Source organism: Euprymna scolopes, chromosome 5, assembly GCF_053919585.1.
Source record: "Euprymna scolopes isolate OS-2025 chromosome 5, ASM5391958v1, whole genome shotgun sequence".
In the NCBI taxonomy this organism is placed as follows: domain Eukaryota; kingdom Metazoa; phylum Mollusca; class Cephalopoda; order Sepiida; family Sepiolidae; genus Euprymna; species Euprymna scolopes.
In genome coordinates this window covers 8,259,230-8,331,318 of record NC_136486.1, presented here as the reverse complement: position 1 = coordinate 8,331,318, position 72,089 = coordinate 8,259,230, and positions in this window count along the sequence as shown.

Sequence of the window (72,089 nt, the reverse complement as noted above, 5' to 3'; positions counted from 1 at the left end):
TCATCACAAACATTTTTTCTCGCAGAAATATATTAGACTTTTATATGACTACACATGGAATAGTATACATGAAACAACAGGCACTTCATTTTCCACCTCATATAATCACACAAAACAACTCTGCACTCATAGTCTCACGTATTGATAAACCCCTTCAAATAAGCTTCTTGTTACTCTCATATAATACTGAAGTTTTTATTCTCCATATAATCGGGTATCATTTTCCAAGCACAAGACTTACAAATCAACAGATACAGAGTCAGTCTCGATGTTGTATTTCTGTACAAGTTTGTAATGCCATACCGAGTCGCAGAGCTTATCACAAACTGCAGTTCCTTCATTGACCTCTATCTATTCGGTCTCAATCCTATCAACATGCACCAACTTTAAGCACAATAGTCGATAACACACAGTCACAGACAAACATTACCAACAAATACCAGGAATGTAAAACCTTTAATCATTACTTTATATCATCTACATCAATAATGCTATCTTCACGCTGTATCTGGACATTTACATTCTCACGTTCTCAGGAAATATTTTTGATTTACAAAAGACATTCCTATAAAATTCACTCTTTGGTTCAATTGCATTATTTAGTTTATTGCCTCAGCATTACTTGAAACTGTTGTGAGAAGGAAATGTACGAGGTTAGATACCACTCTTAATTGGCAGTATCCTAGTACCATAGAATTAGCAGATGTACTAGTAGTGCGCATCGTGTACGTCTATCCATATTGAACACCACCGGATAATAAGCTAACCCTAACCCTAACCCTTACCCTATCTTTCTCATTATTTGTCAATATATATTTCTTACACCTAATCCGTCTTCCGTGTTTTCTTTCTGCGGTTCCTACCATGGGCCCACATCATGCAGATCAACTTCAATAAAAAAAAGTCTGCAAAAATAGTTCCATAAAGTAAAGATAACTTCTGTTCACTAATGTCAAACTAATGTATGAGTAAATTCAGCATTCATAAAAATGTACTTAAGAAAATTGACAAAATCATCTCTGTTAGACAACACGTATTATATCGGAAGAGAGATGCTTCAGACACCAAACACAATATTACCTCAAGCAACCACAGTAAACGCTCTCGAAATCTATACTCTAATATTGCCACACTTTAGCAATAAAATTAGATCAGACAATAACGAAGTCTACTCCACTCCGTACCAACACAAATTACTTCATCCAGGATGCAGGCTTATGCAACAGCATAAAATATATAAAAATATTAGAATTCAATGTGCAATATATAATGAGTTTTACATCAGAAGGAGAACAATAAGCAATACTGTTTTAATGCCAACACAATTCTATATTAAAATTGTCAGCAAGGACATACGTCGTAAAATTCAATTGTAAATGACAATCTTTTGAACAATGAAGTTTAATCTGGGATAATCTTCGAGTTCAACAGAATGAGTCCCGAGTTCGACACGATTCATCTAAGAAGAAGTTGGTAATTACATCAACTGAAATGTAGTTCGCATAAAACTAAAAATAAAAACAGTGAAATAATACAAATTATGTATTTTCATGCAAAAAATTCAAAAACTCAACTTAATCACTTCTTTGAATTTTTATGGAAACGTACGGTATTATCCCAATTTTCTTTAAGAGAATTCCATACCAATAATGCATATGTATATATATATATATATATATAAATATATATATATATATATATATTTATATATATACAGTACATGCACACACACGTATATATATATATATATACGTGTGTCTGTGTATGCAGCAGTATCTATGTGTGTGCGTGTTTGTAGTATGTGTATGCTTTTAAACGCGTTGAAAATACTGCACTTCTCTGGTCGTTATTAGATTTAGTCTGTACATAAAAATAGTTTCTCCCATTATTGTAAATGCACTATTAGCGCGATTATATCCATTTTTATAGATGATTGCTGTGATAAATCACTCCATTTTCTTCCGTGCAAAAATCCGTGCTAATTGAGCTGCCGTTTATTCAATTGTTGTCAGAAAGATTATCGACTTGGCTGCTTATCTCATATTGTCGATAACAAGCTTCAAATAAATGCACATATAACTTGATGCACAGCAGAAAAATAGTTTGTAAACTGTTATCATTTTAGTCGTAAATGAGACTAGCCGCAATAGATCATGGACACTTATCAACTCATGTGGTCTGTTTCAATTTCGGAAATAACATAATATTATCAATTGATATTTATATGCATTCCAGCCGATGTTTCCCATATTAATATAATCTAATGTTATTTTTCTACGGCGTAACGAGTTAAGTCCTGAATCGGAATCAGCAGGGAATGGCGGTAAGCATAAAATATTACACTGCAACACGTACGAACACTATTCAAACAGTAACTATTATTTCTTTCGGAATAATTGGTATTTAATTGTTTTCTAAATATAAGATTAACTACTCTTTATCATAACATATATAACATATATAACAGCTTTGATTCAAGTTAAATATATGTAAAAATGTAAAAAATACCCAGATTATTTCCGGAAGCGATAGATTTTAAATAACATTCACTGTTATATGTATACAAAACACATTTAGGGATTTTTGTTCCCATACAAGGATTGAGATTTTCAGTAACATCTTACACTATTTTCATTCAAATACGAAGTGAGAATAGAATTATTTCACATATTTTTTTAAATGAAATAATTCTTATTTATCACTCAAACCGGAAGTAACAGGAAATACTTTTTAACCGGAACCTATTACCACAAATAGGATACAATTTTATCTAGACACAAGGTTTTATTAATATAGTTACTCTAAAAAAACAAAATAAGAAAATGCAGGCGTAATTTAGAAAAATACCTTTAATAAATTCCTTCATTTGTGACTGCCCCTGCATACAACATCTTGGGTCCGACTGAAAATGTAAAACTACTGTTGCAGCTCACCTGATCACCTGACAACCACGTTCTTTCAGGTTAGCTATCGGACACTCTCCCGGCGCTAGTTGTCCAATTTATAGTTCTGACACATGTATCAAACATCTCAAAATAATAAATAACTTCCAATATAAACTATTTTAACAATATCACTGGATAGGTGGATAATGGAAAGATAGACAGATAGATCAATAATACATATTGATATATATATAGAGATAAATCGACAGAAAGATAAATAACAAATATTTTTTTGTGTTCTACAACTATATAACAAATAGAGAAAAAAAGAAACCATTTGATTTGGATTTTTGGTTGGTTGTTTTTGTTTTACGGCATATCAGCCCTTTATAGGTCATTTAATGCTGAATCCAATGATTTTGAAGAAAAACAGTTTAATTGAATATATTTGTTTTTTTTTAAAGTCGGTTTCTACTTAACCTTTAGTTGAGACCCTAACAGGTACTATCAGTCCGGGTCAGAGTGGACTTAGGAGCAATGGCAATTAAAGGGTGGCTCCTCACTCCCCAAAACTTCACCATTTAGGGTTTCACGATCGGGTATAGTATAAGATCATATCCAGGACCGAACCAAGTTGAGTAAAAAAACTTGGAATGATCAAAACTGAATTGTATCGGTCTGTTCTCCTGTTTTGTTAGTCATAATTTATTTGCGCAAAGAATGAGAAATAGTAAAATATTAAGGAATAGGATAAATAGGAAATAACTTATACACTAAAATGAACCCGGAACACTTTCTGACGTAAGTACCGATGAGTTTGCTGGTGAATTTACGAAAGCCATTCGTGATGAGAGCGTTCGGTTTCAACTAGCACACACTTGTACATCGTGACTGACGGGGGTGATGTAGATGAGTACACTATTACGGGTAGAAAAGGTTTTTGTTCGTGGGATAGTTTCAGCAAACGAAGTGCCGATCCGGCCAGTTGAATAAAAAAGGTTTCCGTAAGGACCATGATCCACCCTCAATATGAGCTTTAATGTTAAAGACAAAAGGTCTAGCATTACGAATCGATTATACAAGGAAATATATGTATCAAATAACTTATTCGGTTTCAATTATGTATTTAACGTAATACATTAAGGCTTGAACATATTTATATTCTTGTAAATTTGTACTTGAGCTATTACAATGATACTCAAATCCAAGCTGAACAGACTAAATATATGCAGCTTTTTTTTTAAAGATTCAAAATGTAAAAAAAAACAACCACATATCCATGCTGAACCTCTAATAAAACACGTCTATGTCTAGAGATTTATACGTATTTTTCAGTTTGAAGTTGTGAATCGTGTCTGATTTTTTTTATTTTCCGGAGTCTTGTTCTTTAATTCTTACAGATCAAATACAGAAAAAAGAAAATTTAATATGTATGCGAGAGAGAAAGCACTCAGTCTTTTAAAGAAAAAGAAACACGTGCAAAATCACGTGGCAAGAAATTGAATTTGCATATCTATTGTTTGGTAATAGTAAGAACAAAACAATTTAAATGAAAATATAACAATCTCCCCAACTTGTAAAAGAGATTGTAAATAGTTTTTTTTTGTTTTATACATCCAGTTGCTGGAATGGTCTGCGAATTCTGTTAGATCGGTGTGACGGTAGTTCGCTATTCGAAGGACCGGTGGTCCTCTGGGAAGGTTGGTTCTCAGAGTTCTGACTATTATAATAAAATTCATCTTCTGTCTTAGGTGAAGTACTAACAGGACTTGTTTCGGTCAACTGGGTCGGGTCTGCATTTGCAATGTTGGGTTGAATACTTTTAGCAAGATTTAAGATTTATCAGAGCATGGAAAGCGAGGTAGAGCTACTGATCTTCCCAGGCATCATTATGTCGTATTCTTGCATATGTGACGATCGCTTCGAGGAGTTCCTCTACCTCAACAATCGCGTCATATTTTCTCCTGTTCCCAAACCGTTTTAATGATATCTCCCCATGGTCACAGAGCAAAACAGGTAAAGCAATACCAGTAGAAGAGCGCCTTTCAAAGTTGAACATGTGTTCGTGAGGAGTTGCATTTGTAGTGTGTGCTCAGCAGGGAGCGAATAGCATTTAAAACATCCTGTAGAACATCCTGCCAAGTTCTAAGGGGTAATCATCTAGATTCCAGAGCTAATAACAGTGTTCCAAATAATGCCACTATAGCGCTCGAATTGACTGTTGCCTCTTGGGTTGTATGCAGTAGTGTTGCTGGATCCAATTCCAAGTCGCGTCCAAAATTTTTTGAATTCTTCCGACATAAACGATCGGAATGGATAAATGAGGGGAGTCCGAATATGGAGGAAATATTTGTCAGGCACTGGATTGCGGTTTGCGCAGAACAATCGCGACAACGGAAATCAAAAGGAAATCGACTGTATTTATCGACGACAGTAAATATGTAACGATATCCCGTCGAGGTCCTTTGTAGTCTATGGAGAGGCGCTGAAAGGGAGCAGTAGAACGGATCAGTATATTATTAGTAGAATCGAAGAATTGAGGTTTTATATTTTCGTACATTCAGATGTAATACGGCGGACTTCATCAATTGAATATGGCATATTTCGTGATCTTACAAATGCCAAAAGCACTTTACTCCAGGATGTATTAATGAATTATGTAGTAACTTTATTTCGACCAAGGAAGAGGCAGCAGCACCACATACTCTCGATAATGCATCGACAAAAATGTTTTCACTTCCGGGACGGTGTTTTATGTCGTATGACAACGGGAACGTTCCATTTTCCACCGTAACATTTTTAATTTTTCCTCAGTTAGCCGGTTTTAACATAAAAGATACGGCTTGCTGCTCTGTTATAATAGTAAAGTGCTTCCCAGCAAAGAGGTCCCTCCATTTTTGAACGCACTCGACTATGGCGGAAACCTCTTTCTCGACGATATGAAGTCGTATTTCAGATGGGTTTAGCGATCGAGAAAAGAACGCTACAGGCCTCTCAGCCTGTAAGAGAGTGCCTCCGATACCCTTTTCTGAGGCATAGGTTTAAATAGTAAATGGTAATTCATCATCAATAACTGTTACAGACGATTTGGTAACGTCTTTCTTTAGTTTTTCAAATTAATTGATAACTATAGGAGGCATGGAAAATTGTTTCTTTTCAACCAGTAGACGAATTTTGTATGAATACTTAGGTATCCATTTCGCGTAGTATGAAACCATTCCAAGACACCTCTTTAACGAATCTGAATTGGAAGGAGGAGACATTTGTAAAAGAGGTCTCAAACGTCCAGGATCTGGTTGCATATTCCCGTTACAAATTTAGTACCCAAGCAAATGGATTAATTGAAGTGAAAACTTTTATTTTTCTCGGTTTATTTCGAGGTTATATGTCGAGGCAGCCTTTATAAAACATTCCAAATTTACATTATGTTCATCCTGAGTTTTACCGCAAATAGTAATATCATCTATATATGCAAAAGTTCCGGAGAATTTGTTGCCAGAAATGAAAGAATTCATAAACCGTTGAAAAGCAGAAACCCCATTAGTGACACCCATGGGTATACGTTTGAATTGATACAAACGGTTTCCAGCTAGAAAGGCCGTGTATGGCCGATCTTCGGGACTAATTTCGATCTGGTAGTACACATTGGATAAGTCAATTGTACTAAATATACGATATTGGTCTATTTGATTCAAGTAAGGTGAAACGATTAAAAGTTTGGGAGAAATCAACTACTAATCATTTCTGTTTATTAGGCGACAAGTCACAGCAATTATAGCACGCCATGGTGTATAACTTGTTTCAATTACATCATACTCCAACAGTTATAGAATGTCCTTTTCAATGAATCGAGCGCGGTAATTTCGGGATTTAGCAGCAATAGGTTTGCAATCAGGGGTTAAGTTTGGTAATAATTTCACAGGGGCACAGCTGATCTTGGATAACGTGCAGATTTTTAGAATATCCTGAGGTCCACCAAAAGAAATAGTGATACCCTGATGTAGTTTTAGAAAGACACTCTAGTTTCAAAAAGGCACTGTAAAGTCAGTTTCTTTATACTCGCAACCATTGAACGAAATGTTCTCTGTTCAATATTCCAGTAGTTTGAGGGAAATGGCGGATGATGCCATGGAAATTACGGAATTACGTTTTGAAGTAGACAGTTTCATTGTTTTAACAATACGAGGACTGATAAAGTTATCAGAACTAACGGTGTCTACGAGGGCAGTTAATTTTTTTTTTAATTCAACAATTTTAGTAATGGCGGGACACCTATCATCACCTTTAGCATGGCCTACCATAATAGCAGAAGTAGAACGTAAAGGTGTCGGCATAGTAGAACAGCAAACTTTGGAGAAATGACCGAGTTTACTACAGTTTCGACATACCTTATCGCGGGCAAGGCAATGACGGCGATCATCCTTAACACATTTGTAACACTTGCCATGAGCAGGAAGGGCAGCAGAAAATTGTGCAGAGTCACACTCTATACAGGAATCAATAGAATCAGACATTTTACTAATAGTGGCCGCCTCGGCAAGGTCAGTAGACATATTGTTAGTCTATAAGAAGTAGTAGTAGTAGTGGATGCTCCAATCGGGGAAGCGTATGATTCGGCACGAAAGTGAGCTTGTTCTAAAGCCCTAGCACATTGGGTAGCTTCTTTGAGAGTTAGCGTATCGGTTTTAAGTAGTCTAGCACGTATTACTGAGGACCGGAAAGCACTTATGAACACATCACGGACAGATTCATCCCTGCAAGTAGTTGCAGTAACGTCTTTAAAGTAACAGTCAGCGGCAAGTCGATTCAAGGCATGAAAATATTGGTCGACAGATTCGTTTTTTTTTAGCGCGGAAAGCGGATGTTTAGCATGAATAACGCTTTGAAATTTGTCGTAAACATCTTTTAGTAATTCGACAGCGTGTTCAAATCCTGAAAAACCCTCGATAACGTCAGCAACGGTGGGATCGATGTTTAAATAAAGAACTTCGAATTTATCAGGGTTAAACGAAGCAACAGTTGATAAATAGTAATTAAAGTTACGATATCACAATATCCAAAGCTTGCTAGCCTGAGGGTCTGCCGAGATACGTCAAATTTGTCCAGACGAATGATCTTCTCTATGAGGGAAATAACACTTTGTTCAATAAATTGTAGTGTTGTAAGTAAATGAAGACGAAAAACAAAACATCTTTCCAAGGCTTTATTGAACAAAATTCACAGCTACTAAAGCAAGAGAGAAAGAATATCTATTTTTTAAATAGTAAGAACAAAACAATTTAAATGAAAATATAACAATGACCATCTCTAATTTGAAACTAATAGCAGGAAAATTGCTCTGTGATCACGTGATATAATTGGGACTAACTGAACATTATACTTCAGTCCTAAAACGGACACTCTGTATGAGCATAATACCCAGCGGTTGCATCGCTGTGGTGTTGAAAGATAAGTTTCAGCTAAGCATGAAGGTACTTATAATCGTCGGGTACAGAAATGAATGGTGTGGTGAAAACAAATTTTTACGTGCACCGGACCTTGCCGAAAAAAAAAAACGGGCAACGGCTTAGATTTCACGGGAATACACGTAACTTAGTTGATGTTTCTTAGGATTTGATTCACAAACGAGTGAAGAAAGGAAAATAAAAGTAAGTAAGTATGTAGGAAAGTATAAATATTAAGTGTAGTCGAATGTGTTCGCGTTGAATGGAAGATAAATAATTTAAAACCTCAGTATTGCTACGTACAAACAGGACAAAGCATTAAATCTTGTATACGTTGATATTCGATTAAGTCGTTGCCACGGATAAAGCTTTTATACTTTTTTGGGTCGAATGTCAACTGTGTCTCGAATAATCTAGGCATAACAGACTGTGTAGTTAAGAGAGAACAAGGGGTACTTAACAAAATGTTAAATTAACAAATGTTGTCACGAATCATATAACTACAAGAAGCTGAACAACTAAGAAGCAAATAGTTTGTACTAAGCAAGTGGTTTTGCTTACTAGTTTGGCTAAGAATATCGGAGACTAAATTTTAACCAAAAGAATACTATTTGCGCAGTTGGCGTGAAAATCTATCAAACGAACACAATGAGAGAAATATTAATGTTTTAATTAATAAGCTGCGCGAGAACGACTCGATGTGTGTAAAGAAACATGAAAAAAAGAACGCATAGAATAAAACTCACACGACCGAAAAAAGTAACAAACGAATCTTGGAATAGTATAAACAGTAAAACATATGTGACATAAAGACTCTTGCGATAACCAATAAACTGGCATTATTACTAAATAAAATGACTCCATTTATGTCTGTGCTAATAACTATCGCGAAACCAACATACATAAAAAAAACTGTTCAAAGGATCAAGGATTTGATTTTGTTTCGATTTAATTGGCCCTGTAACATATTATTAACATCATAAATTTTAAACTTGGTCAACAAAGCTGAAACATTTCGGCTCTGAATAAGTAATTTCTGAAAGCACAAAACCTATGTTCTCGCTATTTAAACAGTTAAGTTAGTTTTTCATCTGTCAACGTAATGACACATTGTCGTTAAATATTTTTAAAAAAATACGTAAGGAATTATTTCTTACAAGCAGAATTAAAATACAAGTTCGTCAAGAAAAAAGAAGAAAACCCAAAATAGGTCAAAACAAAAAGTCGAACAAAGTATACACTAAGATAATTTATTTGGATTTTTTAAATTTTTTGTTAAAACTTTTGATTTTCTCTTGTTTTATTTTTATTTTCTTGGCACAGTTTCTAACAAATTCTTTCCAATAAATCGTTGGCGCATGGGATGGTATATAACTACACTTGTGTCCCAGAGAGTTACATCGATATATTAATAAAAAGCTGTCCTGCGGTACTTATTAGTAAAGGTGGGTAATGCACAAAAATAACCTAAATGATGTCTTCGACACCGACATAAGCTCTCTTGACTCGGTAGAAGCCACGGACTTAGTTGGATTATTCATGCTGCATAAAATTTACCTAAATAGCGACATAAAAATCGCTGATATAGGCTTATACAGGAGCGACGTTTCATGATAGTTTAAGACGCCACAAGCATAAGATGTGACTTAGAAATAAATACATAAGGTCACGCAAGTATGAACTTTAAAGTGGAAATTACCAGCAACAAGATGCCTACACGTGGTAGCTTGTCTTGTTATTTTCCATTCGACAACCGGCGATAGTATGACCACAAAAGTGCATTCAACAATGAAAAACACCATATAAAAACAACACTAGCGAATAAATACTGGGAACTCAAAGAAAGCGGACATTCGGCGGTAGTCGAATGGAAAATAATAAGAAAAGCTACCACGTGTAGGCATCTAGACGACCTATGTAGATTATGCCTTCATAAAAAATGTGCTATCCTGTACTTTAAAGAACCCCAACATCTATTAAACTGTAGAAGAGAAATAGCAAATAACTGTGTTCACAAAATAAAATTTACTCTAGGATAGCCATACAAAATAGTTTTAAAATTAACAAAAACAATAGAAAATAAACAAATAAATAAATTAAACAAACATGAATATACATAAAGGATCACACATATATGTATGTATATATGTATATATATGTGCATATATGTATGTACACATATGTATATTTATATATAAACTAACAAAAAAAAAGAAAATGTCTGCCTTAAACCACTAACCTAGTTTTAAAACAAATCCATTGTTCGATAAAATGTATGCCCATTGGCTGATAGGGAGGGGCGCGGTGGATACTAGAAAGCTGATCGGCTAACTAAATCCTCAATTGAAGAGGACCATATAAAAACGATAAACAACCACAGAATTCGCGCATAAGCCTGAGGAATCCTAGAGTGGATGAAACGCCGAATATTCAGTGTAGCTTAATCGCCATATATATTATATAAATTACTAACTAGCTCTACCTACGTATTGAGCAGTTTTGAAGTAAATACTTAAAGTTTACGCATAAATCTATACTTTCGTATATTAATTTTATGTGAGTAAATTAAGTACTTATATTTTATGTGAGTAAATTAAGTAGTAAATATATATATTATGCATACATATAAAAAAATATATATATATAATGCACACACAAACAAATATATAGTATGCATACATAAAAATATATATGTAGTATGCATACATATAAAAAATATATATATTATACATGTATATATTATGCACACACACCTACACACACACACACACACATATATATATAAATATATATATATATATATATATATATATATATATATATATAGAGAGAGAGAGAGAGAGAGAGAGAGAGGTATGCCAACTTTATTTATATTAGAATTATAGGCCTGTATATCTGTTCACTGACTGTTACTTTGACCATATGGACGTAGATATATATATATATATATGTATATATATATATATGTATATATATATATATATATATATATATATATATATATATATATATATATATATATATATATATATACCTAAACCCCTTCTCATGGTGTATTACATTTTCCCGGCTGTATTAAAATGTAACTGTATCAACAATAAATATATAAGCCTCTCTCACTAATATGAACAGTTATTACATAACACACACACACGCACACACACATATGTGTGTTTATTGGACACATTAAGGAGACATGTACAAAGAGAACTGAGATTTTTTTTCCTTTCCCATATGAATTAAAATATTTATTTTCGTGAGATTTCTTAAAGTGAAGTGTATATTTTCTTTTATCTATTTTCTGGTGAGGCATTATCAACTTTTTACATTAAAAACGACAAATAATAGATTTAAGTAACCACAAAAATACCCATGTGTTTATTTGTCTTTACGTGATAGATTACATCATTATTCTATACATTTAGCTAAAATTTGCCGACTACAGAAAATCAGTAGGTCAAGTGGAATCAGCCGAAACAGAGAAACAAATAAATTGATCGCTATACGTTTATTTTCTTCTTATCTCAATTAAGAAACGCTGGCTAATAATGTGTTTCAGCTGATTGTCAAGGAGACGAGTTAAGCGATAGGCTTTATCAGCAGTGTTTTTTTATGACGCGTCCTTAGATGGATACTCATGAATTGTTTTGACTTAACATGGGCTAATGCATCACAACTATTCGTACGTACGCTATGAGCCTTCTCTCAGCCTGTTGATGAAACCACCTGTATATTAGTTTTGAAATGGACATTACATTTGTTATCTTTATTGCATAAATATTTATAAATTGCTGAAGTACGCGGCGTTGTCATGTTGTATTTTATAGATTTAAATATTCAATCTTAATACATAATTATATAATTGATTTAACGAAACATTAATTCATAATTACTTTTTCAATAATCCCCCCTGAGGTAGAAGCAGTAGGTGCGTTTTATTCTGTAGAAGTCTCGACAGCAGCCCTAATTTATTTTCTAGTTTAATCTTTTATCTTTTAGTAATTCGTCTTTTAAAATATGATGTTATAATCTATATACGAATACGATAGCGCGTGTGTTGTTTTGTGTGTTATGCTTACATCATCTTTTTCCGAGTACCTGTCGTTTAATTGTTACTAGCCTCGGTGCCCGGCGTTTCCCGGGTATTTGGAGGCGTGTATTGAGCAAAAACAAAAACAAAAGTTAGTAGGCAGGATCGAACCCGTGACTAGAAGGCGGAAAAGAAAATAGAGGTGTGTGTAAGAGTGTTAGTTGAGCAAATAAAAAAAAGAAGGCACAAAAATAGGACTAGTGTTGTATAGTCGGGACCGTTCATATTGGGGATCATATTAAGAAGAGACGGGACATGTAACGGGTACATGTAATAAAAGATATACGTTGATGAGAGGGAGAGCAGACATTTATACGTTTTACTTATTGCTGGAGGAGGGGGGATCGGGTCTCTTAACACACATGAGAGGAGACCGCCATTACTTATGATAAAGTGAAACATTACTTTTTGGAGAGGGGTTATACAAAGTTCATTAAAGATGACTTCACATTATATCTTTAATTTGGTAGAATGATGACACGAAGACGGCAGTTACAAAAATATGATGATGTTCTTTTATTCCAGTTGACCGGTCGAAATGATGATGACATCCAGGAATTCAAAATTGTTTTTACATGTTTAACCCCCCCTTCGCTTCTAAAGGGTCCCTCCTCTGACCATGTAAGCTCTGTCTCCTATCGTCGTCTCCAACTCTGTCTTACTCATCTTCGACTCTAGCTCCTATATTGAGAATTCATTTCTGCCATGACGTCATACGTGTGTCCAAAAACGTGATCGACCCACGTGGCCTTATCATGCGTGGTTCGCACATGTTTCCAAACCATGTCTACAGACAAAGAATTCTCATTCCTGTTTTTTCCTAACCTATTTTTCAACATATTTAAATTGCATTGTTTTGTGTCAGATATATACTCGAGTATCAAAACAATGAAAATTATATCTTTTGTCATAGCCTTAGTTATGACCTTTCGTTTCTTGTAATAAATAATTTTACCAAAAATTCTTTTAAAGTTTTGTTTCAATTATAGCTTCAATTATTAACTTTCAGTTATAGCATATAGCACTCAAGTCATCTATTTTTTTATAAATAATTTTACCAAGACTTCTTCATAAGTTTTAGTTTCTGGTTGAATTAAAGCTGAAGGAAGTCAATTATATTAAAAAATAATTATATATATATGTATATATATATATATATATATATATATATATATATATATATATATATTCTTTCAGAAGTTTTGGTTTCGGTTTCGATCAAAGCAGATGCACCAAAATCATATGGATGTGTTTTGTAAATTTACTTTTGAAACCACAACTTTATATTATATAATAATCGAATTGACTCTATAATAATATATACGAACATATTTAAGCATATTTTACAACTAGACCACGCCGGGCCTTCCTGATAGCTTAGATAAATACTTTTGCAGTTTTAACAAAAAAGCTACAATGATACTAGGGCGTCTCAATTTATGCTGAATATTCACAGAATGCTAACATCAATATATTACATATGACAGAGTTAGCTGTGGAAGTTTCATAGGTCCTGTTAGTTGCAATTATTATTTTATATCATAGTGCATATCTTAAAACTGCTAAGTTTGTTTTTGTTTTAATTATTTAATGTGACATAAGGAATCTATTCTGTTAATGAAATAAAAGCCTGGTAAACGTACCTGTCTCTTTTATTTGTAAGACCACCTGCATAACCAACATGAGTAAATGTAGAGTTTTCAGGACTTCAAATGAGTAAGCAACTAACATACAACTGTCCATGAGTAAAACAATGTGTCTGAAGATTAAATGCAACAACATTAAGGCTTTGTCCCTCAGCTTTATTTATAGACATGGCAAACTAATTTTATTGGGAATTGTAAACGCTTGAGCTAAAATGGCATGTCAGAAGGAATAAGGGGAATCCTAGGATTTCACCCATAAAATTCTCAGTTATTATATTGGCTTCAGAACATTAGTTTTCGAAGATTTTATTGCTAACCGTGTGCCATTACACAGTTTAGGTGGATGAAGATTTCTTAATAATGGGGCTGGAACTTATCGATTCAATATCAAGTTATGATGTGGCATTCTATACGGTTGTAGTGAATTCTACAGGATATTCTACTGCCTGATCTTGATAACAGAATCAATAAATTGATAATTCTTCGGAAAGATTATAGTTGATAATACCAACAGCACAATTTCTAGGGACCAAGATTTTTCTTAAACGAACCCATCCAACATTGGGAAAATTTTTGGCAATATCTGGGGAAACATTAATCATAAGGTTACCACTTGAATTTACCGACTGGTTACATGGTGATTTGTGCAATTAAAGATCTTTCCTTAGTGCTATTCAACCAGTCCAATGAAAAGGAAGGAATTTAAGAAATGTGTCCTTATAATATTCTCCAAACTGAAAACCAAAACCTTGGTTTCCATGCATTATTGCATAGTGTCGGATTTTCAATATCACATTATAAATGAATGGAAAGGATTCAGGATCAAGTTAAACGTTCGGTTTCTAAGGACAGCAGCATTTTGTTTGATAGATAAACAACTTATTACAGACTATAACGTTTTGTTAGACCTATCTCTCTGCTATACCATTGTAAGGGTAACTTATAGTAATCCTATAATTAAATATTATTAATGTAAAGTTGTGGTGTAGGATGATTTCAAAAGACGATGTCAAATGAATAGAATTATGTTAATGATGTGGCAACTATCATGGCACTTATAACGGCTGGAAGTGTATAAACAAACTTTATAAAATGTATTGCTTTTGGGCAAATTCAAATTTTATTGAATTTCGTTTAAAAATAATGGGCAAAATAACTTTTTTTTAATGATTACTTTCGTCTTAACATTTCATTGGTTGATTTCAGTCTCGTGGCGGTTTTTGAATTGAAATTATAGACTTTTATAGGTTTTAGGCTATGCAAACAAAGATTAGCACAGTTAAATTAGGGACTGATAACTCGTTTACCTGATATGAAAATGTATGATATTTATCGTAAACGCTAATGTAACCCCTGACCGCTATTTTGCTTCCACAACAGAGTAATTATTAATGTGCATGCGTGTAACAGACGACAAAGCAAATTTTCTTTCCCTCTATTGTAAAAAATAGGGTGTTTATTCCTAATGTTGTTCTTAACATGGGAAGGTTAGGGGTGTTTATTTCGAAAGCCGTGCTCAACATGGGGAGGTTGTAGGTGTTTATTCCGAAAGCCGCTTTTAACATTGGACAGATAGGAGTTGTGTATTCCGAAAGTCGTCCTTAACAAAGGGAATTTGGGGTTGTTTATTCTGAAAGCCGTTTTCAACATGGGGAGGTTGAGCATGTTCATTTCTAAAGCGTTTTTTTTACATTAGGTGATTAGGGGTGTTTATTCCGAACGCCGTTCTTAACATTGAGCGATTGGTGGTGTTTATTCTGAAAGCCGTTACGCATGTGCATTACTAATTATTTGGTTGTGAAAAAGATAGCTGCCAGGGATTACATTAGCTTTTACGTTGGATAACAAATGTTTTCATATCTGGTAAACTACTTATCAATCCCAAGTTTAACTGTAATATTCGTTTTCAGCAGACCTCAACACGTATAAAGTGGATATTTCGAATTTGAACGATGATTTGTGGTTAATGTAAACAATATCGATTAATTTGTATTTTAATCAGAGACACAATATTTAAAAAGTATCATTGAAAGTAATATTTGTTATCTCCAAATTTAATGACTATTTGTATATTATTAGCTTCTATTTTGTATTGAAATAAACCTGTATTTCGTGTTGTCATAATTTACTTAAATTGTTTGTTTTCAGTAAATGTGTAAGGAAAACTTTCTAAAAAAAACAACACACGCATTCGAAAACTATAAATTGGTTTGAAATCAATACATGTTTTTCTAATCGATAAATAAAAAGAAAAACTATATATGATGACTTTGTCTTACTTTATTGCACAATAAAAAAGGAGAATTATTTATAGAAAAAGAGAGATTTATTTAAAGTAAAAGTAAAAATAATTTAGAGATGATCAAAGGGTAATAATTTAATTTGAAGAAAAATAACTTTATTAAGGTAAACTATAAATATTTCCAATTTCAGAATCTCGAGCAATTTTTCAGTTTTACTTGGAAAAGAAAGAAAAAAATATATAAAAACCTAATATTAACCTAATTAAGCGTTCCTTTCAAAACTGTACTTAGAATTTGTCTCCTGTCGTGGAAGATTTCCTATAGAAAAGTATTGAATTTATTTTATTGAATTTTGTTTTCCTTCGTGAACAATTTCCGGCAAAAAATAATTATCAAAAAGTATTTATCGCCTTAAAAGACAATAAAACATCTGTAAGAAATTAAAAAAAACACAGTGTTATTTTCCAAGCATATGAATACATATTTTTTATGCCGCTTGCCGTAAAATAAGTTCAAATATTTTAAAAAATTCGCATTTATAAATGCAAATGCATGGTGACAACAGTTTTTAAATGATGACTTAACGCTATCACCTAGAATCGAAACCAGAACACTTTGCATTCCAGCCGATTTCTTTACTGGCGTTGATATCAAGACAGAGACGTTTAAGTTTAAATATTAGCATACTTGAAGAAATTGATGTCATGTGAGCATGCGTAGAAAGAAGTATAAGCATATTGACTAATTGAAATGAACATTTCGCATTTCAACTTGCCTATATATGTGTGTATGCGTTATTTATCAAACCAAACAAGGATGTTACTTATTATATACCATCATTACTAGTAGTAATAATACTAAGACTTATACTTAGCTACTACTAGAGCTACTACTAATAATACAATGATAGAAAGCGCGGCAAGATCAAAGGAGTTGTTATCTTAAAAAAACCCTTCAAGCGCGTCAGCATACGTATTAGCATTTCACACCTACAGATCAAAGATGTATTACATAAAACTACGCAAGTGTAATAAAACTACAAAAAAAACCTAAGAAACTAAAAACGCCATGGAAGACATGTTCGAAATATCTTGTATTTAAACTCTGCCCTCTGTCTCAGACACACAAACAAAAATATCAAAATACACGTAGCATATTCATCGTTCAAAGCAGTTCTAGGAGGATGATGTAAACGGGGGGATTGAGCATATTCTATACCTCTAAAAAATTCCACAGATGGAATCCTGCTAAAAACATATTGATATGTAAGGATTCTCAATGGAAAACTGCTGTTTCAAGATGTGAATCGAATTTACATGAAATAACGGTGACTAGTGGAAAGCTATTAAACTTATTATTACTCTGATATCTTAGAGCTAAAGTGGTTTGAAAGTATATATATATATATATATATATATATATATATATATATATATATATATTGATCTGTGATGAGGGTATGACTACAGCACACTTTATCAGCAAGGAATCTGATTTTATTAATTTTAATTCGAACTTTAATCGGCAGAGTGATTTTGTCGAACTCACCGATGGTAGACAAATAAATGATATAGTCTTTTAAATAGGCGATGCTAAAATATCACAAAAATAATAAAGGCCAAAATTCTATTTGATAACCGCCACTATGCTTGATATATGTTATACTGTAACAAATCTATCTCAAAATTTATCGAAACAGGCAATTAAGGTCTTAACTCGTTCAAAACAAGTCTTTCATTTTCTAAAAGGAACCAAGGCACATTCTTTACTATTTAAAAAGTCGGCATATCCCCTAAAATTAGTAGGATTTTCAGATTGAGATTGGGGCTACTCTGAGGATCAAAAAATATAACGGAATACTGTTTTAGACTGTGAAAGACGGGACTTATGATATCCTGAAAAACGAAAATAAAAACAACAACAATTCTACATGCACTCAGCACATGATGCAATTTTTCTAAACGCCCTTCTAAAGTCTATTTTAAAACCAGATCTAAGTGAAAACCCAATAGTAATTAGTTGTGACATTCGGAGTAGTATTTTATTAGCAAATAACACTAGGATTCATCAAAGGTTGACGAATATTGATATCAAATATAATTTCATAAGAAATGAAGTCAGTAAAATAACTATTACTCTTAAGTATGTAGAATATGAAAATAATATAATCGTTAAGTAAGACGATTTATTATATTATTATTCGAATTCAGTAGTGATGATAACTCAGCTACTTCTAACGTATATATTACTTCCGCAGGAAATATAAAAACTCAACAATAAAAAAGATCGAATTCAATAGAAACAAAGGGAAAGAAAAAGATAACTAAAAAGAGAGACTATAATTTTAACAATAAATATGAGGAAGTAAAACAAAATATAATTTTAAAGAATATTCTGACTATAACGATACTGATTATAAGAGACGTACATTAAAAGTAATGAAAACCCATTTTTCCAGAACGGAATGAAAAAAATACTTGTAAAACAAGATTGAACTGAAAAATTATAAACTCTTTGAGGGCAAAATAGAGTAAAATAGACCATGTATAGATTAAGTATTTTTACCTCCTCTGCTAAGATTGAGTCACTATTTGCATCGTTATCTGATGGAGTTAGATCTTAAAACTAGTTGGAGAGTCGATGGCAATAAGTTACTTTCTCATATGGAAAGCATACTGAATTGTCTGACGTTTGAAGTGACCATTCGCAAAGGAAGTTCCATCGTGGATGTGCTTGTTCTTTTGAGTATCAGGCTAGACCTCACCTTTTAAGGAACTGGATCGCATATTATGTATTACCGGAAATTTTGAAAGAAAGCCTTCAGAACGTGAGAGAAAGAATATGAATCGATAGACGTTGAAGACAACTTTCCGAGAAATTGCAAACTTAAAAAAGACACGACAGAATATTGTTTAAAAAATAAACTATAATTACATAGATAAAATAATCATATACATTTACATATTTGTGTGTAAACATTTATCCTAAAACACAGAATAACAAAAGGGTTTTTCTTCTGTCGATCAAATAAATCGGCTTTACGAGACGGAATCACAAAGAATAGCCTAACAACTACTTTCTGGAATTCTCACTACTAAACTTTGCGTTGGCTGGAACAACATGCACGGAAACAAGCGGCATAGGGTGGCGCGCGCGACGCTCAAATCTCCAAACCTAATCAATAAGACACGAAAAGGCGACATATGCTAAAATTCGTCCGCATCTTAATTTGCATGTGTCCAATCTGAGCATATAAAAGTCGATATTTCTTTGATATGAAGGAATATTTTTTTTTACTTACTCGAAGTTATTTTGTACGTATTTCGCGTGTCAGAAAAAGATTTTTGTGGTGCACCAAACGTGTTCGGCAGTTTTAAAATTTAATTTCAACACTTCAAACGACTGAAAATGAATCCAGTCAGAATGCACACAATTCTCGTGGTATCTGATTACAAAATGTGCTGAACCAACCAAAAACAAAAAGTACTTAAGCCATACGTGGAAATATTGTGACATTATTTTTAAAGAAGTGCAATACTTGTAAAGAGCGGGAAATCACCACTAACTGCTGTTATAACGTAAAGTGGTATGTAATATTTATCGAGACAATGGTTACTAGTGAAGAAATCAATGTTAAAAAGTCGTTACCATGAGGCAAAATTGTTTTTCAATGGCACGAAAACGTATGACATGAATCAGACTGCTATTGGATCATCTTAAATTAATCGAGTATCAGTTTTTGAATGCTCTAAGAGATTCAAGAAAGACAGGGAGTCTGTGAAATTATCAACGGGGTGGGGAGCATACGGGAGTCAGAATACCACAGTTTATTGGACAAATAAAGATGTTCATGGATAATAACTGTCATGTGTCTATAGAGACAATAAGTGCACAGTTTGATGTCAGTGTAGGAACTGTACACATAATTATTCGTGATGCGGAAAATTTGCGCGAATGCGCCAGTTCACAACTCCATTGTTGTCATAGACTATTGGACCTAGATAGGCATCAAGACAGTTCCCCATTCTCTCTATAGTCAATACCTTTTTTCCTTTTGACTTTTTTTATTCCCTAAGCTCAAGGAAAACCTTAGTAACTGCCGTTAATATTAAGGAGATGAAAAAAACTATAATGAAGTGCATTGACGGGCCTAAACAGGATTTCCATGGGACCTTCTAGAAGTTGTTGGAACGGAACCACAAGTGCATTGCAGTCAGAGGAGATTACTTCGAATGGGACGAGTTCATATGTGTACTATCAAAATAAAATAATAATAAAAGTGCCTATACGAAAAATGTGGAAACTTATTGAAATTACCTCGTACATATAAACATGATTATAAGTGGTAAAAATGAATATGGAAAAATATAGGAAGGTGAGAACAACTCAGAACTTCGCTGTGCGGAAAATATTGGAATCCTGGTGAGGCTTATTGACATTCAAATTCTTGAGAAGGCCACCATTTGTTGCCAGCAAGAAACAAAGCTATTACTATAATGCAAATTGAATTGTAAACTCTTAAAGAGGCGGAGAGTCGTGGAAATCTGGGACACGCGTTGTCACTCAGACTTTATAGATCACCATTTGTTATCGATGCGTAATCGCTGGTAATCATTTGTCTGAGATCTCCTAGTGAGTTAAAAAGAAGAAAAAAAAAAAGGATGAAAATTATGACTAGCGTAAAAGAAAAGAAGAAGCAGAATTTTGTTGATTATTCATAAACCATTTTTTACATCTTATACTGATGATCGCTTCTGGGTGATTCTATTTTTGAAATAAAAACATTTTTGTTCGTCTGCTGTCAAGGAAATAAATGTGTATTGTGTTCTTGGTTTATCTTTCTACTTATCCTGGAGTTGTGCAATGAGACAGAAGTAAGAAATGTTCGTCAGTCGGGAAAGACAGGAAATGAAGACAAGAAATAAATCGAAAAGAAGAAAACGCCTTTCAGCTTGGAATTATGACGAAAAGGCCACAAGTTCGTCGTTTCTTAGCGGCTGCCTAGGAAAAGAGGGAGAAACGCGATATTTTATGAAAATGTCTCGTATAATCTTTAGTAATGCAAGGTAGAAATAAAAGAAATAAACAATTTACTATACTAGCAGATATATGCAGCACACATAGGGTAAACACCTTCTGCTTTAATGTGTGTTTCCTTCTTCCGCGTTATTTGATTTACTTCCCTACGACTTCCTTAGTTTTCCTCTTTTGTACCCACATTTCATAAGTGATGATTCTGATAATCTATCAAAATTGCTGTTTAGGTCGAAGTGAAAATCTATTTATATTACAATTTTCGTTGGTTGTTTTATCACCTTTAAGTTGCTGCATCGTTTCTATGAAGTGGTAATATTTATTTATATTAAAAATATCTATTAGAAAATAAATTTCATCAGTTTGTATATATAGAGGTATATAATTCATACGTATAATAGTTGTATGTGTATATATATATTCATGCATTTACTATTTCTATGTATTTGTATTAATCTATATCATATTACTATGTATGTATATATATATATATATATCGATGTATAGGTTATCAATAAGTGTATATCCGTATTCACATGATATTAAGATGTATATATACCTATATATATGTATATATATATATATATATATATATATATATATATAATAGTGTGCATATATATGTATCTATATCAATATGCATATATGTGTATATAATATTGATATGTATATATCTATGTATATATATACATATATATATACATAGATATATATATATATATATATGTTTATAATATTAATATATACGGGTGCTACTTTAGTTTTACGTAAGAAAACGTAAAAAGAAAACACAATATATATATATATATATATATATATATATATATATATATATATATATGCTGAAAATAAAGTAAGTGATCTTGTCTTTAGTTACATTTACTTATTGTATACTTTTGATTCTACCCGGTCTATGTTTTTTTTGTTAAAATTGCACGTTTTTATCCCTTTTTATATGTTAACTAAAATAAAATAAATTTTATTTTAACTTCACATCGAATTTATAAAAACCGATTAGTTTATGAATGTTGAAGTTTAATTTAGTGAAGGAGTGCATTTTGGGGAGAATGAAGTGTTTCTGCAACAATTACTCCCTATTGTATTCAAGTAAGTTATTTTCTTTTACATAGCAGTCATCACTTATCAAGGCCCGGAGTCCACTCGAGGATAAGTGTTATTGCATGTACAGTAGTAAATGGGGCAATGTCGTACGAATTGTTAGTAGTAGAAATTTGCTATCTTATTACTTAAGGAGACGGCTCATCAAAAAAGCAAGAAAATTGAAGAGGGTTCAACAGGCGTGCTGTTTTAGAAAGAAGTTTTGTTTTTGGAATATACGTTTATGTTTAGGCACAGATAAAGAGAATTGGATTTGCAGTGAGATATATACTGGAGCGATAGAAAAATTCCACCATTATTCCAGCGACCTTGGCAACACATAAAGTGTTATAACGCACAAACGAAAAAATGTAACAGATATCTCAATGAAAGAAATAAAATCATAACTCTTACGATTGAGCCTAAAATATCTTTTAAAAGACCTGTTCTTTATTTATATTGAAGTAATAAAAGCAACGTCATTTACTTTGCTATAATTCGTATGATTAAAAGTAGCCCTCCTAAATGCACATATCTAAAAAGAGAAAATTATTTATTTTCTTTACGAAAAATACGTGCAAACAGAAACACGATCTATTATCTACATGTCGTTGCGGCACTGTGACGTCATTTTTTTCAGTTAACAGGCCATTATCTTAGTGTAACCCCGCTTTTACCCACGCAGGTCAAAAGAAAATACTATTGGCGATAATAAAATGAATACAAATTGATTATTAACGGCACATAAAATACTTGGTTTATATTATGCTAGCAGGATAACCCGTCTAGAACTTATTATTAATTTAATAAAATTATTTTTTAAATATAATGGCGTGAATTAAAGTTTAAAAAGCAAAAGTAAAGTATTATGCTTCAATTGTGCTATAAACAGAAACACTCATTTTGAACGCGCCCCTATCATACCAAAGAACCTTCCTTAGTTTTGATATGTTGGGCCATTTTTGCGTGTGTGTTAATAAGACTTCTCAAATATTCTTGTGATATTAGGCTGTGTAAGGTGTTAACTTTGGTCAAAATAACTTGTTCCTTCTTTCAACAGATTGTTTCGATGATAGATTAGACAGAGACACTTGGCGCTCCCCATGTGATAGAGGGTTGCCCTACTTCAACAACGAACATGAGCGGCAACAACTCGCCATCAAAACTCAAATCTTGTCTTACTATGCTCTATCTGTGCAAAGCAGTGCATATCACGCATCGGGCTTCACAGTCACTAACGGACTCACAGATACAATTAAAAAATAATAACTAATAAACATAAATGAATGGATGGACCACCATTACTAACTAACTAACTAAGATTATCAATACTTATCGAGAACATTTCGATAGAAAGCTTTTTAAGAACACTGCCAGGCACATAAAAAACCTTCGTGTGAAATTTTATGAAAAGGGACGCAGCCATTTTAGAGTCTCTCTCTCTCTCTCACACACACACACACACACACACATACAAATTACTTTTTATATAATAGTAGAGATAAATATATAAATATATATGTTTATAACGATGTAAGGATCGTCCTTTAATGAAATCGAACATGGACGAAAAACACCCGTCTAGCTGTAACCACTGTGAAATATTTACCCCACTCTTTATCTGTGCCAAAACCAAAACCTAGATTCCATGAACAAAGCTTCTTTCTTAGAAGTGCACGCTTGTGGAACTCTGTTCCCTTTGCCTGTTTCACACCTGACTACAACTTGGATGACTTCAAGTCCAACATAAATAAATTCCTGATGAACCGTCCCCTTCAGTAAGACACTTTATCAAATCTCAACATTAACGTAGTGTACACGTAATAACCCTTATCCCCGAGTGGCTTTCGGGCCTTGATAAGTGGTGACCACCTTGTAAAAAAATGACAGACTATTTTAAAAATCATCAACACTTTTCACTTAGATTAACTCTATTCCCCACCGTTAAGAAAAAATCACCAATACACATCTATACCTTGGTAGAGAAAAATCAGTTTCTTTATTTTGTTAAAAAGAAATTTAATAAGACAAAGTCACTTTAAACTGTCAATGATTATTCTTACATGGAATTTCTATTTCTTCTGAAATAAACACGATTAAAATACATATCATGTATTCAATAATACTTTTAAAACACACCCAAGAACGTGAACTGTTAATGTTCTCATAAATGAATTTATAATAAATTTAACAAAAGATGGTGAATAAAAATATACCTTTATTATATCATCACATCAATAAGGAAAGAACAAAAGAGAAAGACATCGTTAGGTCATGTTATTTCGAATCTAATTTTTACATTATACTTTGTGTTTCGAAGCTAATATTTTAATTATAACTTTTGATTAAAAGGTTGCTTTTGTACATCTTCATTTAAATATTTATATATTTGTATATCTTAATATGGAGTCCATATTCAATTAATTGAATTTTTTTTATATTAATTTCATTACTCAAACTTTTTGTTCAAACACTCGGTGTCTTATTGTCTCCTTGTATTGAGGCGGCATTCACGCTGGATCTGTTAAGTCGGCTCTTTCCAATGAATTCACGGCATCTCTTACGAAAACTGATAAAGTCCAATGCGCCATTGCCTACAGACACTATAGACATTCAGTCAGGGTTTGCACAGGATTAATATCGTATATTATCGGAGCCAGAATCGGGCAGTTATCTTGCTTAACCGTTCTAGGTCACGTTTTTAGCCGGTCATCGCATTGCTTCTGTCAATCTGGAGGTGGAACAATATCGATCGCTTTTCTGATATCACCTCGTTGATAGTGCCAAGGTATACGCAGACAGAAATGATCAAAACTTCCAGTCTTCGAAGATCATTGGGAAGAAATTTTACTGTCAACAGTTTGTTTTTTCGAGCGTTCACCATCAAGCTGAATTTCGAAGCAAAGCTTTGCAGTTCACCGATAACTGACTAGATGTCTGAGAAGCTTTCGTCCAGAATCTCGATGTCGTTGGAATAAAATAAAAATCCCTGTCTAACAGTGAGTTCCGAAAAAAAAAATTTTCGATAGCGTGTGACGTAATAAATTGAACATCATGAATGAGAGAGCATCGAATATATGTATGTATTTATATAAACCTCCTTTTTATTTGATTATGATTTCATATATATATATATATATATATATATATATATATATATATATATATATATATATATATAAATATATATATTACCCACCTTATTCTTGGAGAAATATTTACAGCAATTTTATTGGAATCTTAATTGGTTTTGTTCTACTGGATTTTTCAGTTTCTTATCGTGTTCTTTCGAGAGATTCAACTCATTTAATCTCGACATATATTTCCGTTTTGACAAGAAATAGATTTAACCAACTCTTGGAACTGTTCTGACTTCCACTCTCAACTCACATCCAAATTTTAAACCTTTTTTGTTGTTGTTATTTTTCCCAGGATATTTTACTTGGACTTTCATAAAAATTCGTCATTTTATAAAATTTGTATTTTCTTCCCCCATTTTTGCTTACGATATTTTCTTTAGTTTTTATTATACTTTGCCTTCATATATGTATTTCCGTATTTCCTCTCCACTCTTTCTCTCCCTATTCATATTTTTTACCCTTTTCTTTTTCTTTTCTCTTTTGGGTATTTCTTTGATTGTCTTCATGTTTGATGATCCTATTATTTTTAGTGGTCTGTATCTTCTTTCTACTATTGCTTAATTCTTTTAATTGTTTACCTTCCCTTTCATGTATCAATATTTTTTTTCTAATTATATTTAATAATTCTTTAATATGTATTAATAGATACTTTCTTCATTTTCAATCTAAATGTTTTTCAATTAGTTATTATTCATATTTTATATTATTGCATAATGATGACCTTTTCCTCTGATGATGACAAGCATTTAGATTCGAAATGCCATCTCCTAAAAAGGTTTGCCAAGTTTTTTGATTTGATTTGATGATATAACAAAGTTATATTAAACATTTAGTTATAATCTTTTATTAAATACCCAAATCGTAGTGGGCTTTTCTATCTTGATAAATTTTTTTCTTAAAGATATATAATTTGATAGCGTTATTTAATAATTTATTGATTCATTATAAATATAAAATTTACTCGTAAATTTCATTAAGACTTTACACTTTATTTTATTAATTTTCATAATATATAGTTTACATAACGACAATTTATACATAAATTCTGCGTCTGAAAATTAATAATAACTACTTCATTAATTTTCGAAAAGTACATGCACAAAAATACGAAAACAATTGACATAAATCGATAGAGGATATTTTAATAGGCAATAGTATTTAAATTAAAATAAATCACAGAAAATAAGTACTTTTAGAGAATTTGTTGCTTATTCTAAATATTTATGTCTTATATGTATACTTTAAATTAAAAAAATGGGCATATGGAAACGCATGTCGTGCCTATTATACATTACCTAGAAAATTACATTTCATATAATATATGCATAAAACTAGGTTGTGTATAATAACGCGTTGAATATTGTGTTCCAAATGGTCTATTGTGTTTGGTTTATATGTGTTGACTTGTTTTTTACATAGGCATAAACACTTATCAAGGCCCAGAGACCACACGAGGTAAGGATTTAGAGTGTACATAAGTCAATTGGACAAATAGCAATCGTTAATAATGGAAATTCGGAAAAATTTGTTAACTTAAGACGAACGGCTCATCAAGAATTTGTTTACGCTGCACTTGAAGACAACCATATTGTAGTTAGCTGAAAAGCAGGAAAACGGAAGACAATTCCACAGGCGTGCAGCTCTAAGAAAGAAGCTTTATTCATGGAATCTACGTTTAGGTTTAGGAACAGATAAAGAGTGGGGGGAATTATTTATAGCGTTTTCAGCTAGACGAGTGTTTCTTGTGAAAATTTCGCGAGGGGGGACCATAGTTTGAAGCTCAGTCGAACACTTGCCATAAATATAACGATAAAGCAGTGACAAACTCGAAACATCTCTTCTGTGAGATAGAGGTGGCAGGGAAGAGAAAAGGACATCGCCTACGAGGTTATGAAGTCTATTTTGAACCCTATAAAGACAGGACAAGGCCTGTCTAGCAGCCCCTTCCCAGATGTGGTAATAGTACTCCATCCTTGGAAGTACCTGACTCTTATATAGATAGAGAATTGCATCAGCAGAGTGATATCTACTGGATCGATAGAAGAATCCCACAATTTTCCCAGCGGCATTGGTAACAAAGTTTATGTACGTATTCCATTTAAGATCAGGAGTAAAGGTCAAACCCAGAAGCTTGTCCAAACATGAGGCCTCCCCAAGACGAGAGCCATTCATTTCGATTGATGCCAGATGGGATCAGAACGCTGATGATGTAAAGATAGAAACTTGCTTTTAGATGCATTAAAAGTAACCAGCCACTCCTTTCACCATTGTACCATTGTATCAGAAGAGAGAGAATCGGAGAGAACTTGGTCGTTCACGGTCTTAGATGTGCTACCATAGATGGTAGTGTCATCAGCATAAATGTCTACAAATGATGATGCGCCGCTAATGGTTTTATATATGTATATATTGTATGCGTCGTGATGGGTTTGTTGTGTATACGTGGCACTCCTAAATGTATGTTGTTTCTCATCATAAATTGGCTACATGTATTTCCGGTGCAAACGTGACCAGGTCACAGTTTGAGATGTTTTTACAACCGGTCAAAATATGACTTCAAATATATGTTGTTCACTAGATAAATTGATATATATATATATGTTGTTCACTAGATAAATTGATATATATATATATATATATATATATATATATATATATACAGAGATAGATAGATGGATAGATAGATAGATAGATTGATAGATAGATATAAATAGATAGATATAACTATAGAAAGATAAATAGATTGATAGATATAAATAGATAGATATAACTATAGAAGGATAAATAGACAAACAAATATACAGATAGATACACAGATAATTAGATAAACAGATAACTAGACAGGTAGAACAGATAATTTATTGTTTCTGCCCGACCACTCTATAGCTTGAAAAAAACATTTATATTTTTTTCTTATTGATATGTCTTTGTTAACCTGACAAATTAATATGTACATATGTATTTTATCATTTCCATAATTTCATTATATATATATATATATATATATATATATATATATATATATAGAGAGAGAGAGAGAGATAGAAGTAGAGAGAAAGAGTGAGAGAGAATATATATATATATATATATGTATATATATATATATCAAGAAAAGAAATCAATACTGTAAATTTTAATTAACATCAAATATATTGTTCGACAGAATACTCCAAAAATATTTTTCAATTTTTTTTTATTTCGTGGAGTTTTCAAGAATGCTATCTTTCTCTTAAAAGGAAAGAAAAGTATTAGCAAATTATTATAACAGCTGAGCTCAAATTTGCTGGTAACAGCATTAAATAAAACTAAATGAAGAAAAAAAAACTCGGTATAGAAGGTCCCGAGAGCACGAAGACTAACTCGATGCTAAATACAAAATTTACACACACACACACACACCCATACGCACACACACATACACACACACACACACACACACACACACACACACACACACATATATATATATATATATATATATATATATATATACACGGATTAAAGACGTATTTAAGGATTCTTTAAATGGAAACTTTTAATACGTTTGTGGAGGTAAAGTGTTTGTTTTTTTGGAGCGGAATGAAACCGTCTTGTTAATCTTGCTTCCGTATAACAATCACGTCTGCTGATTCATACCAGAGATACAATCTAAACGTCTCTGTTTAGCTTATTTCGCATGGATATATTTTTATAAGGATGTATGTAATACTAATGTATGTACACATATAATATTATAAATTAATAGAGAATATTGTTTTTATATATTCTCAGTATTTATCGTAACTGTGCTTACTATGGTAATAGAGTTTTGTATAACTCTACGCTCTGATCTCCTTTTGGTATCAATTGAAATGGATGGCGCTCGACTAGGGGAAGCTCCATCCTTTGATAAGCTTCTTGGCTTGGCGTTTACTCCTGACCTGAAATGGAACACGGACATAAAGTCTATTGCCAAGGTCGCTGGAAAAATGGTAGGATCCTTCTATCGCTCCAGAAGATATCTCACTGCTGATGTAATTTTCTATTTATATAAAAGCCAAGTACGTCCAAGGATGGAGTACTGTTGCCACATCTGGGAAGGAGCTGCTAAAAACACTGTATCCTGCCTTGACAGAGTACATAATAGGCTTCGTGCCTTAGTGGGGGACGCCCTTTTCTCTTCCCTACAACCTCTCTCCCACCGGAGAGACGCTGCGAGCCTGTCTTTGTTTTATGGTTACTACCATACCTGAGCTCCAATCCCTGGTCCCCCCTCGTCGATCTTTCACGAAAAACACCCGTCTGGCTGTAACCACCGTCAAAAATGTTCCCCACTCATTATCTGTGCCAAGACCAAAACGTAGATTCCATGAACAAAGTTTCTTTCTTAGAAGTGCACGCCTATGGAACTCTGTTTCCCACCTGACTACAACTTGGATGTCTTCAAGTCCAACATAAACAAATTCCTGATGAACCGCCCCCTTAATTAATACAATTTATCAAATCTCAACATTAACGTACTGTACACGCAATAACCCTTATACCCAAGTGGCTTCTAGGCCTTGATAACTGGTGACCACCTTGGAAAAAGAAAACAAAAAAATCTATGATTTTACAACTATAATTTTAGCAAATAAACTACACAGAGGAAAATATTAAAGACTGAAGAAATATCGAGAAGGTACATTTAAAAAAAAATTTTTTTTTTTAGTTTCATCTTAATTGTTGATTAATTGTTGAGTTTTCTATCTGAATAATCAGGTGTATGAAATCAAATATTACGCCTAATTACCATGTTTTGTCTATTCCAATACAGTTTCATGATCGCATACTAAGTTCAAATACTATACTATCTATTAATATTAATTATAATGTTTTGGAATTTAATGAAGCCCTTCATTGTTTATAAGCAGAGCAAAACAATGTAATTAAATAATATTATAAAAGGTTTCGTTTACAAAACACATTTTTGCTTCGGTGTATAAGTGTTGATATGCTTAAAACTAATACAAAAATATAATTTCGGAACCGATATTAATGCATTGGAGCCTTCAAAACTATAATTCTGAAGACTTCCTTAATCATCCCCGTAATAACACACACACACACAAACACACCCACAAACATACACATACACACACACATTGTAATAATAACGTCGACTGCGAGCTAAATACAAATACTTCGCCCTAAATACAACAATTGTAATCGAGTAATTCGGTAAATACGTCCTATTTTTACTGTTCGTATAATTAATTCAATATTACAATAACACGACCTACGGTTATTTGTAGTTCTTGAAGACCTAAATAATGCAGTGCAGTGTTTCACTAGTAAACCTAATTGTTTTAACGAAGTTCTATCTTTAATCATATATTTTTGTCAACATAATATCAGCAGGTGTTTCTCGCAGATCAATATATCCAAATTTGTTTTTGTTTTTTTTTGCCACACCGTTCTCTTTTACATGCATTCCCAGCCTCTGAAGAATTGTAACTTATAGTTCGAAAGTGATGGCCATCATGTAAATCAGGTAATTGAGTAATTTTCTCAGAAGTTTTTTTTTTGAAATTGATTCGATATGATAATACAATCCCGTCAAAGCTAGTTAGTTCCATTTACCAATATTCTTCGGAAATATATGCATTAATACTTTTTTACTCTGTAACCAAGAGAGAAATACAGTGTTTGATATATTATAACGTTATTAGTACCATACTTTTGTAAGGCGATTGATCTTAGGAATTACGGAGGCAGTAATCGTTTCTCACAAATATGCAACATTATATACTTGTATTATAATTACTAATATTGTCAAGATAATAAGCACTGTTACGTTATTTTATGGAATTTAAAGGAAGCAAGTATATTGAGGTAGTTTTACACCACAATGAGAAAAAATCCATTTGGGGAAGCTGGACTGTTTACAATTGAGTCGATCTATGTAAAAAATACATAAAGTTTTGCCTGGCGTTTATGATTTGTCAGGTGTTTATTAATCGAAGAGTCAGAGAATCGAATAAGATTTGTCATTTGTGAATAAAGCTTTTATCTTGGAATTTAAACTCCTTCGTGGCAGTCGTACATGTCTTCTTTGAAAACTTTCGAGCTTTCAAAGGTATGATAACGTTTGTCAGACAATCATTCAAGTTTCAACTGGTTGTCAACTAATTATACAGGGAGTATTAATGACGCCTACGAATCCACAAATGACCTCTTTAACCAAACCGAGTATAAACACTTAATTAAAAGAGATGTACAGAGGAAGATGGTCGTGGCGTGCCAAGTACAAAATAGCCTTTGACAGAATTTTCCCTGTGAAACTCTAAAAATAATTATCTAAGAACGATTTTATTAAATCACCATATTCATAATAAGTTTCCTGGCGAAATTATATTCTAATTTATTATTATACTGAAATCTGAATTTAATGTTATGACGTCATTTCTGTCAAACTTTTCAAGCTAAACTAAAACTTGAACGCGTATATATTCTTGTTTCGATTTTAGCTGGTGGCATCCATCCCTGTTCCTCTAGAACTTAAAATCACCACTATATATTTGGTACAATATAATAATTAATCAAGTATTGTCTCTATAATATTAAATACAAAGTCTGCATACGTTAACATATTATATATTACGGCCGAGTAATGCCCGAGGGTCACTAATATATTGAGTATAGTATCATATAAAATAGAGACTATGTTCTATAATATTTATCACGAAATCTTCGTACATTAAAATATTATATTTGTGTGGATCATACGACCGGGCAACGTAGGGTGGCCAATATACTCTCAGAAGACATACAATATTATTAGTGTGACAGATGAATGTCTTGAGTCGAATCTTGGTAAAATAGCAGCAAATGTAACAGTTGAAGACTGTTATGGAGATGCAAAGGGTTACGTCTTTGTCAAGAAAGCACCAAATGTAACTCGATCAAGGCTTACGGTACGTAAGTGCAGTTCTAGTTGATTCCGATTTCAGAACACTTAACAAAGTTCAGTAGCGTGGCCTTGATCGCCTATACGATGACGAGGTTTGATGCGCGATTCCTGTTATTTCTCGTTTCACCAGTTGCCCGTAGGTAAAATAGCGAAATACAAAAAAAGAAAACTATGAGGAAAAGAAAAACAAAGGCAAAACTCAAGTCTCCAGAGAAATAGGAGTGTCACGGATCACAATCTGGAACCAGCGTAAAGTTGGCGTCCTTTGTTCTGCTTGCTGTCTCCTGAAATAAGTTAACTCAAATAGACGTCATTTCTTGTTTTTATAAGAGTTAATTATTAAATAAATTTATGACTACAATATTTGTTATACATTGAAGTTAAATGATAAAAAATATATGAAATTGTCCTTTTTTAACAACGCAGAAATTTACAGTCGCGTGAATAGTTCTATCAGAAAAAAAACACAGTTGCGACGCACGATTGCCCCTTTTCTCTCTCTTTATTCTCTATCTCGCTCTGTCTTTCTCTCTTTCTCTCTCTGTCTTTCAGTGAGCTTTGGAGATGTAACATACGTGAAGAGGTAGTTCAGACTCAAAGCCTTACAACAACTGCTCTCAAATGTCTCGCTCAAGCACACCTTCTTATAGAAATGTAACGGGGAAGAGGTGGCACGGTTCGATGTCCTCTTAGTCAATCAACCATCGAAGCGTCAACATTGAATTCGCCATGATTGGCCAGTTTGGTAAAATTATTTCTGCATATTAATTAAGTAATTTCCCATCAAAATTTTCTCACACAGACTCAACCTTCAGATTGGCCTTCGGCTAACTGATTCTTAAGTTTAGACAAAACAGTCGTGAATACTACCATACTTAATGCAACGGGTTAATTTACAAAACAATATTATTATTAAATATTTTTTTATCAATACTCAACTCCGATGAAGTCGTCTTTCCTTAATTTGGTTCGAGTCACCAACTAAACAGATAGAACTAGCAAGGCATCCGGGAATTGCCCGGGATTGTTCACATAGTGAAAGCTCTAACTCAGCTCTGTTTTAACGGTTATTGATGCAATTTTCGATCAACACATGTGGTTGGGTCACATTAGCAATAGTAACAAGAGAAAAAATTACATAATTTACACTGCTATTGAATCTTGCGATATGCTTTTAATAGGGATCTTATGAAATGTGTTTTTCTGAGACAATGAATATTTGTGGGTCTGTACAATAATAACTCTTTCTTATTAATTGCAGACGATGCCAACTTATGCTTTGTTTTTATGAAAATTGTTATCATTTTTGTAATATAACTTATTAACTTACAGCTATACGTAAAACTTATGATGTTCAACCACATTTTGGGGTGATTATAACTATCTGGTTGACAGAATAAAGACTGTATGGTACTATTTTAATAGTTCTGGTTCAAAATAACTACTATGAGGACACATGTAAAAATAAGCAATAAAAATCACTGCAATTAATCATACTATATTATTAAATTTATAAGACTATATACAGGAGCCTATTATGCTTCACTTTTGAGGAAATTAAGGGAAGCTATCGACATCAAGAGGCGGAGCAAAGTCAGCAAAGGTACCCTCCTCCTGCAGGACAACGCTCCGGTCCACAACTCGTATATCGCTAGATCAGAAGCACGGGCGTGTGGTTATGACATTTTTCCTCATCCTCCCTACTCTTCTAACCTTGCACACTCTGACTTTCACCTCTTCCCAGCCATGAAGTTGTTTGTGAAAGGAAAGCGTTTCCCCAGATGATGCAGCCTTGATTTCTGAAATCACGTCGTGGTTGGAGGATCAACCTGGGGTGTTCTACAAAAACGGCCTCCTGAGCTGCACATAACGATTGGGAGAAATGCATGACTCTGTGTGCTTCCTATCTAGAGAAAAACTAATAACTGTGCCAAGTTTCGTTGCTCTACTGCAATGGGAAGTGGGGCAAGGGCATTACTTATTGCACGCCCGTCGTATATTATATTTTGTGTACAGAAAGTTGTTAGATGAGACAAGTCATTGGTATCGTCGGTTTCAAGCCCGATAATTAGGACCGTTTTAGATATCAATATAAAGCTCTCTTCAGTCAATACTTATCACTGAGATGAGTATTGGCTGAAGACAGATTGATATGGCTATCTAAAACGGTCCTAATTATCGGGCTTGAAACCGACGGTACTAATAACTTGTCTCATCTAACAACTTTCTGTACACAAAATACAAAATATAAATACGCTCTTATTTTTCGGTTTTTCGTTTTAATTGAGCACTCTGCTGAATTTCTTTTTCCCTCCAAAACTAATCGTATATATATATATATATATATGTATATATATATATATATATATATATAGAGAGAGAGAGAGAGAGAGAGCGAGAGAGAGAGGGGGGAGATAGATAAATTGATATATATATATATATATATATAGATAGATAGATAGATAGATAGATAGACACCAAAACTGAATTAAGACTTAAGTCTTAATATGTAGTCAGAAAACTAATTAATTTCCAAGAGCAAATTTAGTTTGTCATGTCATAGGTTCAACAGTTTGTGTCAGTCAATATTAGTGGCATTCTCAACTGATAATTACGTTTGGTAAGAGCTTAATATGATCTCATGAGAAACTGCCTCTGCACAACATACTCTGCCATGTTTGAGAGATATGTGAATTATATAGAGAGTAACAGTATATCACGCTTAAGATAGATAAGAATTTATTTTCTGGACAAAACAGGTTGCGTGTGTTTTTTTCAATGTTATTCTTCGAGCATAGTCAATATTGTTTTAGATTTATATCCATGAACTCTTGTATTGTGTGTAGAGAATATGTTTCCAAGAGTGCGTGAGAAGCCACGGAGTAGAAGAGTCCTTACATTGATATTTTTATTCAAACCTGTACATGAACGATCACGTAGAATACCACCGAAATATTTTGCTTTTTTACTAAACTAAAAGAATGAAAATCTACGGAATGATAAGGCATGTGTACGGGTAGAATACTTTAATAGGACGAGTGTACCAGAAATAGTTGGCCCGATTCAGACAAAAAAATCAATCAGTGAGAAGTTCGTAGCCGCGCCCGATAAAAGATGATCGACACTGTCCAGGTGTAATCAGTAGTTGAACAAAATTGCCGTTTCACAACTGGAAAAATCGTATACATTCCAAACATATCTAATTTGAACGTTGATAATGAATTGCGTAAACTTGGTTGCATCTCCAAACAATGTGTAGTTTCTCCTTTCAAATAAGGCCCTGTCGGTGGGGCATTAGAATACACCGACTGCCTCCCTGGAGAGGGTAAAAATCCCTCAATGGGTGTCCTGGATATGACCTTAAATTATATCCAGTGGTGAGGCCCCAGCTTGTGGGCTTTGGGGAGTGTGGAGCCACCCTTTAATTACCATTGCTCCCAGGTCTACTCTGACCCGGAGTGGTAGTACCTGTCAGAGTTCCAACTATGGGTTAAATAGAAACCGACTTGAAAACAACAAATATATTCTATTAAAAATTTTTTCTTCAAAATCTTTGGATTCGGCATTAAATAACCCGGAAAGGGTTGATATGCCGTAAAACAAAAACAACCAACCAACCTTTCAAAGAAAGAATGAATTTTTGGCAAACAAAATATTTCCTTCCATACATGAGATCTACATATAGACAATAAAATTGACAAGATCAATATTTTAAATTAAAAGGTGATTATCTTTTTAAAACAAAGAAACCTTTTCGAATTATTTTTCAAAGCAATCATTATTCTTTAAAAGCATGTTTGCCCGAGGAAACACAAGATGGGTGCGTTTATATTTTTAGCAACATCTTCTATTATAATAACCAAAAATAAATAAAATATTTTTAAAAAAGTAAAATCTTCATGATCTTTTTTACACAAAAACAAATATATCTGCGAACTTGCTATTATGTAATTCTAAACAACCTGCATAATCAAATATTTAGGGAAGCTGCTCTAGGAATTTATGTCTATTGCGACTCTGAGGTCTATAATTCTCATCACACACACACACACACACACACACGCATGCAAATACAAACACACACAAACATATATATATATATTAGTCGACAAGAAAGTTCTGGCGGTTTTTAACTAAAAATACAGATGAACCTATCTTAGCTCAAGCAAAAATTTACCGATTGAAATAAGTACGCAGGATCAGTTTTACATATAAATTTAACGTAAGGTAAGCGTCTTTTTTCCGAAACATTCTAGTGTTAATACATTAAATTTGTTTGCGCAGTTAACCAAAAACAAAATATTTTTACTATTAAAGAAAAGTTATGTGCGTTTATAAGTGTGGGAAGTTTACTTTTTTAAGCAACTACGCATTGTTTTACGACGTTGCCAATCGAACTTAAGTTAGCAGAAAACAATTTAGTAAACATTCATAAAAAATTAGAATGGCCCAGACATGATGATTGTTTTACGTTAAATTTATATTCGAAACTTATCTTTCACACTATAAATTGTACAGCGATTGCTTCTCTTTCCATCAAGTTCTTTTTTAATGGTTTCACACGCAATCACTAATAGAAGTAATATTTCATTTTGGAGTAGGGGTTTTGCTGATACTGTTTATCTACAAATTTATTATTATTATTATTATTATTATTATTATTATTATTATTATTATTATTATTATTATTACTACCACTATTATTATTAATATAATAATAATAATAATAATAATAATTATTATTATTATTATTATTATCATTATTATTAGCATATAGTTTTTTTCTTTGTTTTTATTTTACAGCAAAGCAAATCAATTTAATAACGCATGATGTTTTTATAATTAAAATAAAATTTCACTTCATTCATAAGAGAAAAGGCACTGACTAGTTTTTTTCGTAACAATGGAAGAGAGGTGTTGTAAAATATTTTGTTATTACATCGTTTTCCCCTTTTGCCTTTCAATCGTCGACTATTTTAAACTGTTTATGAAAAATTGTTTAGGCTTATTACCAGTCAACATGAATAAAACAAACTATTAAAAATTCTGTACATATTCCTGAGTTCACGAAAACATTCCAAGTTAGACAAAATACAGCCGAATAAACGAAACGTTGTGAAATTAACTCTAAACATGAGAGTATTTTTTTAACTTAATCGAATTATCAAAATATTTCCAAAATTCAGAAATAAAATTAAAGCCTATTCTGATAACTTTAATTTCGTTGCTACCTCGTTTAAAATATATTTAGTAACTCGCTTTTTTCGATAAAATTGATGCATCACAAGTAAAAGTACATAATCTTTTAATTTTTTCCAAACGAAATTTGTCGCCAACTATTGACAACGCACGTAGATTTAAGGTGCGGTTTGTTTGCCGGGGAGAGAATCAAGAAATGAAAATAACAATAAAACAATGATCTGAGAAATAATTCTGAGCCAAAAACACGTACAATTCTTATGAAATGTAAAACAAAAATTATCAAATGTCGAACAGAGAAAAAAAAAAGCAACAGAATACGAATTATCGATTTTAAGTTACGAGACCATCTGTCTTTTTCGTCTTTAACGAACAAGAAGAGCAACCTCATCTGCTTCGGCAGTCAGCCAATATGTCGCCTCTTTCCAAACATTTGAGCTTCGCCAGGTAAAGAGGGTTGCTCTTCTGTCAGGTGAGCATAACTCAGTCTGCTTACCGTTGCGAAAAAATATGGTTGGCGAGGCAAAGACGATAAACTTATTCGCCCTGCAACAACTCGGGGATTTTATGATTTATCTCCGGCGGCTTAAACGATGGAGAATACACTAAGCAGCACGAAATAAATTTTTACTTCACAGAAGATATTACTGATTCAACCAAGCGATTGGTAACATAGCAGAGTTACTGTTAATAATACTGTTTTTGAGAATTTAAATAAAGAAGTTTGCTTTGCACCAAAAATATATATCTCGTAAATAGTTAATACGTTTTTTCTTTAGATTGTTACACTGGATAAACTTCAGAGAATAACATAACAGTTAAACTACAGGGTTTCGATTGTGTAGAATAAAACCAAATAAAATTTGGTTAAAAAACACTTTATTTTAGAACACTTTAACGCTTTACATAAGAAAAAAATAAACAAATGGTCCCTGTGTAAATGTTGTATTGTAGTGATTGAGGTAACTATTAGTAAGAGCATACTTAGCACTTTGTGCATAATTTCTTTAAAAATATTCTGAAAATTAATATTTTTTGTTCTTGTACTACAGTTTATTCGTCGTTTCCTCAGTCAATGAAGGAGAAATTTTTTGAGATATATTTCCATGTATTTAGTGACATATATTCTTCAACATTTAAAGAGACCATTTGCCTTAATCTTTTATGGGTTATCATAGAGAGAAAGTTAACGAAGAAATAGGGAAAATGTTTACGTTAAATTCAATTTTATCAGCATATATTTGGATTATACAATTGTAACCCCACGTGTGTGGCTCCTCGATATCAGATCTCCGACTCCCAACGTTGTGTACCGTGGATTTTTCGTTCGACTGCTCTTCTTATGGCCCGATCGTCCTTTTCCCGTTGGCGACTGTCGATGAGAACACACGCTGTTCACAAAATAAAAATATGAACAAAAAAAGGAAAACCGCAAACGCCAATGTTCACATATAAATTGAATGTTGGACTTGTGAGTGTGTGTGTGTGTCTTCTCTCCGTCTTATTGATGTTACATTCGTCTATCTCTGTTTCACAGTCAACTCTAAAAATTGTCCACGACTCTATTTCACAGTCAACTCTATAACTGTTCAACTGTAGTCGATATCAACTCCCATCCGTCACCTAGTGCATCGAGATCTCAACTGTCACTGTCCAACTTTCATCCGCCGCGACGGGCATCTGTCCCCTCTACGTTGGTATCACTGGTCGCCCACCTCACCCTGGCTACCCGAAGCTGCTCTTCCCTGTTTTATTAATAGGTTTCTATTGTTATGGTTGATTGTAGGATATTTCTGATTTCTTTTTTTTATTCTAAGCTATGTCCCTTCCCTTGCCTATTGTAGGATATTTCCGATTTCTTTGTTTATTCTAAGCTATTTCCTATCTCTTTGTCTATTGTAGGATATTTGCGATTTCTTTGTTTATTCTAAGCTATTTCCTCTTCCTCTGTCTATTCCCCACCTCTTAGCACTTAGTGGCTCATATCCACCCCAGGGCAACTTTATAGTATCACACAATGCCTAATTGGTTGTTTGATTAATTTTTTATTGTTTGATCTGTTTTTTTAAAAGAAAACACGCTGTGCGACATACAAATATGTGTGGGTGATGTTGTCTAGCTAATCAAAAACCTCGTCTTTCAGGAAAGCAACTGACCCCGACAGCATTCCTATTATAGTGCTAAAAAGGATTTAACCTAAACTAGCTCCCATACTTACAAAGCTGTTTAAGCGTTGTTCTAAAGATAATTACTTCCAAACACCCTGAAAACTATCATCAGTATGTACCATATTTAATAATTCCGGAGATTGATCATGACCCTCTCAATACAGACTAATTAGTTTCCCGTGCGTCATTAGTAATTGCAGGAATCTGTGTTAAATACAGTAGTTGCGAACCACCTCAGCAAAAATAACCTTCTCAGTGACATGCAATATATATTTCTTCCTGCTAGATCAACAACAAATGTGCTAATAGTTATATCTCATAGAAATAGCGAATCTCTCGACGGAGACTTCCTCTCCAGGGCAATTCCAATTGACATATCAGAGTATGGCATATTCCCATTGACATATTAGAGTATGGCATAAAGGTCTACTCCTACGGTATAACTGGAAATCTCTTTTCAGTTATTAAATAATTTCTCTCTGATAGGTTCATAAGAGTAGTGGTTTATGGGCATGAATCAAAAGCTCAAGTTTTTCATGCTGGAGTCCCTCCGGGATCCATCTTGGGCCCAACTCTCTTCCTGGTCTACATAAATTATCTCCCAAATAATACCCTAAAATCATTTCTAGACATTTATGCCGATTACACTACGATCTATTGCAACACTTCAAAGGCGTAAATAACCGATCCTTCTGATTGTCTCTATTCTGAACTTCATCACGCGGTGCAATAGAAAAATAGATGGATGGTTCATTTTAATGCATCTAATAACAAACTTCTATATTTACATAATCAACGCTCTTATCCACGTCTGACATCAATCGAAATGAATGGCTCTTGGCGAAGCTCTATGCTTTGACAAGTTTCTAGGTCTGACCTTTACTCCTGATCGGAGAGGGAACATGTGCATCAAATCCGTTTCCAAGGCTGCTGGGAAATTGTGGAATCCTTCTATTGCTCCAGTAGATATCTCACTCATGATGCAACTCTTTACCTGTATAAGAGTCAAGTACGTCCAAAGATAGTATACTGCTGTCGTATTTGGACAAGAGCTGCTAGAAGCATATTTCCTGCCTTGACAGAGTTCAAATAGACTCCGTAGTCTTGTTAGGATGCCCTTTTCACTTCTCTACAACTACTTTCTCACAGAAGAGACTTGCAAACCTGTTTCGTCTGTATCGTTAATTTTACGGCAAGTGCTCGTTAGAGCTCCCATCTATGCCCCCCCCCAGCTTAACTTCCATGAAAACATTCGTCTTGCTGAAATCACTACCAATAATTTCCCCAATCTTTATCTGTGCCTAAACCTAAGCGTAGACTTTAGGAACAGAGCTTCTTTCTTAGAACTGTACGAGTGTGGAACTCTGTTCCGTTTTCCTGCTTTCCAACTGACTACAATAAGGTTGTCTTCTAGTAAAACATAAACAAATACTTGATGAGTCATTCCCTTATGTAATTAAATTTACCAAATTTCCCCTACTAACGATTACTACAGCATGCTACCCTTGACCTCTGTACACTCATTAACCATTATCCTCGAGTGGCGTCCGGGTCTTGTAAAAATAGATCTAAGTATGATTCTTGCAATTGGATAAGGAAAATTGTTTAATGGAAAATTTACCGGGAATCTGCAAATGTTACATGGAAAATGGCTGTCCCCTTTCCATGTAAATAATAACAAATATTAGATAAGTAAAAATGAGATTAGGATAAGCATGGAACCCTGTAGACAAAGTTAAGAAATCGAATGTTAGAAATTAAGTCTATTGTTAATTCTTTTAGAAATCTGAAGATTAAATATGTCAGTAAAAGAATGAACAATGCAAATTAAATTATATTGTTTTAAAGAGGTTAGATTAGAATTGAGGATTCTTTTGTTTCTGGAAGTGTTTTGATATATATACACACATATAATGTGACAAAAGAGAAAAAAGAATGCATTTGTATTACACACGAATTAAGAAATTGGGGTCAGTCATTATTGTATGAAAATTGCTTTGAAATTGTTGAATTATAAGTATCAATCAAACAAGAATTTTTCACAAGAGTCAAAGTCGCATGCACTTTAAAAAGCATATGTAAATGAACTGTTGTTGCAAAAGGCATTTGGTGTTATAGTTGAACTTTTCAGCTTTCCATGTGTTTTTTCTGTTTTTCTGTTAAAATGGGACAATTTCTTTAACAGTTTTTTTTGTTATTATCGTTCTTGATTGCCGAAAAAGAACATTAAAAAAAAGTTATAACTGGAATGTTTTTGTCTAAATCCTTGTTAAATGTAATAATGTATTTTTTGGAAAATGTTGTATATATATGAACAAATATTGTAAAAAAATTTTCAAAAATATATGTGTTGCATTTTTGCAAGGAATTCAGGCCATACATAAGAAGATGAATTAAAATGAAAGAAAATAAAAATAAGGCTATAATTGAGGCAAATAGTTGGCCTAGAAATAAGTTAGAATTTAACAGATGGAGACAATAGAAAATTATGTAAACGGGTATTGTGAGAGATTTTTCGGATGTGATAAGTTAAAAGAGAGAATTTTATCTTTTTTGGATGACCATCACATTATTTTCGCAAGATTAGCATTAGATATACCCCTGTTAGGAAAAATACAGATGGGAACCTGCGATATTGTTTGCTTTTAAACCATGCTGCCCATAACCGCACCGAGCCAAATTATAAGCACGGCACGAAAAATTAATAAGGCACGCGTTGAAGGATACGAGAATTCCTTAGGATACCAAAGGACTATAAGAGTCAGTACCACGGGCAAATCACATATAGTAATCAGGAAGGAGAAAAGGTAAAATATTCCGTAAGTACGTAGGAAGAAAGTATATAACATTATGTTTTTTAGAGGTGTATGAATGCGGATATCTCTTTTTTGGACGCTCAGAAGAAAAAAAAAACGAAAAATCACAGAATTCCGGGCCATAGTAAGAATTCAGTGCGCAAATAAGAATTTTGGCGCAGGGGATGAGGATTATTTAGTTAAGGGTTATGTTTTCGAAGTCTTTATCAAGTTCCAAGTGTCCAGGCAAGGAAATCCGAGTGAATCAGTGTGATGAAAAGGTATATCTTAATAATTGGAAGCCAACCACAAAGATTTAAGTAAATGAACTTTGATATCTGTCCCAAAAGAAATATAATATTTAGAAAATGAGACAAAGCTCTAATTAGTAGAACAACCAGACGAAAGAAAGGATCAGCACGCATTTGGACAAAGAGTCGTCGATTTCGTGAAGAGGTAAAATGGGACCTCGGTTTACGGTATAAGGGTGGCTGAATGAAGCAGCTGATATAGATCATAGGATGTACTACCCTATACTCAATAAGAAATCCTACGGAGATAAGAGAGAGATAGATAGAGAGAGAGAGAGATAGAAAGAGAGAGAGAGAGAGTGAGAGAGAGAAAGAGAGAGAGAGAAATTCTGATCTAAATAAAATAATTATAGAGTCAGTTGGAAAAGGGCTGACTAAATAAGTTTTTTATGATGTCTAATCTTTCTTAACCAAGTGGTTGTACAGATATAGAGACAAAATGTACTAGAATTTAAAAAGGCGTACATTTTTTGTTAGATGGGAAAGAGCTGTCCTCTTTCCATGTAAATAAGAAAATTATTAGATAAGTAAAAATGAGATATGGATACGCATAGAATCTAACGCTGTAGGCAACGTTTAGAAATTGAATGTTGAAATTAAATCTATTGTTAACTCTTTTAGAAATCTGAATATTAAATATGTCAATAGAAGAATGAACAATGCCAATTTAATCATATTGTTTAAAATAGGTTAGAGTAGAATTGAGGATTCTTTCGTTTGTGAAAGTGTGTTGGACACACATATGTAAAGCCACGTGAAATTGGCCACGTTTGAAAAACACACTTCTGTATATATATAATTGTTTTAACGAAAAACCAAGACATTGAGGGATGAATTTATAGCAAGAACAAGTGTATTTCATCGTTAGTTACAATTGTTTCAAGACTGTTCGGACAAATTCAAGAATTATGTCGTTTGAAAATGTTCATAAAAACAGCCTTTTGTTATACTTAATGAAAAGAAAACATTTTAACAATGGAACATAATGAAAACCATGTCCCCTATAAGGAAAGGAAGACTAGGCTTAAAATTATTGGTATATAAAGGATTACTGAATTTCCAATTATATAAACCCAGTAAAATTCGAAATACTATAAACAAGCCTATATATATATATATATATATATATATATATATATATATATATATATATATATATATAGCGTCATGATACAGTGTGTTGTATACATTTTTGTTGTCTGTTACATTCCATTAATTTATATATACCAGTTATAAAATAATTAGTTTCCATGTACGCACCTATACAGCTGATTATGGGTAAGTCCACATTTTTCACAGACTTTTTATAAACTTTAAATAAGGCATTTCTCTCCGGCATTGAATAATCCTAAAGTTTTCATATGCCGTAAAACAAATCAAATTAAATTAGGTAAGTTTGCGGTATGACAAACCGCAATAAACATATGAAATAAACCAATTAGTCTGGTTGAATATGACCTAATCGTTTTCATTATATTCTTCCTTTTTATGTTTAGCAATGTTTTAGTCTTTGAATATTATAGAAAATAAAAGCGAACATCTAATATATTCAAAATGGCGGTTTATGGCCGCATCGTTATATTTTCATTTCCTGAGGTTTATAGATATTCAAGTGACGGGAAATTGCCTGTCGTCTGCGTGACGGTCGCATATTCCGATCCGTTAAATGAGTGCTAATATTAAATAATTCAATAATCGATCATAAACATAATTATTTGTACTGAGACGACCATCATTAAAAATATATTATAATTGTAAAAATTAGCCCCCGGTCATGAAAAATGATCACGATCGACAAAAGTGTGAAAAATGCAATTACAACGTACTTACCGCTAATATAATTGCTATCATCCCTATGATTGCAGCACATAACATAGCCATAACGATGATTTGGTGTCAATATGATTCTACCACCTACGGCAATAATAATAGGAAAAAAATAACGTATGGCTATTCTTTACGCAGCTATTCATATTTATACGAAATGGCTTCTACTTCAGTGAAGTTTAATATTAACAAGCAAAAGTAAATGTGAAAATCATTTTAAACTGAGCAATAAAACGGAAAAAAGCAAAGAACATATCAATTGTTATTGAAATAATAATCCATCTATCTATATATAAAAGTTAGAATATATGTGTGTGAGGAGCATTCTTACAATAACTCAACAAATTTGGTATGTAGAGTATTTGGACACGTGGAAAACTTTTTAATCTGTTTTCATCCTTGATTAGCACTTGTTAATGTGAAAAGTTGAAAAATTCGTACGTGGTAATCGTCGGAGCATTATCTGTTTGTAAAGTATTTTACGGCTGCGAATGCTTGATCGTGAAACATGTCAACTTCCTTATGTTAAGAATAAGTAGGCTTGAAAACAATTTTAAAGAACGTGGCAAGCTTATCTGATAGTTATCTTACTTAACCCACTGTCTTTAGGTTTTAGTTCCGATTGTAGCTCAAGTATTTTGTATACTTACAAGCATTGAACTGTTTAGAAAAAAATAATACTCGCATACACATTTCTCAGTTTCTTTCAATGTTTCTTTTTTTTTCTTTTAAAGGAATAAAACGTAACGTTTAATAACGTACGGTGTGTTCATTCATAATAAAATTTGCATTAATTAAAATATACGTATTTTGAGATCAGTCAAAGGCGGATAGTCTGCTCGTGTAAAAATACAAAACAAAAAATACCTCTCCTTATATCAGTATACAACTATTTTTTTGCAAAGGGCTCACCATTAATCAAGGCCCGTGGACCACTGGAGGATAAGGGTTAATGAGTGTACAGTAGTTAATGGGACAATTTTGTAGTAATCGTTGGTAGCTGATATTTGGTAAATTGGATTACTTAAGGAGACGGCTCACTGAGAACTTGTTTTCGTTTGATTGAGAACAAGCATGTAGTTGTCAGCTGGAAAGCTAGGAAACGGAATAGAGTTCAACAGACGTGCAGGATATGTACAATACATGTCGAAGACCTTAGGTGCAAGGAAACAAACGCACACAATCTATAATTTTATTATATGCAAGATATGAGTAAAATGATATCTTTGTATGCATCAATGAACAAAATAACTTTATAAGTAGACATCAGTGGGTTTGCATTTTCATTAGTTGAACTGTGACGTTTTAAGTATTTAAACAGATGTATGTATTCTCCTTCTTTCATTGTTTCTTTCTTGTTCGTGTATATAAACATCTTCCCATTTAAACTGCTGCAAAATAAATACACATACGTCTTAATTCCAGTGAAAATAATATCCATTTTAACTGCAAACAGATCGATGAAACTGATCTATTCAACCGGTGGTTAGAGTTTTTAAAAAAATGTCTAGAAACATCGGTAATAAATGCTTCTATTTAATATTAGCCGCAATGGAAATATAAATAAAATTTATTTGTGACAGGCAAATATATAACCTGACAAATATTGCTCCTTTTAAATTACCTATTTAGCTCTTAATATACGATTTAAAACTAAAGAGTAATATTTGCTGACAATCAAACATGCCGTATAAATACAAAAGTTTATTTAGTATTAAAATATCTATATATCTATTAAAGTGGAATGTGTCTGAGGACATTTGTCGGCTTATATACTTATATACTATATAACAAATGTTTTGATCTACATACTTAAAATTTTGTATATAGGTATTTAAATATGTAAACATTTTTAAATCGGTTTTTTATCCGAGAAGAGGGAGAACTTCTAGTATGGGCAAAATTGAAAAAATAGTACTTGGGGTCATCGAATTTTTATCTGTCAACTCTGTTATGAATGCGCATGCGTGAACCGTTTACATTATGCTAGGTATAAGTAGGTTGAAATATTTTTAAAGAACGTGTCAACCTGGCCTTGATTCCGCGTCTTTAGGTTTTGTTTTCAATCTCAGCTCGTGTATCTTTTTTTATTTAGAAGATATAAATTGCTTAGAAAAACACAATACACGCATGTATATGTCTCAGTTACCCCCGTTTTTTTTACTTTATTTTTAAGGAATTTATCGTTCGTTTTATACAAGTCAACGCCAGGTACATCTTCTAGTTATAACTATAAATGTAATGCTGGACCGGAAATTTTATCCTACAATAAAGTTCACATAACGCTTTTATTCTTAACAGTTTATAAAATATATTAGTGACTATATATTGTTAAAGCTCATAAGAATACTTATTCGAATCCGAACTTCATTACAAAACAAGACTGAATCTGGTTCATCTTGGTATTGTAAGTTTAAATTAGAAAATTCGTAAAAATATTTGTTACCGTTGATAAAAATATGGATATATATATATATATATATATATATCTCGGGTTTCGATTCTTGAATTACATAGTAGCGTAGACGTAGATTCCTGAGTTATAGTAGCATAGTATATAAAAGAGTTTCCCAACCAAGTATTTAACTTGGTTAAGCAAATCTTTTATATAACGTTTGCGCATGTGAATTTCAATCTCTACATATATTATGATAAAAAAGCCACTTTGTGTGTGTATGTATGTAAGTTCCTTTCTTATAGGGGCCTAAACGGCTGAGCCTTTCTTATGCAAATGTAGCACAAAACTAATTCATGACTGGTAGTGTTCTTAGATATGTTTTCTACAGAAATTCGTCCGATACGTATTTAAAATCGAATTAAAATAGCTTTTCTCTCTCATAGATAAAATAGAATATTTTTTACGGAGGAATATTTTAAGTTTTACCGATCGAGTGTGATAATAAAATTTCAACAAATCATTTCTTCTTTAAGGAAAAAGGTACATTATAACTGGAGATAGAGTTTAGTGATAGAACATTCAACTTCAGATCGAATGATCCTTACGGAGTACCCCACAATTTTATTTCGAATTTTTCCTCTTGATCATTTCAATTTACGATAAAAGAATAGGCTGCAAATCGTTCAATCATTTGCATATTTTAAAAATAAACATTAATCACAAGTGACTCATTGAGACATCAGCTGACGTGATATTGTAAACAAACACAGAGGACGTTGATGAAGGATATTATCACTATTATTCTTGTTCATTTTTTATATTTATTTTGTTGATTATACCACTAGTAATATAAAATAATAAATAGATGATTGCATCTATATTAATACATACGTAATCTGCATTAATTCAAATATAATGTTTAACTGTATAGTACGAACGAGCAACGCCAGGCTGCCAGCTAAAATTCATATTCAACTAAACCATAAACTATACTGCGATTTAAAAGTAAACTTATTTTATTTTTTTGTAAAGGAATCACCAGGTATCAAAGCCTAGAGGCCACTCGAGGATCAGGTTAATAGTTGTCCAGTAGTCAATATGACAATATCGTAGTATTTGTTGGTAGTGACATTTAGTAAATTGGATTACATAAGGGGACGAGTCATCAAGAATTTGTTTACGTTTGACTTGAAGACAACCATTTTCTGGTTAGTTAGAATGCAGGATCACAGAAGTTCCACAGGCGTGAAGTTTTAAATCACAAATTTGATTCATGAAATCTACGTTTAGGTAGAGGCACAGATAAAAAAATGGGAGAAATTAATGATAGAGGTTTCAGATAGACGAGTGTATTCCGTGATAATTTACAAAGAGGTTTCATAGATTGAAGCTGAAACGAGCACATGGCATGGAAATAACGAGACACTAGCAACGTCTCATCCGTTGGAAAGAATTTGCAGAAAAGAGAAAAAAGACTATTCTCACTAGACTAATAAGTATATTTTGAACTCTTTCAAGGCATTATTAGCTGCCTGTACTAGCTCATGCCCAGATGCAGCAACAGTACCACATTAGTGGACGTACATGGCTCTTAGAGAGGCAGAGAAATGTATCGACAGTGAGTTATCAACTAGAGCGTTAGAATTATCTCACTATTTTTCCAGCAGCATGGCAACGGATTTTTTGTACATGTTCCATTTCAAATCAGGAGTAAATGGCAGACCCAGAAGCTTGTCAATACGAAATACATTCACTTGGTGGAAGACGGGCATCAGAGCGTTTATGATATAAAGATAAAAGCCTGGTCTTGGATGCATTAAAATAAGTCAGCAATATTTTTCTCCTATTGCACCAGGTGATCAAGATCGTAGAAGAGAGAATTAGAAGGAACTTAGTCATTTACAGCCTTTGTAATGGTGCTATAGATGGTTATGTCGTCAGCATAAATGTCTACGAATGATCTTAAGATGTGATTTGGGAGTTCATTGATGTTGATAAGGAAAAGAGTAGGACCCAGCATTAATACTGTGAGATTCTGATTCATGCCCATCAACTACTACTCTTATGCACATATCAAAGAGAAATGATTTTATAATTGAGAAGACATTTAAAGCTATACCGTAGCTGGAGATCTTATGGATTAGACATATTGTATATCTAGCAGACCAGGAACCATATTGCACGTCACTGAGGAGGTTATTTTTACTGAGCTGGTTGACTGCAGATTCCAGCAACTTACTTATGACGCACAGGAGACATTACTCTGTACTGAGAGTAAGATGACCGATCACCTGAATTCCTAAATACGGGACATACTGATAAGATTATACAGGGTGTTGGGGAACAATTCTCATAAGATAACGCTTAAACAGTTTTGTAAGTATGGGAGCTAGTTTAAGTTTAAGTGTTTTTAGCACTATAATAAAAATGCCGTCAGGTCCAGTTGCTTTATATGTTTTAATTAGCTTGGCAGCATCACGCACAGATATTTTTTTATGTCGCACAACGTGTTTTACGATGTAGGAGGAAATACAGGATGTTAGCGGCCTTGATTTTATACAAAGTTCTTGGTAAAGGGTTTCGCTTTGACCAATGCTGACGAGATTACTTCAGGTTCATTAATGATGGTTGGGATAGAGCACGCATTTCTTTTCAGAACTATGTTATTTGTTAAATCTCGTGAGAACAAGGCCGCTGCTTACCTACTTTGTAATTGACGGGTTGAGCATACGCCTCTTTCACGTTCTCTATTACTCTTTACAGTCGTTCCTGCCTTAAAAGCGACTTTAATCACAATACATCTGTAACATTGGAAGCGATGGAAAAGGCAGTTTCTGTGCGGAGTGGCAGTAGGACATTCTGGAGCACAGCTGGTTGTAAGGTATCTTCTGGAACTTTCGGATAGTATTAATCGGTCTATACTTACAATTAACTCATCAGTAAGGGCTGATACTATAGCAGACACGTTATTTTAAAACATGGAACACAGGAGTAGATCTGATATCAATGTACGTAAACTATTACAGTCGACTATAGAGTATCCGATCAGGAGTAAAGGTCAGACCTAGAAACTGGTCAAAGCATAGAACTTCCCAAGAGCCATTCATTTCGATATACTGTACGATGGCGAGGTACGTTTGAAAACTTATAACATTTTTTTTTTATCTTAACTAAACAACAGAATGGTCGGAAGATCCCAGTGGAGACAGAATGGAGCATGACCATAGCTTAGTGTCAGTTTTGAGAAAACGTCTAGGAGACTTGTGAACTAATTATCAAGGTCGACAAGGTCAAGGCTTGTGAACAATCTAAGTCAGGTCATAAGCAATTGAGAAATCGTGACAGAATCTCCTAATCTGTCTTGTTTGAGTGACCTAATTCTTCCACATTGTGAACTTTGAGAGATTTGGTTCGAGCAGAGCAGAAAGAGAAAACGAAGTAATATTTTTGTAGCCTATAAAGCAGTAATAATTATCCAATAATATGGCATCGGGAAGCCCACCAGAAGCTACTGCATGGTCCAGTTTCCATTCACTTAATGCAAATACAGCAGCCTAGTACTTTGCACCTGCTGATAGGACGGCCTCCTTCATGGTTAATCCAAGGTCCGGGTTCCTGACTATCAGGCGAATAATGTTAACCCAGATTATACGTTTACCTCCAGTAACCATATAATTGCCAGGACCACAAATATTGAAATAAAAACAGAAAATTTCCGACATCTGAGGCACACTACTCACGCAAAATTCTGCCGGCTTCATTTGTAAGAAAAATCACTCATTCTAAATGAGTACTAAGTGACACATTACGAGAAGCCAGAATTATGGGAGTTGCCGATTACGCATCAAAAATGCATTGTCTACTCTCCATGTCGAAAAAATAATAACAACAATAAGTAATCTACTTCATATAAATTTAATTAACATGTTCAAGGAAAAGTATGTCGAGAGATTCCCCTCTCACTAACTGAAAAAAAGAAATAACATAAATAATTCTAGACATAATTTTAATGGAAATTGCTTGACTTCTCGCATTCAACAAGATTAAAAAAAAAAAAGAAATGCCGCCGTAACGTGTCATTCTTCGCTAATTTGGACTCTGATGCGTGGATACGAAGTTGGGGGGGGGGTAAAATTGTCGAGTTGTTTTATGTTGTTTTAAATCAGTATGGGAGTAAAATGGATACGTTATTGGACGTGAAAATATTATATAGTTAATAAAATATATTTTATATCTTATTTTTGCATGAGTATTTTCTTAACTAGTTAATTATCCTTGTGTAGAGTCGAGGAAAATGAAGGGAGGAAGCGCCCACGTGTCTGCGCGTTGTGCCTTACCTTGGAACGCTCCTACGGTGTGCGTACGTGCATGGCCGAAACATGAAAGACATTCCAAAATGGCGCCGTCCTCATCTTGTAGATTGTGCGATCATCACTGGGCCCACGTGACCGTTCTTTGGCTGCTGATTGGCCGAGGACGAACGCCGGAAGGATAAAGGGAGTGTGTTTGGAACATGGGGGTGTCTTTTCTAGGATCGACGTCAGTGTGATCGTATCGGTGAACTGCTGCAGCTTTAAGAGTACCTTAGTGTGTGTGTGATTTTTTGAGACTTGCTCGTCTGCTGACTTTACAGGACTTTCTTTTCTGCTGATTCTACAGGACCTGCCCTTCTGCAGAACTTGGAACAAAACTTCAAGCCTCTTCTTTCTTTTCACACGTAGTCGCCTAAAAAGGTAGAATCCGACTTACTTGTGAAACGGCTTTAAGCTATTTCGGCAAAACGGGGGAAAAATGGACCTCAAATTAATACCGGAGTTCGATGGATCAACCCCGGTACTTTACTGGGTGGAAAAGTTGGAGTTACATTGTGTTTTGTCTGGCGTAAAGAACTTCGAACGTGTTGTCCCTCTGCGCTTGTCCGGCGGCGCCTTTGCCGTGTATCAACAGCTCAGCCATGAGGGCAAACAGGACTACGAGACAATTAAGGCGGCGCTGTTCAAGGCGTTTGCGATTGACCCCGCCACTGCTTGGGAGCAAATTTTTTCAGGTTAAAGCGAAAACTTAGGCTAATAAACAACTGCCAAGTTAAAATAATGCCAATATTTCCCCGCTGCAACAACTTGACCACACGGGTTGGTACTTCCCCTTCTTTTTTGTTACCCCCGCCCTTATTTTTTTTTCGCCACGACTTCTTCGAGACCAACTTCTGCTCACATTTACAAAGTATACACCTCACTTTCAGAGCGTAAACAATACTCAAACGTATTTTATAAAAACCGAATGTGATCTTTACTCTTTTCAATAGCATCTCTTTTTTGGACTCAATAAGTGATCTTTTTGAATTGAGATACCACTAAAACACGTATGTACTTATGTAACTTATAATGTTTTTATAAAAAAACGGACACACACTATATATATATATATATATATATATACATATATATATATATAATATATATATATATTTTACCGTTTTACTGAAAAAAAAACGCGCATATTATTGTTTATTTCAATAAGTTATGGTTCATTACATAAGGTTTATTAAAAAAAAACATGAGCCTTCAGCCGCTGGAGCGGACTAGGGTATCCACAACTTTGTAGATGCTTTTGTAGCGAGGAGTTCTTTTTTCCGGGCGAGGGTGCCTGCTCCACAACCAATCTTCCTAGAAGATACATACAGAGTCTATCCTTCCCAAATGGTCACCTATCTGGTACTGGCAAGGGTCAACGTTTCTTAACGTAGGTGATCTAACGAGAACCGGTGTGCAAACGTGATTGTGCCGCACCTTTGTTCGATACGCTTGCATACATAGTTGTTGTTTAAGTGTATATTGGTTTCTTACTGTAAATATTACTAATTAGTCAGCTATTAACTGCAAAACTTCATAAAACAAATTCTCAGTCCTGGCAAGTTTTTCTACGAAACGATATGAAATCAATGGCATTTCATAATTATTCAACTGCATTAAGCTATAGGTTAGTCCAATGTAAGAATATATTGATAATGGGAAATTATCTATATATGCAAGACAAATACAACATTTATTGGTGTAAAAACAATTGTGAATACCAGATAAGAAAGTTCTGCCAATAGGCTGTTGATTAATAATAGTTTTGATGTTATGAGGTGCCCTTAATACGTTTCAAGACTTTTTTGTGTGAGCACTTTTTTGTATGATAGTTCACACAAATTTTGTCCAATCTAAGTAATCTCTCCCCGCTGCAATGCAATTGTTGTACCCTTCAAACAATTTCTGGAAGGCCCCAGGAAAGCTCTCTTGTGTGACCGTATCAATCACCCTCGTCACAGCCTCTTTCATCTCCTCTATGTTCTCATAAAGATAGTCTCTAACGTTTTCCATGAGCTTACAGAATAACCAATAGTCACAGGGAGCAAGGTCTGAACTATAAGAAGAATGACCAACTATCTTGATACCCATCTTAGACAAATAGTCCAAGCTTCTTTGAGAACCCTTGGAACACCCTTTACGCAAATCTTCCACATCTTCAGCTCCTCGCGGATAACCGTCTGTACAATTCACACACTTATATGAAACTGGCTACCTATTGACTCTATAAATTCACGACGGTTTTTATCAGTGAAATTCTTTATTTGGCTAATCTAATGTTCTGATTCCTTATCCCTCCCTCACATCTCACCACGCCTCCCTGCATTCTTTAAATTTCTTATGCAACGCAAAAGCTGATGCTCGATTCATGTAAGATGGTCTAAAAGCAGTAATACGTAATTTCATACGTTTCTGTTGCATTCTTTTTAAAGTGTCTGAAATTTACAAACTGTGGCATTCAAGCTTTAGTAGGGTGTATTCCGATTTTTACTGTAGTTATTCGTTTGAATCGTACATCATAAACATTGGTCAGCCATCTCATAAGATGTATAGCCATAACTTACTGAATTTTCAAGATTTTACTCCAATTCGTAATGCTTGTACAAAAAAGTCTATAAATTATTGAAGGTATCTCGTATGACTAAAATTAAATAAAACGTCGTAATCACTTTATGTATGTAAAAACTCGAAGGCAGACCATAACGTAATGTTGTTTTTGGTTTAATCAAAATGCAATATAATTTTCCAAGTACTAGAAAAATTATGGCCATGGGAGTATATCTCCCAAACACTAGAAGGTGATCGACCCCCCCCCCAAAAAAAAACAATCATACACAAACTATAATTTTATTATATAAATGTACGTTAGATTTTAAGAATATGTAATGGTTTTAAAGTTAGATATTCATGATTTACCCCGGTTGAACTCTGACCTTTTAAGTATTTGAATCGAGCCATATATCCTCTTTATTATTCTCTCTAGTTCTTTTTTTAGTATATACCTTTTTCTTTGCAAACGACTGTGAAGTCGATCATTTAACCTTTATGGAGACAATAACATCAGCTTGTTCTTCGTGTCGGACACTTTGTTCTCCGATTTTTTAGATTCAATTCACGTCTTAACACACCGTGTGCGTCGGCGGTCATGTACAGATACACCATGTTGAGGAACAAAAGAATACAGCCTATCGCTAAAGCAATTTCTTTAAATTAAAATACCTTTGGTTGTATAGACATTTTCCAGCAGGCATCTCTATATCCACTATTATAAATAAAAGTCACTTTGTGTGTGTGTGGGGGGGTGTGCGTATGTATGTATGAGTTCTTTTCCTTATAGGTTCCGAAACAACTAAGCCTATCTTTTGTTAATTTCACACAAAGCTGATTTATATTTCGGACGGTGTTCTAAGATGAGTTTAGTGCAGAAATTCATCAAAGATACTGTTGTATTAATATATAAACGTTACACTTTACATGCTTCACTTTTATTCCACCTAAACAATTCCTATTAATACTTAAACATAATAAGTTTATATTTGGAATTATGTACAGCATGGGAGTGTGAGGGTTATCAGAGTGATGTGAGTTAAAAGAGCGACATTTAAGCATAGCTAATGAAACAGCAAAGATAGAGGGGATTCCAAAGTTCGAAGGAAGAATAAGAATATTAAAGTAATAAACTTTTCATCCACTTGAATGAAGCGCGTCTACTTGTCCAGTGTGTCGGAAGTGTTTACACTTGTAGAAAACAAGACTTAGTAGTTTGCTATAGCACATTTCATTTATGTAATTGCAATTGGAAACAGACTAAGATATGCAACATATCGACGATGGAACGGGAATTGAAGCCGATTACATAGTGTGAGGCCTACTAGATTGGGAACTCCTTTATGGCCCAAGTATAAGATGAAAGGTCTAATGGTAGATAAACTAATCAAGATGAAGCAATAACAACCCATTCATGATCGAACGGTGGCTTAGTAGAAATACGAGGGGCGTGCAATAAGTAATGCCCCTGACCCACTTGCAATTGTCTGATCTAGCTGAAATTTTGCATTTGCAATGATTTATATCTCTACGGGTTATATGGCAAATTAAAGCTCTGAACTAATTATGGTTTCTGTTTTACAGGTGTTTGAACTGAGTCAGGTGTGAAATGGAGCCTGTTGAATGTCGAGCAGTGACCCGGTTTTTGGATTTGAAAGGACGCACACCACAGGAGACTTTTGATGAAATGAAAGAAACTTATGGTGATGATGCCCCATCATATGACCTTGTAAAACGCTGGCATCGTGAATCCAAACGTGGCCGGAAGTCTGTGGAAACAGCTCCCAGACCTGGTCGCCCTCCTCCCTTCTGCCATTGAAGAGGCATCTGTCCGTCAAGTTGAGGCTGCCATTTTTAAAGATCGGCACATTACTATTCGCCAAATAGCTCAAGATGTCAAGATTAGTACAAGGTCTGTGGAAACTATCATTCATGACCATTTGCATATAAATAAGGCGTCTGCTAGATGGATTCCCAGGTTGCTCACACCATTCCAGAAGTGAGAACGCGTCGAGTCCTTGAGGATCAATTTGGAGATGTGCCAAGAAGATGAGTCAAAGTTTTTCAAAAGCATGATTACACAGGATGAAACCTGGGTCCATCACTATGATCCAGAGACCAATGCAGTGGAAGCACTTGGACTCACCACATCCAAAGAAGGCAAAGGTGCAGCCCTCCGCTGTCAAGGTCATGTTCACAGTCTTCTGAGACCAGGACGGAGTAGTGATGACAGATTTCCTGGCAAGGGGTACCACAATTACAGGAGACTATTATGATTCGCTTTTGAGGAAGAAGCTATCAAAATCAAGAGGCGGGGCAAGATCAGCAAAGGTACCCTCCTCCTGCAGGACAACACTCCAATCCACAACTCGCATGCCGCCAGATCAGAAGCACTGGCGTGCGGTTATGAAATCTCCCCATCCTCCCTACTCTCCTGACTTTGCACCCTCTGACTTTCACCTCTTCCCAGCCATGAAGTTGTTTTTGAAAGGAAAGCGTTTCCCAGATAATGCAGCCTTGATTTCTGAATTCGGGTTGTGGCTGTAGGATCAACCTGGGGTGTTCTACAAAAACGGTCTCCATAACTGCATCAAACGATGGGCGAAATGCATAACTCTGGGTGGTTCCTATGTCAAGAAAGACTAATAAATGTGCCAAGTTTCGTTGCTCTACTTCTAGTGAAAGTGGGTCAGGGGCACTAATTATTGCACACCCCTCGTACAAGATAATATTAGCTGTTAGCAGTTTTCTAGCACGCTAAACGGAGCTCACGTTCCCAACTGTGTCAATCGCTTTACTGCAAATTAGTAAAATATCAATATTTCACTAAATATATGCCACAAAAAAATACAAATTATATCATCAAACTACTCCTTTAAGGTTAGTTATTTCCGAAAAGCGTGTTAAAATTCATGCGATATTCACGAAGTTATGGCATTTTATTCTTTATCGAAGAATTCCCACTGTCGATCGCTTCATTTCAGCTCCTCAAATATTGTATTAAGGCAAAACTACAATGTATAATCATAAAAACTTTTTTATTATATTTTGCATGTAAAGAATAATAAACAAAAGCACATCCTTTAAACAAGCGTTTGTCTACCGAAGAAGTCAATTCTTTGATCTTATAAGGAGTTATGGCTCTAGCAACATCAGCTTTGTACCTCCACAAGGCATCATTTCAAGTAAATTGCTCTCCTCCTTCATAAACTTCTCATTTTTTTTAAATGGGGATCACCACTTATCAAGGCCCGGAAACCACTCGGGGATAAGGGTTATTTTGTGTACAACAATCAACGGGACAATATAGCAGTAATAGTCGGTATCGGTGACCTGACAAAGTGTCTCACTTAAGGGGGTGATTAATCAGGAATTAGTTTATGTTGGACTTGAAGACGTCCAAGTTTCAGCCAGGTGGGAAACAAACAAACGGAAGAGAATTCCACAGACGTGCACTTCTCGGAAAAAGCTATGTTCATGAAATCTACGTTTCGATTTAGGCACAGATAAAGAGTGGGGAAAATTATTGACATTGGTTTTAGTTAGATGGCTGTTTATCATGAAGGATTGGCGAGAGGGGACCAGAGATTGGAGCTCGAACCAGCACTTGCCATGAAAAAAACGATAAAACAAAGACAGGCTCTCAACGTCTCTTCTGTGTGAGAGAGGTTGCAGGGAAAAGAAGAGAGCATCCACCACTAAGCCACGAAGTCTATTTTGTACTTTGTCATGGCAGGATAGGTTGTTTTTTGAAGCTCTAGCCCAGATGTGGCAGCAGTACCCCATCTTTAGACGTACTTGGCTTTTATAGAGATAGACAATTGCATCAATAGTGAGATATCCTCACAGAAGAGACGTTTTTAATATTGAACAGAAATATTCAATGGGGTTAAGGTCTGAAGAACACGGTGGTCAGGTAATGAGAGTTTCCTCAACGAATTCGATAGATTTAAAGGAAGGATGCAGTCGCCCGACGTAGAATAGGATGATACATTGTCATGTATAAAAACTATCTGAAAGCGGCGTGAAAATGGTAGGTCATCTAGTCATGTCGACAAATGATTATCCAAAAAGGCTGTGTACGCATTTCTGGTAAACTTTACACTCTCTGGCGCTCGGAATCGTCCAACCAACTTATCCCCTATGATTCTCGACCAAAACATGATGCCTCCACCTACTGGCGATGAACTCTTTAATGGCTGGGAGTTCCATTCGGGTTTCAAACTTTGGTCCATCTATCCGAACCGTCAAGAGTAGCATGGGTCTCATCCCTAAATAGGACCTGTTGGAAATCCATTTTTATGCAATTCTGTACCCAAGCCATTCGTTTTTCCCTATATTGTTTGCTCAATGGAGGCATTGGGAATAGTTTGATGTTCATTGCAATCCCATTCAATACATTGTAGCAAGCATGCCTGGATCTTTTAAAAAACGGAAGAACTTCGTCTGCCTGTGTTTCGGTTGCCTTTTCTGCGAATTTTCTGAATATCACGATCTAAAAGGTTTCTCCTGATGCTATTAATTTCTGCATTTAGTGTTCGGATTATTCAAGAATGCAGCCAAGGTTTGTGAATCCCATTTCAACTCCCTGGCTGAATTTTTGATGGACAAATCTTCTGCGAGTCCAATAACTATCCTTTGCTTTTCGATTACCTTTATTCGCCTGAGTTTAAGAGATCTGCAATAAATCGATGGGCAGTAAAAATCAGTTGATAATAAATAAAATGTTGAAACCTCATGAATAAATCACGAATTTTAATAAAATTTTGGGAAATAACAAAACTTAAAGCAACGGTTTGATGGTACAAGTATAATTTTTTTTATAACGTATATTTAGGGAAATATTTATGTTTTACTAATATGCAATAAACCGATTGACGCAGTTATATATATATATGTATATATATATATATATATATATATATATATATATATATATCGAGCGTAAAATTGATCATGTTGTATAATCGAGGCTGTATTATAATTCAGTGTATATATTCTTTTGTACATAAATTTTCGTGTACATATAATGACGTTAGGATATGCGTCCTCTACGTGTTCCATGATATACTTTATAAATTGTGTCTTTAACTATTCCTGAATATACTTTACATACATACATACATACATACATACATACATACATACCCACACATATATATATGCATATATATATATATCTATATATATATATTGTGTGTGCATATATATACAGTAAAACAATGCATATAACATTTTGTCAACGAACATTTTCTTTAACAACAAAGGGACGGAATATCTTCAGATAATTATATTTTGCCAAACATGAAAAAATTACCTTCATTCAAGGATCTTGGTTGACGATCTGGAAAAACTCGAAATCAACATTCCTTTCAAAGAAACAACCAAAAGGTTCCGGTTGTATTTTTAGACAGTTTTTATTTTATAATGTTTCCCTGTTGGAAGATGGCAAGATTCTACTTTTCCGCTGTACAGGGCCATTACAGCTCCAACAGGCTTCGTCCATCTAGCTCTCTCGCTAGCTCCTTCTATTCTAATTCTCAACTCTGCTGGTATATAAATTAACTAATCCTTAGTGCTTACCTCATCTGACTACACAAAGACCTAACACGAGTGACTAATCAGTCACGTTTTCCATTACCCGATTTTTACGTACTAGTTTAGTTTTTCACCACACTCCTTGTTTGTTATTGCTTCTTAGTTGACATAAATATTTTAACATTACATCCATTACTTCTTAAAAATTCTCTCTGCATACCTTTTCTATATAACAGTTAGTAATAGCTAATAATATGACCGTGGTATCAATTTGAAAATAATCCTTCTTTCGTTTAATCTTGAATTTTTTATCCCATCAGACTTTTAAAGTCAATTTCTGTTTGACATTAAATCTAATTTTGCTTAATATCTTCAAATAATATTATGTATGATCTGAGTTATTAATGAGAACGTTTTGTATGTTTCTACAAATAGTTTTTTAAAGTAATTGTATGTTTTTTTTAATTATATAAGCTTGCATAGTATTAGGATAATTTAAACATGCCTACTTAGATATCATAATATACGATTAAGATATCAACATGCATACTAAGATATCATAATGTACTATAAAGATATACACATGCATACAAAGATATCATAATGTACTATTAAGATATAACCATTCATATTAAGTTATAATATAATATTAAGATATAAACATTCATACTAAGATATATTAACTTACTATTAAGATATAACCATGCATACTAGGATATCATATTATAATATTAAGATATAAATATGCATACTAAGATACCATAATATACTATTAAGATATAAACATGTATATTAAGATATCATAACGTACTATTAAGATATCAACATGCATACTAAGATATAATATACTATTAAGATATAAATATGCATACTAAGATATCATAATATACTATTAAGATATAAACATATATACTAAGATATCCTAATATACTATAAAGATAAAAACATGTATACTAAGATAACATAATATAATATAAACATATAAGAATGTATACTAAGATATCATAACGTACTATTAAGATACAAACATGCATCGTAAGATATCATAATATACTATTGATATAAACATGCATAGTAAGATATCATAATATAATATCAAGATATAAACATGCATACTAAGATATAATAATATACTATGAAGAAATAAACATGCATACTAAGATATCATAATATAATATTAAGATATAAACATGCATACTAAGATAACATAACTTAATATTAAAATATAAACATGCATACAAATATATCATAATGTAATATTAAGATATAAACACGGATACTAAGATATCATAACGTACTATTAAGATATAAACATGCATACTAAGATATCATAATATACTATTAAGATATAAACATGCATTCTAAGATATCATAATATACTATTAAGATATAAACATGCATACTAAGATATCATAATATAATATTAAGATATAAACATGCATACTAAGATATCATAAAAGTGAATACGATTAAGATATCATAAACACAATCCCCTGTAACAAAAAAATGTAGGTAAAAAAATATACGTTTAAACTTAAATTGTAATTTTCTGTTTACTTTTCCCAGGAAACCATGAAACACTTACATGAAAATAAAAAGGAAATAATATACTTTAACGAACACCCGCAACTCCAGGCTTATATGATAAATAATACTTGCGTTATCAACGCTTCCCCGAAACGAAAAACGAAATCATTTCATGTTTTATCACGAGACAATAAAAAACAAGAAACTTTTTTTTTTTAGATTTTATGAATATTTTCTCATATTTGAACTATATTCATATGGAAATTTTTTTTATTCCCAAAAAGTAAGATATTATTTATAAATAAGTTCCATTTACTTTAGGAAAATTTTTGATAAAACAAGAAGTGTAAATTAAACACGTTCGTTCATAATTTATCAAAGAAATATGTGATAAAACTTGTCGAGTAGATTAACCATGTATCTTTCTGAAAATGGTTCCCTTGCCAAACACCTTACTAATAAACGTTGCTGTCTACAGGTCCAATTAGAAAAGTTTTAGTAGACAACATGGATAATCGTAATCTTGAAATTTTAAAAGTATTATTTAAAACTTAAAATACAAAATTAATTAAAACTTAAAAATACAAATATTAATAAAATTCTTGTAATAGTGTCATGAATAATTTAACATGTTTAATAAGAAGTGAATTACAGTAGAACTCCAGAATACGGCATTAAAATCAGTAACAAAATACAGAATAGTGTATAATACACATGTTTATAATCAAATATTATAAAGAACACTGTAAGGTGGAACAAATACTGTAACCAGGGTCCGGAAAAACATTGTATTCCACATCGGAACCCGAAAAAAATGTATCCTAGGGCCACCGTATCCTGGGGGTCTGCACTAATAATCTTTATAGAAATGTAAGTAATCAAAATTGCTATTTTTTTATTTTAGTGATGACACAAGTGTTAAACAAAATTAATTATTTATAGAAATTTAAAAAAATGAAAGTTTATGGTTTTTATTGCTTCATGATGGCGCTAGAAGTGTTTAAACTAAATTTTTTAGGTAAACTGAGTCCACTTCCAGCGTCTTAACTTTTTGTACTGAATATTTGTACATAGTTGTATTATTGATTCTTGCAACAAAATGAAATATTAATTGGTATGGAAAACACTCTGCACAAGGCACTAATCCACTTGATGCAAGGCGCTAAAAATAGCCAAATAAAATAAATTAATATTAAAAAAAATCACGTTATAAGACTGGCTAACGATAATTGTTAAATTGATTAGATCTACCTGGAAAGCATCTCTATTTCTATTTTGTCAGAAACATTACTCATAGAATGTGAGGATTAAAGGACGAAGTAAAGAAGGCTAACGTTACGAGGCTGGAAACATTAAACCCAGATAAATGTTTACTCTCAATATACTATAGGTATAGTTAGGCGACATAGCGTAAAACAATTTTTTCAGCCAAATCTTTACATTTAGTCCATTCAACTGATAGGTAATAACATATAAAGCACGATTATTCACTAGTTTTTATACCTTTAGCAGTTTCTATAAAATGATCTTTTCTGCAATGTAACTGTGTTCATCGTCGTAAACCCCGAACAGAAAATTTTTGATTTTCAGTTTCTATTCGATTATGAAGTTGATCCGTTTAATGATTGTCTTTAGCTTATAATCGATGACACAAACAGGGGAATTTAGAGGTGAAGCAAGAGTGTACAGAAAGCTCCACTGATCAAATCATTAAACACATCCAATTTAATTACGGACTTTTCGATTAGAACGGTGGTGGAAATATTATTATTCTGTTCGATGCAGATGGCATAATTACGGCCGGGCCGTGACGTCCCGGAAACTGGTTTTAATAAAACTGCGTGCTGTAGAAAGTGCTGCGTATTGTCGAGAAGCGCCGCCATTTTAAGTGCCAAAAAGATTAAATTCTCACTGACAGAAAAGATCGAACATTTACCATTTACTAGTTAAACGCGTGTCAGTTGTTTCCTTTAATCAAGTTTCGTGGATTGAGTGTCAATGTACGTCCATCTTAGGCAATTTATATGGTTTGGTTTGGTTATTTTTGTTTTACGGCATATCAACCCTTTTCAGGTTATTTAATGCCGAACCCAAAGATTTTGAAGAAAAACATTTTAATAGAATATATTTGTTGCTTTCAAGTCGGTTTCTGTTTAACATATAGAGTGGACCTGGGAGCAATGGCAATTAAAAGGTACCTCCACACTCCCAAAAGTCCGCAAGCTGGGGCCTCACCACTGGATATAGTTTAAGGTCATATCCACGACCGCAATTTATATGAGAAACAAACCTATTCAGAATTTTAATTGAAAATCGTATCTCAGCATGGTTGCAAGCATTGTTTTTTCCCTAAATATTAATTTCATTTGATCTTTTATATTATAGTAATGATAAAATTATAATTAAGTTTTGTTTATTTATTTATTTCTAACAGGTCAATATTCAGTAGTTGACACCAAAAATCTATTTTCGGTTATGTTTTTTCTTTATAAATAGGTCACCAGTTCTAAACATTAATATTCTGTTCCACACAGATTACATAACAGCGACCGGGCTGTGGCGGAAACTCGTTTTAATAAACATTGATGCTCTAACGAAAGATTCGAATTGGCGGGAAACATCGCCACTTTAGTTGAAGAAATGATTAAATTTTCACTGACAGAAAAGACCTAACATTTACTTCTTAGTAGATGAACGCGTGTCAGTTATTAATTTAAATGTAGTTTCATGTATTGAGTGTCAATGCTTGTCCATCCGAGGCGATGTATATGATGGAATCAACTATTCAGAATTTTAATTGAAAATCATCTTTCATCATGGTTGCACACATTTCTTTTTCAAAAATATTATGAACATATTATCTTGTATATTATACTAGCGTGGGGGGTACCCGAGGTTCCCGGGTTTGTGGGGTGAATGTGTGCGGGGATTAGATCAAAACATGGCCGGGTATTTGGAAGTGTAAAAGAAAAAAACGTGTTAGTAGGAAGGTAGGCTTGAACCAGGAAGCCTTGACGTGAAGGTGGAAACGAAAGGGGGAAAAAGCCACCCACCTAACAATCTCGGAGGGGAATTGTTACGCGTGTTAAGTAAACGTTTATAAATTGAAATTGGCAGGTGCTAGGAATTTAAATCGCGTGATGTTTGACCTAATTTTCCCCCGTCCCATCATTCGCTTTTCGAAGACGTGGCGATCGAAAAATATCTCGAAAATAGCTGGTAAAAGTCGGGCAAACTGAAGATAGCCGCGACCCCCGTCCTTAAGTCGTAGATACTATGATTTAGATGTGATATAAAAAGTTTTAAGATGGATTGAGCCGACCGAGAAGGCCGGCGAAAAAAGCCTTTTGCGGACATACACAAAAATGCACACACACACGCACACACACACACAAACACACATTTTCGCTTATATATATATATATATATATATATATATATATATATATATATATATATAGATAGATAGATAGATAGATTATTACGTAATATATAACATACGTTTTGTTCATTTCTGCCCGTCAAGCTAATCTCTAGCAGTTTTCGACAAATAATTATTTTGGTTATTGTGTGTACAGTATTAAAGCAATCTCTCATTTTATGATATGCAAAAAAATAACGTGTTTTCCCTTAAACTTGTGACAATGTCTAGTTTCCGAAAAGAAATTGACCAATTTTATCAGATACTTTTTAAATCATCAGAGTAAAAAAAAATTAATAACACCTTTGAAAGAAAAACAGTTTTATTTATTTATTTATTTGCGATATTTTATCATAATCAAAATAGTGGTTGTAGTTTCACCACGTTTCGTCTAACTCTAGCTCTGGCCTTCTTTATATGGTTTACCGGGACGGGATATGAACACAGTCGCTTAACTGTAATTACTGCCTATTATTATTGTTGTTGTCTTATTAGATGTTGCCCACTGATCCTCTGGCCTGCTTTCAGTAATATTGAAACATCTATCTTCAGACAATGCTAATCTGAAACTGGAGATAATCAACGCTTCTATCTACTGCGCTGCGGTTTCCAAAGGGCGATTAAGATAGCATTTCTTTATCTTATACACATTTTAGTTCTTATCTAGTCTGCCATGATCGGGTCATTACCGAATGGTGTTATATATTTTTTTATTGGAATCATCTGAGATGAATAATTTGTATATTCATTTATTTATTTGTAGACTTTATCCTCATCTTCATAGTTATTGGTATTTCACCACGTGCCGACCAACTATTCCTCTGGCCTTCTTTGGTTGATTAGCGATGGGGTAGGAATGCTGATGAAGTCTGCAAATAATTAAATAAATATACAAAGTACTTATCTTCAAGAACTCCTCCTCCTCCCTAACATATAAAATCATAATTCTAATATTGATTGCTGTTGAACATCATTAATTCAGATAGACGGTACTGAACGTAGAGATAGATGCAGAACTTATCAAAGACGCCTCGTTATTGATACACAAATGGTCCCTTAGGTATAACAATAAAAAGCGCGTAATCAAATAGAATGCAATAACTTTATATGCTTTCTTTTGCAAAAGAAATTACTAAATCACAAGTCTGAAATATAAATTAGCTGTTGACACTTTAACCAGTACCCTCGTATAAATATAATAACTTAGTGTATTCTCCATTAATTCCATTAAAAAAAAACTAGACTAAATTTCTGGTATAGAATAACAATTAAACTATTTCCGTATGAGTAGAAAGCTATAAATGCTATAATTATTTTAATAGATTAGTCGTGTGGAGGGTAGAATGTATTAAGTCAATTAAAATAGACTATAATTAGTAATTGTACTAATAATTATAGTCCAATTACTTCCTTATTATGTCTTAAAAGAATGAATTAATGTTTATTTTTTTAAATCGAATATCACCAGTGGTTTGTTTGTTTTAGCGAAAATTTGCATACCTGTGATACCGTTATATGATTTGTGTATATGCGTGCGTATATGTTAATATCTGTGATTTTTCCTTTTCACATATGTGTGTGCTTGTGTGTGTGCGTGCGTACGTCCATGCGCTCGCCCGTGAGTGCAATATGAAAAGAGATGGAGAAGGATAGAAGGCTTATTTGGATACAAGGTCGGTCCCCCAATATAAACATACGTACATATATACACATAGATACACACATACATAAACATGCATATACGCATAATATGAGAGTATACGCACAAACACACATACACAAACACACCCATAGACATACATAGGTATATACATATATATATATGCACACACATAACCATATACACATGTACATAGAAATATATACACACATAAATATATACACACTACTAGTGAGTCTAAGAAGAAGAAAATACTGTAAGCAAAGGGATCCAACTAGCGAAAAATATACCATTGAAAAAAAATAGAAGCATAAAAAAGCGTAACAAAGATAAAATTGTAATATACGTCACCACACATAACTAAAATAACCCAGAACTTTCAATAGAGATAACAGAATATATCAGCATACTTAACCAAAAACAGCAAGGTAAATGACTTCATTAAAACAACAAAAATAAGTAAAAGCAAACGCCAACCTAAATATCTAAAACGCATTTTTACTTCATCCAATCTCAAACAACACACAACACAAGGAGTCACAAAATACAACCAAAAACGATGTGGAGTTTGCAACCTAATATTAGAAGAAAACACATACACATTCATAAACCCTACACAAAAATTAAAAATAAAGAAACCACCTAGACTGCAGCTCAAAAATGTGGTCTCTGTAATAAAATGTGCAACATGTGAGAAATCCTACGTAGGCGCCACTAAAAAAAAGCAACTAAATAATAGCGTAGCTTTGCATCGATCCAACAAAAAAAATCGCAGAAAAAGACACCTGCGTATTTCACAGGACATATCTGCGTGCAGTGGAGGCAGATTTTGGACAATGCCCATTTTCCAAACTGACAACTACGTCTATTTACTAACACACGAAGAAAATTTCGTAACAAAATTCAATCCCACATTGAACTAATCACAATAACAACACATAAATAAGCACAACACAAAATACACTTACGCACACACATGCGGATGGCAGTGTGCATCCCAACATACGAATCAAATGCACGCACACCCACATCTAATATAATACTAAGCAATTAAGAAGAAACAAAATAAGCTATTCCCGCCTCCGTCAATGAAAGAAAGTATTCAGACTAAGGCAATTTTAATCAATGAATATATATATATATATATGTGTGTGTGTGTGTGTGTGTGTGTGTGTGTGCATGTGTGTATATATGTGTATCTGCGTATAATGTGTGTATATATATATGTGCATGTAGGTATGTGTTTATGTGTACGTACGTGTACACTTCTATTTTTATGTATTTATCATTTATTTTCCATTTTACTTACATATGTGCATGTGCATATGTGTATGCATTTGCATTGTATATATATATATATATATATATATATATATATATATATATATATGTTTATATGTTTATATTGGGACCGAGGTTGTAATTTACTAAAGATCTTGTCTCTACCTCTTTCTACTCCTTTTGCACGCACTGGCGTGCACAGGTGCGTACGCACACACACGCACGTACACACGTATGTGCTAAGAAAAAATCAAAGATTTTAACCCATACATACAGGGATCGCGAACTTTTGCCCTTGCTTGCACACACACTGGCATTGTCACATGCACACATATAAAGGAAAAACTACACCACACCCTCATCCAATGTGATATTGATTTTTAAAACTAAGCAGATGACTAGAAACAAAATACACTACTCCACCCACATTCAATGGAAGAATATTTATCTAGACCAAGGCAGTTTTTATCAATGTGTGGGTGTATATATATATATATATATATATATATATATATATATATGTGTGTGTGTGTGTGTACACATATATGTGGGTGCAGATGTGTGTGTGCATACATATGTATGTACGTACATATGTGTATGAGTGTATGAATATGTACGTGTATACTCCTATTTTGATATATTTATCATTTGTTTCCATTTTACTTATATTTGTTGATGGGTATATGCATGCATATGTAGGTGTGTGTGTGTGTGTGTGTGTGTGTGTGTGTGTGTGTGTGCATATGTGTACATGTGTATGTATGTTTAAATTAGGGACTGGACTTGTCCCTAACTAAGCCTTATGTCTCTACCTTTCTCTTTCCCTCTTACACACATGAGCGCTTACACGGGCGTACGAACGCACACACAAGCTCTCACACATGTGGAAAGAAAAAAAAATTACAGATTTTAACCTATTGGGGCAGAATGTCTCCCCCTTTCAAAAACTTATTCGTACTAGCAAAACTAAAATGTTTTCCAAAAAGGAAATTATAAAACCTTTTAACTAAAACACTTTTCACTGAAAAACTTTTAACTAAAAAGTATCTGAAGAGTGCAAAAACAAGGATTTACACGCTTTATGAAAATATTTAAAAACAATAAAAAATGAAAAAAAAACATTAAAAACCTGCAATTGTTGTGGGCTACACTCTTATATACATATATATATATATATATATATATATATATATATATATATATATATATATATATATATATACATATATTCAGGCAAACATTATTAAAAACAACAGAGATATAATTGCTTAATGATTCTTTCTTTCATTTTTTCGATCTTTAATAAGATTTTTAAAACTTCAAGATGGAAGGTATTTACAAATGTTCCATGGTTCACACGAGCGCTTTCGATTCTTTCTTGAATCATCATCAGGTGGAGATAAACTATTAAAAATAGAAGTGAAATATATAGTTACGAATGATAATATATATATATAGATACTATATATATATATATATATATTACTTTTACAGACTTTGTATTTTGTATATTATATTTAAAAAAAATAGTTTTGGCATTTATTTATTAATTTTTTTGGTTCCCCGATAAAAGGAGGGTGGACTTGTAAATTCACCCTTGACTGTTCGCTTGTTAGTCCGTTCGTCCGTTCTTCTGTCCGCACTTTTCTCAATAACGAGTCCTTAGAAGTTTTTTTTTTTAATTTGCACAAACATTAAACATAAACGCATTTTCCGGGAAAACACGGTTGCCCCCTAGGTGTTCCTTTCTGGTTTAAACGGCTACAATTGACAATTTTGTGCTTATTAAAAACATTGATGCCTTGGATTTTTGTTAAGCTTTCTGAAAATTGTAACTAATTTCTATATATCTGATTTGAATATGTTAAGGCCTTAGCGACTTGGGCAAAATGCGAGGGGGGTCAAATTATGGACTAAGCCATTTCGTGTTTTTTGCATGGTGCAGAACTCCAATGTACCGTTTGTGCATTTTCACCAGGAATTAACGGCCTGGAGACTTTGGGGGCATAATGAGTGTCTGTGCAAATATTGAACTTAGTCATTTTTAACTGTGCACTCCAGGAAGAGCATGTATGCTTCACTTATATAATGCGAAATCTTCTCATTAACGAATGTAAGTATTCATTTATATATTGGATATTTTGTTGTTTATGTATAATTTGTGTATGTAAAGATTTAATATAAGGTTAGATGTGCGTGGGCGCTTTTTCTTATCTATACGTTAGCGGTTGAAAAATGTGCGTTTCATATGGGCGCAATTTTTTCTGCTAATGCGTTGAGTATGACATAAGAGAGTGTGTGTATATTATAACAGTAACACTCTTCCGCTTCATATCGGTAATTGTTGAATGATGGTTTTTCTGTCTGCTAACAAGTTTAAATTAATCTTATTACTCTTGCATAGTTACAAAGTTGTAAAGGTTTAATTTTACTGGACAAAATTTTTGTTTTGTTTATTATGGCTAATTTCTTTTAGAACAAGTTAAATATATAGTTGATATTATATAATTATCAAACACTGATTCAATTGTGTAAGCATTTTTTATATTTATATTGTATTTATTAAGCTTTGTTGTTGATGAACATTCTAAGAATAAAATTTGGGTTTTAACTTATAATTGAATTTGTACTCTCTCTTTCTCTCTCTACCTCCCTCTCTCTCTCTCTCTACACACACACACACATACATATATATTACCATGATTATTTTTAATACATATAGACACTAGTATTTTATCTTTTCGGGAATCATCAGTGCAGAACCTTACAATTACAGCCGGTGAGAAGTTTTTTTTTTTACAAAGTGATCACCACTTATCAAGGCGCAGAAGCCACTCAGGGATAAGTGTTATTACATGTACAGTACGTTAGTGTTGAGATTTAATAAAGTGTCTACTTAAGGGGGCGGTTCATCAGAAATTTGTTTACGTTGGAATTGAAGACACCACGGTTGTAGTCAGGTGAGAAGAAGACAGACGGTACAGAGTTCTACAGGCGTGCAGTTCTAAGAAAGAAGCTTTGTTCATGGAATCTATGTTTTGATTTAGGCACAGATAAAGAGTGGGGAAAATTTTTCACAGTGGTTTCAGCTAGACGGGAGCGAGAAGATTCACAAAGCCATCTCTGAATCTATTAGCAATGAACAAACCACATGACATACAGTTGAAATTAACAGATAAGAACAAACCACATGGCTTACGTTAATCGCCAGACATACAGTTGAAATTAACAGATATATAATACATAAATGTTTCGTCAATGAGAATGAGCTTATGGTTATAACATCAAGATTTGCCCATATACATATATATATATATGTGTGTGTGTTTGTGTGTGTGTTTGTATATGTATGTGTTTGTGTTTGTGTTTATGTCTAAGTGAGGTAAAGAGAGGAAGAAATAGAAAACTACACAGAAAGAGAGATTTCAAAATGTAAAGATTAAAATAAGCAAATTAGATTGGAATGAAATAAGGGATGTTTTTATTATATCTTTTCCGATGAAATATTCCTTCTCATAAGATAATAAACTTAACCTTGACTGAATTATTGAAAAACATTTTTAATTGAGCCAATTACGTATTTTATGATGTGGAAAAAACAAAACAAGCTTTATTGCGCCGTTCATCACGGATAATGGGAAAAATTATTAAAAAAAAACAGCAGTTCTAAATTAATTTAATTGACTAAAACCATGACTCACAAAATGGGAATATTAATATTTTACATTACTGCATTCCAATATACAATATACAAACACATAAACAAACTGATAGAAACACTCATATATATATATATATATATATATATATATATATAATTTAAAGGAGATTAGAATAATAGTCTAAAGAGCTAAGTGTATTTTAATGTAATAGTGAAATTACTAGTTTAATTAAAATACAGGAAATGCTCGTTGTAATTTAGATATATAATAAGCTCGATAGTTAAATGTCCTAGAGCTAATTCAATATTAAGTAATGTGATTTATAATTTAAAAATTTAAAAAAAAATTTAAAATTTAAAACTCAAATTTTAATTATCTTATGAAACTGATTTTTAATTTAATTAAAATTTGATTTTTAAATTTTAAATTTTTTTTTTAATTTTTAAATTATAAATCACATTACTTAATATATATATATATATATATATATATATATATATATATATATATAAGATTATTTTTTATTAATATCTTGCCGTTTCACATCTTATAAAGCATGTCTAGGGGGTAGTATTTTATACAAGGCAAATAAAATTGTTCAATAGATAAAAAGAGCAAATGAAAATTACAGATTTCATTTTGAAATTACTTTCAGAAAATATAATTTGCAAATTAAAATTATAGGTTTTATTTTAAAATTACTTCCAGAAAATATAATTTTAAAAACAAAAATATTTCGTTTAAATAAAGAATACAAAATTTAAAGTAGTTTCCTTAATCCATGGATTTTCAATGTAGGCTTATCACATCAGAGAAAAATCATTAGCAAAATATTTATTCTGGTTCGATATAATTTTGATGTTTAGCACATACATTGAAATATATCTAACAT